Source organism: Rhipicephalus microplus, chromosome 9, assembly GCF_043290135.1.
Source record: "Rhipicephalus microplus isolate Deutch F79 chromosome 9, USDA_Rmic, whole genome shotgun sequence".
Classification (NCBI taxonomy): Eukaryota; Metazoa; Arthropoda; class Arachnida; order Ixodida; family Ixodidae; genus Rhipicephalus; species Rhipicephalus microplus.
The window spans coordinates 43059140-43131228 of NC_134708.1; the positions used below are offsets into that span (position 1 = coordinate 43059140).

The 72089-nt window shown below is 44.8% G+C and overlaps 1 protein-coding gene across 1 annotated transcript; it reads left to right on the forward strand.

Annotated features, from left to right (window-relative positions):
- Window positions 1-2688: 2688 nt before the first annotated feature.
- LOC119164999 (putative glutamate receptor) lies at window positions 2689-24334 on the forward strand. The gene is made up of 8 exons (XM_037417195.2): window positions 2689-2907; window positions 3998-4101; window positions 6349-6439; window positions 7610-7771; window positions 8867-9020; window positions 10692-10909; window positions 14088-14374; window positions 23780-24334. The coding sequence occupies exons 1-8, from the start codon at window positions 2872-2874 to the stop codon at window positions 24096-24098; spliced, it is 1371 nt and encodes a 456-aa protein (XP_037273092.2). The 5' UTR covers window positions 2689-2871; the 3' UTR covers window positions 24099-24334.
- Window positions 24335-72089: the final 47755 nt, after the last annotated feature.

Consider the following 72089-nt stretch of genomic DNA (forward strand, 5'->3'; position numbering starts at 1 on the left):
CGTGGATGCTGGAAGAGTGGTTTGAATCGAAAATCAGTGTATCTTTTACACGAGTGAACATTTATTTGAAACGCAAAGGCACGGAAGGTGGGTTGGGTTTCGTGTAAGTTTCGTGGCACATAAACGAGCCGAAGAAGTGTTTCCACTCAATGTGCGCTCCAACATTGTGAGCACTGGAGAGGGTGAAGCGAGAGAGATGACACGCGGTGAGTGGCGACAGGCTACAGAAAGAGGGACGTCAACGCACGCGCACTGCGAGTGAAGGCGTCACCTACTTGGCACCGCCCCAACACCTACGGCCAGGGGAGTGCGGTTCGGATGGAGGGACAGCGTTACACAGGCTATTCAAAGAGCTGCTACGCATCTAATATAACAGTTATCGGAAAGATGTCACGGAAGGGGCAAATAGCTAGGTCCTCAGCTGCCCTCCATGTCCATATGCTTTAATCGTTGTGCTGGCTTAATGAGCATAGCTGCTATCACCATTTAGGAGGTTAGTGGGCAAGCTTCTAATGATCTCGCCTTGTTCGGCAGTGGTGATATCCGGCAGCCGGCGTGCACGCCAGTGTTGCTGGTGCACCCTTCTACGGTCACCGTTCAAGGTGTCCTCTCCGGTGATTCCAACAATGCTCACTAGATGATGCGCAGTCCTCCAGGGCGTTAGGAAGCCTTCATGTGCGCGCCGCGTCGCGCACATAAAGGCGCCGCCCAGCGCGTACATTAAGGCATCTCTCAAAGCCGTCGGCTTTCGATGGCCAGCACACTCGCCTCCTTGCGACTTTGCCCACTCCGTTCTCGTCTCTTCGTAGACACGCGAGCGCGTGACAAGTTCCTACGATGAGTGTTACGCACGGGTAGCGATATACCCATAGCACTTTCACCTACCTGCTCTCAACACCGTTGAAGAACGCCTGATAGATCGACGTCTGCCATTTTGAGCATTAGGTATCTTATGCAGTATGGCATAAAAGGGCTGGTGGTTAATTAACGTGCCAATCAAGGTGGCAAGACTGTGCAGTGCCGGCTGCGGAGCCTGCCCGACAACGCTGCCTTTGACATACTGCACACATCATGCGCTAGCTCCTTTACAAACATGCCTACAGAAATAGCCTCACCTAGAAACGCCTGGTCGACCTCCGAGCAAGCTCCTTTAACATCGAACCTTTGTGGATATGACGGTGATTTTTTTATTCTTATGAGTGTATACATTCCCGTGTTAGTCCATGCGATTTTATAATGGTGGAGGAGAAGCAACACTGTCTCATCACTCCAATGTTTTCCTAAAATAATTAACAGTCACTCCATTTCAATTTGACCTGTACACGTGCCATTTAACAGGGTAATGAACATCGCGCGTAGTCACCAAACTCCGCTTGATGCGTGCCCAGCCCTCAATATCTCTTAAATATACCTAATGTCTGGCGTACTCCTTTCGCATAGGAATGGCGGATAGCTGCCGATGTGAATCGTGCGACACTGACGAGACAATAGAACATCTACTGTGTTCATGTGAACGTTTTGCGAGCGAACGCAATTTGCTACGCGAAACGTTGAAGACACTAGACAGTAGACCTTTTTCCGAAGAGAGGATCCTTGGCTCATGGCTCTACGCGTCGCTGGCCAGCAAAGTGACGCGGGCACTGCTAAGTTTTCTAAAGACGACCGGCCTACGCGACCGCTTATAAGCGTGCAATGGACAAGGTCACACCTACATACACGTTGCCCTTCACTTCTCTCTCTCTCTTCTCCTTTAATCCCCTCACCCCTTCCCCCAGTGCAGGGTAGCAAACCGGACGTCCGTCTGGTTGACCTCCCTGCCTTTCATTTCTTCCCTTCCTCCTCCTCCTCCTCCTCCTCCTCCTCCCTAATGTCTGGTATCGGCATGCCTTGATTGATAGCCGTTTGCCGCGAAATGATGGCGAGTCAATTAGGAATGCACGAATGATTTATGGTATATCGTCGCACGCTCGTTTGGGATTCACTTCTTTACCTCAATGATGTCGATATCGTTGGGGCGCTGTGGCCCCATGTGGTCGCTTTCCCCGGAAACAGATAAAATGGCCACATCGGTACTGTTCACGCACGAAAATTAATCACTGCATTGCATTGTCCTGTATCGTACTTGCAGACGTCTCTCTAATCGCGGGACACGAGACCTGGTTGCCACTTCAGGTGAACATCGCCGGGATAACGAACATTTTTTTCAGTCTCTCTTTTAGTTGCCTGTCAGCTTGCCTTCCGTTTGAGCACAGCAACGTGAAATTTCCTGAATAGCTTCCAGTATCGTGTAATATTATATTGAGCGTTGGGTGAATTACGGCCTTGTACCCAACGTTGCGAATCAGACCTTCGAATTAATTTAGCCATTATGTGTGCCACACCGTAGGTATTGATTGTACTGAGCTCCATTATTATTGATTACAGATCCCATCCATTCGTCAGGAATTCCATCAAGCCTGTAGTTTTCGTTTATCTCCTCATGTATTGCGCACTGCTCATGGAAACATGCCGATGCTCCCCAACTGTCCTCTCATTGGCCCATTAGAATATACTCGGAAGGCAGCGAAAAGTGAACTCCGTCACGTGCTCCCGTTCACTTGTTTTGGTTGGTCCCTGGAATATAAAGTGGGGAAGGAGGTCTGCTCTAAATGTCTCGAAGAAAACTAGTAACACTGCATCACTCGATGCTCCAGCCTGTTGTCGATTATATTTCAGAGGTCTTAAGTATAATGACTGAACTTTGAAATCTATACGAAACCGAAGTTTTTTTCTACAACTTCTCACTGTACTTTGCGAAAACATAAGGAATATTTAAGGCTGGCCGCGACTAAGTTTATTTGCTAACTTACGGCAACTGTGAAATACGGCAATATGTACAACCGAACACTAAGAGTCTCCATTATACCGGTAAGTACTAATGGAACTTTTCTAGAGTGTGCTTATATGGAAAGAAAAGCTGTCTTTGCCACGTAATTTTTATGGCTTTCTGACATTTTTCACATATGTAGAAATAGCTTGCAGTGGGCTATCTTTCGAATATCAAGCAATCGATTTCTGCAAGTGGACACTTAGGCCTTCTTTTGTAAACTAAGGTCTGAGCAAAAGTTCAGCAAGTTAATGAAAGCCGTTGTCAAATTTACCTTTTACTTTCTCTCCCCGACCTCCATATCTTCCAATACTTAAAGTTATGCAGCAAAGCATAAGCCGACTTCAGGCAGAAATGAAGGCTGGTTAAAGAAGTTAAAATTGTTACCCAGTTTTGTGCGTTGTTTTTGCTTCATTGAATGAAGCCGGTGGCCTTGGTGAGGGTCAATGTGAAGTAGCGCGTGTGCGTTCTCACACATTAAGCTATACCTGAACACTTCGTGCCATCATTTCCATCTCTTAATTTTTGTTGGTGACAAAGTGTTTATATCTTTACATTGTTCGAATGTGATGCCTGTTGTAATCGTGCTTACAAGCTGCGAAAACGAATTCGCTTCACACATTTCCTAACATCGCAATGAAAATGTTGTCTACAGAACGAAGATTTTCACATCAGTATTCGCTTTAGCATATAGACGATTATACCATTATGAAACATTTATTTTCATACCTTTTCTTCAAGTCAAAAAAATTCTTGAGGTTTTACATCTCAGAACCAGGATATGATTATTAGGGCCACATCCGTGGAGAGCTCCAGAAAATGTGACCATCTGGACTTTTTTAACATGCACCCTAAGTTTGGTACAGGAGCCTCAATCATTTTGCCTTTATCAAAATGTTGCCGCCGTGGCCGCGATTCATTACCGCCACTTTTGGGTCAGCTGCCGAGTCCCTTAGCCACTTGAACACCATGGTGGGTAACACGTCTTTGAATGACGTTTGCCAGAACTTAGTTGTATAGACTGTGTGCCGCCTACTTGTTCTATTACTTACTCACAATATCACGGTCCCGTATGCCTCGCAATCTAAATTTTAAGAGAATTGAACAGACTAATCATGATGTTATGTTTAGTACAAGCCTCACACGACAATGGTTCAAGGCCCTGGTGACCGGGTGTGCTTGTCCGGACCACTCGGCGAGATTTTCAACTCACTGGTTCAAGTGTTGGGCTTCAAGTGAGTCAGTTACTCATTATTTGGTTGATTTACTGTGTTTGGAGACGTTGTTGCCTTCGGTGATGACGTTAACGTCTTTTGCAGATAATCCACACGTCTAGACAAGCACTGAAATTTTGAAGCTTTCGAAGTGCGGTGCATGCAAACGGTGTTTCTTTATCGACATGTTGTGAAAGATGTTCGTGAAGTTCAGGGCGATCTTAGTGGATCGAGCATAGAAGGCAAGGAACAAACGAACAAACAAGATTACATAGCAAGTAGGCACACGAGTACGCGCGAACACTAGTACGCACATAAAGAAACGCAACCGCAAGGTAAAAAAAAAATGTCCTAAATGCAAATAAATACGTGTCTGATGATTACTTTGGTAATAATTGAAGTGAATCCGCGCATATGGACAGTTAACATAAAAGTCAATACGTCTGGTCCTTATGCGGATTAATCCACCCATGTATGCAGCCTAGGGCAACACATCACAGAACTGAGCACATACATATTATATGTATCGTATAATATTATATATATTAGGTAGAGCCTGCATATGGTGTGTAACAATAAAGTTGTTGCCACAATAAAGTTGGTACCAACCAATATGGTGGGTTAGTTAATGTATTATGAACGAAAACTTTTTAGCTATTACAGACGATGGCACTGCCTTCAAGAGAGCACTTTAATTATGTTAAGTACTTGGTTTTACTGCAAATAACTGTGCTGTATACCACATTTATCCGCTACATTACTTCCAAAATTACGTCAGATTTAGATAGAACTACGAACGCACTCATTCATCAGTTGAAGCTAGGCGCCATATACACAAAACGGCTTTTTATACAGGATTGCGGGAACTGATACTGCAGAATTCGAAGGTGCGCGTTTGGAAGATTGTGTGAGTCACCTTCTTCTGGAGCACGCACATCATGACTCACCTAGACACAAGTCAGAAATAATGCTATTAAAGTGCTGACTAGCCAATGTAACAAAACGTCTGGGCCTGTGGCGAACCATAGCAAACGAACGTGTAGCAGAAATCCCACAGTCAACATCAACTAAGTTTCTGTAAATTTGTAAATTTGATATCAAACATTTAGAGACGACTAGACACGCAAAAAAATAAATAAAAACGTCTAACTTCCCAGCAATTTGGGACTGTGTTTGGTTGAGCTCTACAGTACACATGTTGTTAGTGCATCTGAGAAGAGGCTGGTAATCTAAATAAAAGCCACCGGTGAAATCAGTCGTAATATACAGCTCCTTTTGTCTTGTGGCCTTTATTATTTCGGCGATAACTATACACATGGAACGAGAATTCAACCTGGACCATTGACGCCGAGTGCATTCCATGGATTACAGGTACATATATTGCCCAAATGTTTTCAGCTGGGGGAGTTAAAAATGCTGGTCTTTTGGGCAGGGGATTTAATGCTGCACATTTTCAACGTGATAGCGTTAAAGAGCTCATTTCGCAGAAATTCCGATGTCGGCGTCGGTGTTGTGAGCGAAAAAAAAAAACCTCATCTTATGCGTGACCGAAAAATCGAGAAAGATCTTCTGGGTCTGAGTAAGGATCGAACCCGAACTGATCACGTGGTAATCAAGTGTTAACAGGGCCGTTAACGTGGTAACGTGGTAACAGGGCCAAGCATCAGCCTGGAAATGCAGTGAAAGTATATTGCAAGCTTCACTAACACATGTGTCCTGTATAAATGTTTCACAATGCAGTATGTAATATAGTATTAATGCGAGATACAAGCGTACATTGCGATCGATCGTCAGAACATACTATTATCTTGAAACCATGGTTTAAAGCGGGCAATCCCCCCCCCCCCCCCCCACACACACACAGAAAAGGCGCGCACATTATTGCACCGTTTCCCTTAAAGCCACTTAGTGGGTGCATAGCAGGTTCGAAAAGATGTCATGTACACAATTTCTCGTGGTTTAAAGCATGATACCCATCACGCAGAATGCAGTCGTATGCAAAAGTTTCTTTGACAATAGGTATTTTGCTATTTTGACAATAGCTATTTTGCTAGTGTCAATAGCTGACAATATCGCTATCACGTTCAACTCTCAAAGGTGAAGTTCAAGGGTTCGGCAATTTTTTTTAAATAGAAGCAGACACTGCCATTCGTTTGTGCATCTAGTTTTCACATGTAATAAAGGCCGACTGTCCCAGCCGCATTTATTAAAACATAAGCGTAGTGTTTTACAGAAACATCACTCAAGCTTCGATTATGGTTTGAACAGTTACACAATCGGCGTACCACGCGAGCTGACGACGGGAAGCCCACAGCCTGACGGCACCTGGACTGGATCCATGGGCATGCTCCACCGCAACGTGAGTTCGTCCAATCAACGCCCTATAAAGTTCCATTTAGCGTCACAACACTGCGGCACATCAACGCTGAGTTACAAATTGCCTTGAAATTGTCAGTCGAAACACAATGCCAGGCGGACGTCATATAGATCGTGATATGACACCATAAGGACTATTTAAAGAGTCGTAAAAAGTAAGACGTTGTTGATAGAGTCGACAATGCATGCCAGCACAAGGTCAGACAACCAACAGTGTTGCTGCATCTGTACACAAAGTACACAGGTGGGTAATGAATTCTAATGTGATTAACAATCAGCAAAGCTGATCTTGAAATCATACTGGACGTAGAAAGACACGAAGCGGTTATGTTCTTACATGTCCACGTGGTTTTGCTGTTACCATCGCTAATTATGAATCACTAACTGACCCATACCCTCCAGCGGTCTAGCAGAGTGAGTCACGGAAAGGTAATCCGACCTGTGACATAGATATATGCTGAATGCCTAGTGATATGCTGGGACAGAATCTCGGTGAAGCGTGACGTTACGTGACGACATTTAGTTTGCGTTAGTGTTTATGGTTCATAATAATTTGCGTAGGGTGGACACTTATTTTTATTGAAAAGGTGATAGTGGGCTCATCAGTGTTTGTAGGTATTTATATTTCCAAGGTATTGTGCTTGTGCCCTACTTTGTGACAAGTACTATCATAGGTGTCTCCGACGCGTGAAGAGGCAAAGGGGGATTCGCTTGTCTTCCCACCACCTTAGGGGGCGCATTGTCAGTCCCTATAATTCATTGTTTAAAAAGCAAGAATATAGCCACTCATATTTTGGTGACAATAGCGGCTGAAGAACCCTGATGTTGCATTTTAAGTGCTGTTCACTTCCCGTCGATCCTCCCTGATAGTTAAGGATCAAAAGGTGACCATTGTGAAAAGCACATGACCACTTCTTTTTTCTTTTTGTCTTTCATTGTAAGCATGTTGTCTTTTGGACTAGGAAGGAAACAAGGACGAAAGTTGACTCCCCTTTTACCGGAAGTGGTACCCTGAGCATGTCTATGGCTACGATGGAAGAGAAGTGGAGTAGCTGCCCCCAACACACAACATCACCATCCTCTTCTCATATACATAGAAAAGGAAAGAACAATATTTTGCTAGAACCACTGAATGTATCATAATGCTATGTAGGAGAGTGACCTGGCCATGGGACCATTCTTTCCGGCCACGGAACGTCTAGAGATTGCAGACCCATCGGCCGTCTTTTACCTCGAGGAACTACGGATCCTGGCAGGCCGAACGAGGGCTCAGGAGAGCAGTGTTTTTGGATACATCATGGCCTTTGATTGGATGGTACGTTCGTGGCTGCCAAACATATCTGATTCTGAAACGCCATGGTTACGCGTGAAAACTGAAACGTTCGCTTTAGACAGACCGTGAGGAATATTATAAAAAATGTAATGAAAAATAGTATTGCCAGAAAATAGGCATATCATGAAAGCATGTGACATGTGCCTTCGGGTCGCTCAACTGATGTAGTTCAAGGTGCCATTTCTGCTATGGAGTAGAGAGATGCTGTGCAAAATGATGATCAGAAAACTAACTAACTAAGAATAAAAAATAAATAAATAAATAAATAAATAAGTAAATAAATAAATAAATAAATCAAGAAGTGGAACGGACTGTTGAGGCACTAAGGGGACCTAAAGCAACTACTTTGGATATTTTAGCTTTAGCCTCCTGTGTCGTTTGCAACTGTTAGCAACGATACAAAAACAAAGGCATACATAGATTGGGTAACCATCACCTTTGTGAGGGGAGACACAGGTATGATCGAATGATGGACAATTTTTATGCGTTCCCTGTGGTCGAAGGAAGCCATAGTGTAAGTACATGTTAGGTGCCCGCGTACGCTCTTGCATTAACTCTGCAATGCGCATTGCTATATGAGGCTACGTACTTTTCGAGAAGGCTAAAATTCTTGAACAGATGCTGTCTCCCCATTTAACGTTCTGACAAGTGGTCATGTCTTCAAGGCACTGACTGCCTTTTTCGGCGAGTTTATGTGTCTGCCTCGTATACCCTCTATCAATTACGAAAGTGAAGGAGGAAGGAAGGGGAAGGGGGCTGCGTGGCTCCGCCGAAGCGACCCCATGCGCGCACCTTATACCGTGATATATGGACCAACACACGGCTCTTACGTTTGTGCGTGCTGGTTCTCACTGCTGAGTTTGCGTTGAAGCCATAGACAGCTCGAAGGCACTTCGATCATTTCAGATGCCGTGTTTTATTAGGCCAGCATTTAGATGAGTCCCTCCAGGTCGGATGCTAAGGTAGTTAAATTGCTATCCCTAGTAGAACATCGCATTTTGTTGCAGCCGCATTCACTGCGCTCGCCCTTGCGGCAAGACTGTGTATTTCTAAACCCCGTTTTCTTCCGCACTGAAGGTGTGGATGTTTCTGAGCGTAGCGCTGGTGTTCGTCTCTCTGATCACGGCCCTGTTCAATTCGATGCACGCATCGAGAGCGGGACGGAGCTACTCTTTCTACGGCTTCTTCTCCGACGCCGTGTGGCAGTACCTGGAGAACCTTTTCTTCGAAGGTGAGAATGATGCTGATTACTTCTGATGCCCTATGCCGAGACTTTGAACATAGTTGTCTCTTAAGTACTGTGCCCACCACTATATAGAAAATAGCTTTATTCATTTTATTTTTCAACCTAAACATGCGCAAACCTATATAATATGATAGTGTCAGGTATATATTGTTTCGAAGAGATTCCTTTTAGCGCTACTTTCAGCTTTGCAAGGTTATCTCTGGATGCGCAGGCACGCCTATACGAGTGATAACGTTCCCATGTTTTAGCATGGTTGTCATAGTGGCAGATCGCCATGGTCGTGGAAGGCGTGTGGCACTTGTTTGGCGATGTCTCACGAAGTGAATGTATCTCAGGCAGTGTTAGGCGGCGATCACAGCCCGTAGTATTGCTACGAGCTGACTATCATTTATGCAATTTAGTGTGCTGAAACAACAACGCGATCATGAGGCACTCCATGGTGAGAAAATCTGGATGAATAGTGACCCCCTGTGGTTCTTAAAATGTACACTTAAATCGATGTTCATGGCTGTGCTTGCACTTTTCGGCCGGTGAGGCTCGTACACACATCGAAACCGAGTGCTTGAGCAGAGCGGCGCCATTTATGAAGCGTATAATGAATATCTGCTCTCTGGTACTGAGTAAAACTTTCAGCTCGAGTTAAACGCACACTAGATCCTGCTTGAACGTGTCAATGGAAATTAAAGAAAAAAACAGGTCCATCAGAAAAGTTTAAATTCCACAACACGATGTGGCGATGCAGGATGTGAGGCCAAAAGGGAGCGCGAAAAGGTGAGGCTAAACCAGGTCATGCTGTTTTAGGGATGCATTTTGATGCCACCGTACTGCGTGCCATTTCGCGTGTAACTAAAAAGTAAACAGTAATACGTACAGTAGAGGCACAATCATGAAAAAAAAAAAAACTTGGTTGCTCTACATTCAACATTTCGTGAGATCATTTGACTTGCGATAAGAAAAAATAAGAAAGCGTTTGTTTATAAACTTAACGAAACGGCGACCATGTGTCACACCTAATATCGTCTGCAACGCCTGATGTTTTACGTCGCAAAATCACAATATGATTCTGGGGCTTGCTGTGGTGGAGAGATCTGGAAATTTCGACCATCTGTCCTTCAACGTTCACTGACATCACACAGTATACAAGGTCCTCCATAATTTTGCCTCCATCGAAATGCCACCGTCGCTGCAGGGATAAACCCGCGACCTTCGGTTCGGCAGGCGAGTAGCATGACCAGTGATACAACGTGGCAGACGTGACGTCATTAGTATATGTGTTTGTTGATATTAAATTTAAAAAATCAAATGAGGATGTGTGTACCGGCGTACAGCGGACACTGTATACCGAGAAAATTGGGCTAAATTTGTGTCAATACACCTGACGAGGGTCCAATTTCATTTTCGCAGTTCAGGCACATGTCGCAGCACGAATTCAGCAAAAGTGATGATGCACTGTGATGATGCATTATTCAATAATGTTATACAATATTTATAGAATGTAAGAAGTCTCTGCATTGAATTGAAGCATCTGTCATTAGACGCAACAACAAATGCAAAATAAAGTATACCCTAATCAGTCACATGTTCATAACAACTGTTTAAGATGTCTATGAATGTGTAGGAAGTATGGAATTCTTAAACGAACACTTCCCCGTGCAGCGTCTGCGCGTGCTCCCTCTCTCGGCGGTGAGCGCCTGCTAAGTGGCGCCTGGTGGCTGGCCACCCTGGTGCTTATGAACGCCTTCTGCGGCCACATGCGCGCCTGCCTCATGATAAAGTCCGAGGTGGAGAAGATCGACAGCGTGCGCCACCTGGTGCGCAGACCGAGCACCGTGCCCCACATGTGGCTGGGCACCTCGTACGTCGGCATGGTCGCAGTGAGTGTCGTTTGCGCGCATTTAACAATGCGAAACCCTCCTATGGCTGACGATTAGAAGGGTTTCGAGAGACCTGAGAATACTGCTCGAGATGACGTCGGCAGCGGCGCCAACTTGAATGACCTGTAGACGCTGCAGTGATAGGACGTGGGAATCGAAACATGCTCAATCCCTTATGAGACTGTGACGACGTCAGGCATACGACAGCAGAAAGGTTATATTTTAATGCAGTCACTCGACGCAAAAGTGGCGCCGCCCGCGTGCACAGAACGAGAAGAATGATAAGATGGTTTCTATATTCAGATGAATACGAACTGCATAGTCAGCTCTCACACCACTAACAGAAGTCAGTCAAAAATCACGTGATGCTCAAGTGACTGAAAGTGCTCGTCGGCGTACCACTGTCACGTGACCTTAATGTCTCGCAACTTTAGCCAATGACATAATCGGATGACGCCAGGACATGACGCGCACGTGACATACTTGGACGCACATGTACTTGGGCAACAATGGGTCGAACCCATAGGCGGCGCCATGCAACGTTATAGAGGCCGAAAGCTCTGGGGAGGTGGGCATTAAGACAATATATTGTGAAGAAAAATAACACAGCTATCGCCTTAGAGTCGTCTCAGGGGAAATGGATGAGTGAGTGTTCGACTCTTTTTTGCTAAGGCCTGGTTCTCGACCAAATATTTCTATAGAAGCGCGCGTAACAGTGCCTGCTACATCGTGATATGAAGTTGATGATTCTGGTTCAAGCTGAGAGCTATATTAGATACACCATGATGTCAGAGCACAAGTTAGCTCCGTAGAAAATCAATTAAGTGTCATTAAAGTCAACAAACCTTAATTGAACGAGTTTATTGAAAGAACAGACGCTTTTCTATATACTCAGCAGCTGACACCTCCATGGCAACAGGTAGTGCAGATGTAAACTGCGCGTTTCTTACTATATGGGTCTGAAAAAAAACTCGTCTCAGCCGTGGTAAAGACGTTTTGAATCACAAGGGCAGGAGCTCGAAGCTTCGCCGTACGTTGCCATCTGACAGTACGCCTTTCTGAATTCCCATGTAGCAGGAGTCCCAAATTTTCCACAGCTAGCGCGCCGCAGTACCGTCATTTAGTTTCGCAAGGGCTGAGACAGGTAAAAGGTAGGAATGGGCGTAGGAGGGCGGCATTTAGTTTCCTAAAATTAACTAGAGGGGACACTGACACTGCGATCGTTTAGTGACCATGGCAACGATGGGTATTGTACACGAATTCGCCTAGTGCTCGTACTTGCGGGTGGTGAATCGCACTTGTGGCTTTGTTTATTGCTGTGTTTTGGTTTTGTTTCAAATTCAAGAACATACCCTTTTGAAGTTCGTCAACCAATTTGAAATGGTAAGCCTAAACGATTAAGGAGGTGAAGCGTAACTGCCAAACATTTGTCGACTGTTGTTTCGTGAGAAATCAGCTGCAAACCACGCGAAGCGAAAAGAAACGTAAAGTACGAAGACTAGGCAAATCCATGTACTACCCGTCATTTCCATGCTCGCTGAAGTGCCATGCATTACAGCTCCCATAGACACTAGTGCCAGAGTTTCCTCTAGTGTATATATGGGGAACTCTATGGTGGGCGGGTATGTTAGTGCACACTTTCGGGAAAGGTTACCATTTGTAAGAAAGTCTTTCCTATATTTCAAATGCGGGTCATTTCTAAATTATGTTTTGCCCCAGAATTACAACAGAATGTTTATACCGATCGCCAATATAGGAGAAAATCTGGTCGCCGATTCATAAATGTAGCTTGTTTCGGGGATATAAACGTTTCAGCACGTGGGGTGTCAGACGAAAGCGATGTTTTAGGCTGGTCACGTCTGTCTAGCTAATGAACATACTTATTAATAAAATAAAAAAAGAACAATGGGACGAAGTCAGTCGTGCGCTGGCGACAGGCCGCGAGCGAGATCTTCGTGAACCGCGTGTTTGAGACCATTGCTTTAAACCGACCGCATAAAGCACCTCCCAAAACTGCTTCAGACGACTCCCTTGTGAGTAGATTAATTGCAATAGCCGAGAAAATAATGCTGTAGTGCTACTCAGTCAAGTCACCAAAAAAATTCATTTCCATGTGGTGCTGCGGGCTGCATGCAGCCCGCTGGTAGCGTGTTTGAAGACCCCTTTCTACGTGAACTCTTAGACACGTTTCGGCAGTGCGACCAAACGCAAAGTTAGCGAAAGGTATACATAAGGCCGCCCGAATAAGACCGACATGCTAGCGCCATTATGCCAGACACCTACGTTAAGAATTACAGTAACGTAATTTTTTTTATGCACGCCTACTTTTCTCTTCGCTTTTCTTCTCTTCCCAGTTTTCTTCCTCCTACCCTTAGTGCGCTAAGGCAAACCGGATGATAAAGTTTCTGTTTGACCTCCCTGCCTTTCTCTCAATTCATTCTCACTCTCTATATACGGTAACGTCTAAATGTTGTCGATTTGCGCAGTTTCTTCAATGAGGGGTACAGCGGTTTTTGAAGTATGCTTTCATTTCTCACCACCACCAGAGTGTGGCGGTGAGGAACGCAAAACGCAGCTGGCTCAAAATAAGACACGTTACAGGGCGAAACTGTTCTCCAGCAAAAGGAGCAAGCCTAAATGTGCAGCGCAAGAAGCAAGCACGGGTATACGTCATCGGTAATCTGTTCATCTGTGAAATGCACTGCTATTTGTTTCGTGCCTTATCGAACCTTCGAACGTTATTGCTGGTGCTTAACACAAAGTGGTGGAAACGCAAAGCTTTGCGCTAGCGTTTCGTGCCACTGCACGTGCGTCGTACGCTATTCTCTTGCGCCCCCCCCCCCCCCCTTCAGAGACCGAGGTAGCGTGTGACCGCAAGGGACTGCAAAGCTTTGCGTATATAGGCCAATATAAAACTCCCTATAGAATAACTCAATTACTATACAGGCCCATGCGTAATATTGAAGCAACTGTTCGAAACAATGGCGAAACTTGTGAACGTGGCGTCGTTGCCTGCGACGTGTGATCGTAACAGCTCTGTGGGTGAAACCCGCTCACAAACAAAACACACACACAAAAAAGGAACAAGCAAGTGAGGCCATAAGAGGGGGCTACAAAAATGTCGAAGAACGCTTGAAATGCTGGTTAGTGTGTGCAACTATTCCGCTTTCTCCCGCAGCAATCGACCAATCCCGAGCTTCGCCAGGTGGGACGCGTGGTGAAAGACCGGGGCACGGCCGTCCAGGCCTCCGTGCTGTACGGCCAGTCGCTGTTGCGGCGCGTGGTCCAGGGCCGTGCGGCCGTCATCAGCGACGGCACGTCACTCGTGTTTCGCATCTCCTCGGTGTGCAAGTCTTACGAGGGCGCCGAGTTCTACCTGGCCCGCGAGGGACTCGTCTCGCACCCACTGAACAGCTTCGCCCGCAAGGACATCGACCCGACGCTCTTCAAGAACATCAACAAAGTGTACGTATACATGCCATCTCCATTAGGCTGGACAGGGATTTTTCTCGAAGGGGAAGGATTGATTGATATGTGGAGTTCAACGTCCCAAAACCATCATATGAATATGAGAGACGCCGTAGTGCAGGGCTCCGGAAGTTTCGACCACCTGGGGTTCTTTAACGTGCACCCAAATCTGAGCACACGGGCCTACAACATTTTCGCCTCAACCACAGCCGAGATTCGAACCCGCGACCTGCGGTTCAGCAGCCGAGTACCTTAGCCACTAGACCACAGTGGCGGGGCTCGAAGGGGAAGGAGGGGGAGCTTCTTTCTTAACAACGCGTATTAAGATCAACTGCTTCAAAATGTCAAACTTACATACTTTTATGCCAAGGTTCTGGAGACGCAATTTAGTTTAGTGAAGTGTTAGGATGATATCATTCGTATCGATAGTAAATTACTGTGATTACAACCCACAACTGGGCCGAGATACTGAAAGGGTATTCCGGAATACAGACTTTGAAATGCATTGGCTGCAAGCCTAAAATACAGATACCGAGATACATTTCTCTTAGGCGTAATGGGATATTTTGAAGATGCATTGAAAAGAAAGACAAAAAAGTATCCCGTAATACAGTTACAGGGATACATTTACAAGAATACAAATACTGGAATACTTTTCTATTAGGAACATGCTGATGCTCGACTAAGACACTTATTAGGTGCGAGATTATACTCGAATAATGTTCTAACACAGGGAAGCTTGCAATTGAAGAATATTACTCGAATCACAGGCGAGCGGCAGTGCATTAAAGAAAGAATACATTTATTCTTGACAAAAGGTATGTTAGATACAACATTGTGGAGTTAGTTGTACATAAGGTATGAGGCCAAGTGACAAACTTTTTTTAAAGCAATAATCATGAGCGAGTATTAGCCTGCAATTTAAAGCACATCTTGTTAAGCACATCTGAGCATTACAAAGCAAATCGTATGCTTGGAAATTTTTCACAATTGAAAAATTTTATTAAAAGTAGGCCTTGCGCGAACACTCTTAACCCTATATTTGCTCAGTAGAAAAATTAATCGTTTGTAGGGCCATAAACAATCTGTCGGCCTGTTCAATGAACCGAAATGAATGAGATGTGACGAATGATAAAAACGTAGCAATAAATAACCAAAAACATTGGCAGATGCCACGTCCAGTGGGAATCAATGATATGCGAAGCACGTACGAGTAAGGTTAATATGTCACTCTAAAATCAGCACAATGTTACGAGGTAAAGACAAATCATGCCGTACACGACTTCCGTGTCATGATTAGCATGTTTGGATGTGTCGTTTACCTTCGTCCTCTATTCGCGTCACGTGATACCAAATTTAGTATATGTGGAGCTTGAAAAACGGCCACGAGCACGCTATGAGCGTGGTATGTTGTCATTTTCTTAAATGGCACGCTTGTCAGCATTATCATGTTTGCACCAGTCGCATACTTTCGTCATCCATCGACGTCACGTAACACCAAACTTGGTATATGTGGAGCTAGCCAAACGGCCGCGAAGGCATCATGAAGGTCTTAATATACTCTAATGTAACGTTGACGCACGCGCACGCTGCATGGGAACAGCGATGCTACGTTAGCAAAACGCGAGCACTCCATAGTCTGACGCCAGGCGCGACCGGCGCGACTGCAGCGTCCGTCGGCGCGGCCCGATGCAACGGGCGCGAAACGCGACATGCTGAATTTCGCGCCGTTGTGTTACTCAGACAACACTGTGTCTCCATATTTTCGTGACGAAGGGACGCCAGACGTGTTTTGACGCATGCGCGCGCATGCGTCAAAGCAACGCAATGCAGCGCGCGCCTGCGAGTATATGGCAAGAACGCCGCTTGGCATGGCAACGCCGGCGTGACGCGACGAAATGAACGCCGGCGAGCAGGCGCACCGCGTCACCTCATAATAAATTGGTGCCTTGACTGTGGCATGTAGGCATGTTCTCACATAACACGCACTACATGATTATCATGTTTGCACCAGTCACATACCTTTGTCATTCACTCTCGTCACGTAATACGAAATTCGGCGCATGTGAAGCTAGCGAAACGGCCGCGAGCGCCTCATTAGTGTGGCATGTGGTCATGTTGTTACTTGACACGCATGTCGTGATTATCATGTTTGGATGTGTAATTTACTTATGTTGCCCATTCGCGTCGCGTAATAATAAGTTTGGCACATGAAGCTAGCGAAACCGCCGTGAGCGAATCAAGAGCGTAGCATGTATGACACGCATCCTATGTTTATCATGTTTGCACCAGCATCATACCTTTGTCATTTATTCACTTCTCGTCATACCAAATTTAGTATAAGTGAAGTTAGCGAAACGGCCGCCAGTGCATCATGAGCGTGGCCTGTAGTCATGTTATTACATCACACGCATCTCGTGCATATCATGTTTGCACCAGTCACATAACTTTGCCATCCATTCACGTCTTATAATACCAAATTTGGTATAATTGAAGCTAGCGATACAATCGCCAGCGCATCATTAGCGGGGCATGTTGTCATGTTGTTTCATGACACGCATGTCATGAGTTTCATGTTAGGGCCGGTCGCTTCTGTTTGGCGTGCCATGATGTCATACCATACCAGTTTTGCAACATGCCATGTGAGCGAAACCGCCGCAAGAGCTGCAGGACCATGAATTGTAAATCATGACATTCATGACATACATGTGATGGTTTTCATGTTATGACTTGTCAAATATGTTCTTCATACAGTCATGTTATGCCACACCAAGTTTGGTATCGATACTATTATCGAAATGGCCAGGAGAGCTAAAAGTCGTAGGCGGCTAGGTAGATAAATACGCTCAAAGTCACTGAAGTTCGCTAAGAAATGCTTCGCATTTAAAAGGAATATCTTAATGGATTGTTAAAGTCAGACGACATGAGCAGACCACACCTTCTCAGTTCTAATTAGGAGTTATCCTTTAAAAGCGCATTTAATTAAATAATCTTATTAAGACTGCCTTAACCAGGAATTAGCAGTGCGTTGCTTAAGTGTGAAGACCTTGAGTTTTGCAGCCAACAAATTCAGTCTAATGACTGCTTAAGCTTTTATTAAAAATTTGAATTCCGGCGTATATGCTAAGCAACCTTCCTTATCTGACCCTACGGAACTAAGTTTCCCTTTTTCCAATATGCGCAGATGGTTGAATGGAATCAAATAGCTTCATTTGCGTGAAATACCATTAAACTGGCAATGTAGCCTAAAATACAATGGCGGTTCTCTCTCTGAGCACTGTGACCGATTTAGTGAGGCAGTGCGGAAGGCTCAAACCATCGTACCGCGTATTTAGTTTGTAAGAATACTACTGTACTTAAGTCCTTCAGCTAAGGTTCTGCAATGGCTATCATCAACAAAAGTGTCTGCGAGATTTAAGAAAGAATTTGGGTGCGAATTAGAAGGAAAATGGTTTCTGCTTACTCTGTTGAAGCTCAGGAAGTTTAAGCCATCCACGTGATTTTCGCATGCTTGGTTGCGTGTGCACATACGATTGGCGTACAGGTGCTTTGGATGACGATCGTCTCTCGGGAGTAGAGAACGAAGTAATTCTAGGCCCTTTTGACGATCCAAACATGACGGCAGGGCTCTGCGGAAAGCACATAACAATCGTTCCGGCATGTCCCATATATTGACGCAAAGGAGGCAAATAATCTGAAGTAATGGGCAGACAGAGTTCTTGGTAAACCACGTGCCCTAGCAGAGAGAAATAAAACTATAAGCGTTCAAGTACTAGTTAAAGCTTCAAGCTCTCTTAGCGTCAGAATGGAAGCGGGTCCGCACGGTGCTGTGAAGGATGCCCACCGCGCCGCCATAAAACTCTGCGCCTGCGCACTTTTTTCTACACTTTTGTTTTTCTTATCATGCGCGTTGCGACAGCAGTGAGCGACTTCGAGATAGGTGCGCTCAATGACGCGGTGCCCGCGATGGTGTAAGACCGTTTCGCTGCTGACGCACCACACATCTCTAAAGTAGCATCGGTGTATAGCTATAGATGTCGCTGATAACATCGCGCGGTTAAAATCTCGGGAATGGCGAAAGTATCTCAGCCGTTCGGCCTTCCGGCATATTTGGTCCAGTGCGGCCGATACTGTGGCTGCGGGGTGGTGATTTTGCGTTCAATAATTGCGTAATTCACAAACTGCGTGCTCCTTTGCAGCCCGCAATGAAGCATACAGCTGTTAATTAACTGATTGGGAAAGCAACATCAGTCGTTTTCCTTGAATATGCACGCAGGCGTACAAACGCGATCAAATTTATGTGAAACACAAGGCCATTGAGCTTTGCTCTCGGCACTTATGTTCGACCCCTCGTAACCTATCTATTGATAAAATCACACTAGAGACGTGCGTGATGTAATAAAAATGATTGGGGTGAATATAAAAGCATGAAAAGCAAACAGCCGGACATGCAGGTGGCACGCTGATAACATCTTTTTTTTATAGCCTTCGCACATGCTGCATTGCGTGATGGTCAGGCTTCCGGTAATGCATAGGTTACATGCCTTCATGCAGCAGATGCAGAGCTACTCATTCGAGCCTTATTAATTTGACCCCAGGTGTGCGCGTATCGCTGATGTTGGAGACGACTTTTGGTTTTTTTTTTCCAAGTTTTGTTTTCAGCAGCTCACTTTTGTTTTTAAACTGTGCCTCTGTGAAGAATCGTTACATTGGGGCACTTTTTCGTAGAGCTAATGAAGCAGAACGAAAGCCGACGACCTAAACAACGTACACACTTCATAACAAAAAATAAGGTCACAGTTTGTTCGTAGCAGCTTGAAAAACGTGCATGCCACACATTTCGTAATACAGAAGAAAAGAGAAAATGCATTGATTGAACGCTAAGAGAATTCGCTGTTCGGTGCATATTGCGTTGCAAAAGTACGAATTGGAGCAACAAGAGCATGCGCGTCCTAGAAACAATGATTAAAAGTAAGTTTAATGAAAAGTGATTAGCGCCATAAGAACGGTCAGCTGTCATGGTGCGGTGGTCGTTATCTGTGAGCTTGAAGGCGTCAATTTGACGCCAAATAAAAGCTGTCTGAAAACGTTATTCTGTTATAACCTCCTATACAGCAACCACGTGAAAGGTACTGCAGGTAATTGTATAAATGACGGCAGCGAAAATATTTTCAGAAACAACATTTCCGAATACCCAGTGAGGCGTTCATTTAATAAAAAAGGCGGGAATAATTCGGGGGAACCAAATTGGTGCCGCCGTATTCTGTGCCGCCACACAGCCCATTGTTTGGAATCTTTTCTCCCGCTCAGAATAGCAAACAGTGCTTTCCCCGTTCCTAGCTGGTAGCAGCTTTCGAAAGTGCAGCAACAAGGCATTCTTCGACGTTTCGATAAACTTGTTATTAGCCGTTAAGTGCCAGAACGATGCCGTGAATTTCCTGTATGCTTTTATTGAGCTATAAAGAACGATCGCCCTTCAAAGACTACACGTCGACAGATGGGAGCAACAAGAGAGGCGGATGAGTAAGTAGGGTCATTTATGGCGCGAAAATACCACGTGTCCTCAAAAGACGAATCACGAACGCATGTACACGGAGGGCGGAGTGTCAAACACGTGACGCAGAATCAAACAGACTCAGACACAGGGCTCTATCGGAGTTTGAGTGAGTTCGAGTGAGTCTGCTCACGAGTTCGTTAGGTTAGAATTAGCTTTTTCAACCACGGTGCCAATGATCTTTAGCAGCAATATCTCTCCTAAACGATGCTCCTCTTGGCGCCGTTTGACATAGTATCTTCGACAACGAGTTCTGAGGGCTTGACAACCAGTAAGGTAATTTTTTATCAGAAGAGATTGTTGCATATATTATATTAATCAAGAGTTTTCCTGGAAGAGATGGGAGTGGGGGGGAGGAGAGGCAAGATACCCATATACGTAATTCGCACCTGTGATCAATACATATTAAAATGGTGTATGAGTGACACTGCTTTGAAATACCTGTGAGTAAATGTGAGTATAGACGTGGATCCAGGCAATACTGACAGTAAAGCTGAAGATGACTAGATAGGACCACAGGTCAAGAAAAGATAGTGGATCTCAATCGCACTCATTCAAAAAATATGTATTGATTGCTATTTACAGTCACTCAGAATCTGGCTCACCAAAATTATCCAGAGCCGAACTCGCTCGAACTCATGCTGATGAAAATTTCCTTCAACTAGGGGCACTCAGACTCAAACTCATATATTAATCACCCGGACTCACTCAGACTCCGACTCACGGCTTGATCTGAGTCTGAGTGAGTCCTAATGAGTCGACTTATGAGTGAGTTCGCCGACCTATGTTCACGACTTTAGAGTTAGAGTTTAGAGAAAAGTCCGCTATGTATTCAATACACTCATTGCTTATCAAAAAGACCAAAACTTGTAGAAATACCACATCGTCTGAACGTTTTCTTTGCAGCTGCCACTAAAGTAGATAAGACATGCACCACCATGCGGAGGAGTTATCAGCAGGTAATAGGGAAAACGCGGATGTACATTTGATTGATTGATTGGTTTGTGGGGTTTAACGTCCCAAAACCACCATATGATTATGAGAGACGCCGTAGTGGAGGGCTCCGAAGATTTTGACCACCTGGGGTTCTTTAACGTGCACCCAAATCTGAGTACACGGGTTTACAACTTTTCCGCCTCCATCGGAAATGCAGTCGCCACAGCCGGGATTTGAACCCGTGACCTGCGGGTCAGCAGCCGAGTACCTTAGTCACTAGACCACCATGGCGGGGTTCGGATGTACATTTGCATCGCAAAATATACGAAACAAACTTACGGACTTCTGGGCTGGCCTCGTACGTAGTGTCTGTTTCTGATGTGGCCTTTTCTACATAGAAAATATAGGTCGTTGTGTTAGAGCTTGGTAGGAAATAAACAGTCACCGCCAGTTCGCCTTGCAATAGCTCTTTTCATCGTCGACAGTGAAATAGCTCCCTAAGTCAATGAACATGCAGTATTATGCAGATACTACAATGAAGAAATGTGCGTTTACAAAGAGTGGCTAACGATGTAGGGTACTTGGTACTCTACTGTGGCAGAGCAAAAAGCCGTCCCGTGGGCCATAACACTCGATGAGACCGTGTTGACAAAAATTACGCCGCGAATGATTCCATGATGGCTTGCACAAATGTACACGTTACGCACGGTGTGGATGAAGAAATATGGCTAATCATTCAGGTCTGGCTCACCAATTACGATCGAAGCGCACGAGTGAAGAACACATGAAATGCCAAAACATTGATCTCTCACGCAAACTAGCACACGTACATAATTGGCATGAAACATTAAACAATGAGTGCGCGTGCGCATATTAGTATTCCTCCAAAACGCACTCTTCTATTTGATAGCGGGCGTTTGCACGCTGTCTTGTTTTCTTGCATCTGCACTTGCACGCCTTAGCAACCCACATGCTTAGCGGCCCTATAGTCAGGGGCTGCGTTTTAGAGCGCGACTCTTACGCGCCCGTTCCTGCGTTTAGCAGTTTTGCCGTCTGTGACGTAATCGATAGAGCGAATGAGAACGAAAGAGGGCGAACGCGTGGTCTGTCGATAGTGCGAGCCACTGGCCACTCTTCTGTTTGATAGTGGGCGTTTACACGTTGTCTTGTTTTCTTGTATCTGCACTTGCACGCCTTAGCAACTTACATGCTTAGCGACCCTATGCTCAAGGCTGCATTTTAGAGCGCTATTTTTACGCACCCATTCCTACGTTGAAAAGCTTTGCCGATTGTGACGTAATAAATAGAGCGAACGAGCAAGGACGAAAGAGAGCGAACGCGTGGTCTATCAATGCTGCGAGCCACTAACCTCTAACCTTCCCATCTTCCTGCTTCTTGCACGCTGGTGCCCCGGTCAGAGCTCGCGTGCATGCATGGCTGGCACTTGAAATACGGCTGGCTTCACTTGTCGTATAATGGGGCTGTCGGCGTTTCGCTCGGTTCGCGATGCTTTAAATGCGTAGAGTGTTGTGCTTAGCACTCGAGCGCTGGTATCAATTTTGTGGCATTATGCAATGAATGTTACATATCCAAAATTGTGCATAGTATAATGCCCAACATGAAGCTGCATGCGCTGAGAATTCGCATGAAGCAGCATGGGCGCCACGGAGAAAACTCCTACGCCTAACGTGTGTAAGGTCCGCACTTGTGCAACAGGGAGATGAACAACGGCGAAAAGCATTCTGGTGTGCTCGCTGCATTTTAGGACAGAGTATCGAGAAACAAACCATAATGCAAGCAAGTCGTTTAAGTACTGTTTCCTCGCAGTGCTGTTCCTTGGTCTTTTCAGGATGCTGCATGGAAAGGTAAAAAAATAATAAAATAGTAAGTATAATTGTTTGAAAAAAAAACGTTAACCCATGGATAAGAAAGGCCACATATGTTTCTTATGGCTACTTTCGCGAACCGTCCGTACCCCCACCTCATAGCCAAATGAGTCGTCAGGTGCCTTTTTGCAGGATGCCTCTTAGGGGACGAACATCGGGCCATTGTTCCATCCACATAAAATGCCGCTTACAGTGCAATCACTAGCCGTAGTAAAGGCATGCGGAAATAAGCATAGCAGTAAGCATTCTTGCGCACATTTTTGAAGGAGGGGCAATGTTGTCAGGTAACGGAACGAGTTGATGTAACGTCTGCTTAAGACGGCTCTTGTGAGTGGTTGCGTCACGACTCCTCGAGAGAGTGGCTAGTTTCAAACGCCCAAATATGGATGCGAATAATTAAAACTTGATTTCACCCGCAAGTCGTGGGATCGAATCCCGGCTGCAGCGGCTGCACTTCGGATGGATTGATTGATTGATTGATATGTGGGGTTTAACGTCCCAAAACCACCATATTATTACGAGAGACGCCGTAGTGGACGGCTCCGGAAATTCCGACCAGCTGGGGTTCTTTAACGTGCACCCAAATCTGTGCACACGGGCCTACAACATTTCCGCCTCCATCGGAAATGAAGCCGCTGCAGCCGGGATTCGATTCCACGACTTGCGGGTCAGCAGTCGAGTACCTTAGCCACTAGACCACCGCGGCGGGGTGCATTTGCAAAGGAGGTGAAAATTTTGTAGGCCCATGTGCTCCGATTTGGGTGCACGTTAAAAAACCACAGGTGATCGGAATTTCCGGAGCTCTATATTACAGCGTCTCTCATGATCATATGGTGGTTTTGAGACGTCAAAACCACACATATCAAAATTTTATTCTGTTTCAAATTAACCATGTCTCTGGCACGAAACAAGCATTAAACGGTTTCTTGTAGAGTATATTCAGTGTCCTCATCAAGCTGTCATTAGCATTTAAAGTCCATTCGGTAATGTCGTTTCCTCCCTCATCGCGGTCCCGCACACTCCCAGCATCCGACGCCTGGTGGAAGCTGGCCTGGTCGACTACTGGTGGATCCGTGCCACAGGCGACGTAAGCCGCTGCGGCGGCTCCTCGTCCTCGTCGGGTCCCGAACAGACGGCCTCCACGCTGGCCTTCGCTGACGTGTTCGGAGTGTTCGTGCTGTGGATCGCCTGCGCCGGCATATCGAGTGTCGTGTTCCTCGCCGAGCTGTGCGTTCTGCGCGCCGACGACGTGCACAAGAAGAAGCTCGCCGCGGGCGCCGCCGCTAGGGCGCGCCGCGGGCGCCGCGTGCTCCGGCTGCAGAAGTCGCCCGTCGTATCGCTGTGAGCGGTTTTCTACTAGATGTTACAGCTTTTGGTACAGGTTAGAGCGACCAGCTATATTGATGGTAGTGTACCGTGTTATATCAACGAAATCTCCGCCCTCAAGTATCAGCAAATCAGCTCCAGACCCCCCATGCGTTCCCTTTTGTCCGGCCCACCACCGCACAGGACTCACCATGTAGTTGCTTCTTTCTTCCTCTGAATATCACTATACCGGTGTATAAAAGCATGTAAAGAATAAAACCCATGCAATATATGACAATTATGTTTTCCAATGTTTGCAAAGTACATTACCACCCATCTACACGCGCTTTCAATCGGCTTCAAGGCCACTGCTACCACATTCTCACGAATTGCAGGGTGGCGCGGACTACGGACAGATTTACCTTTGGCGCGAGCTACGGTAAAAAGTGGCGCGAACTACGGACAGATTTACCTTTGGAATGATGCTTCGCGAACATTTTAATACTGATAGCAGTAGAGAAAGTGTTGGCGAGGCCATGCGTATAGTTACCCGATTTTTGGCCGCTCAAAATATTTTTTCCTTAGAGACTCTTAATCTAATTTCAGCAACTGAAACGTCAGTGGGGACATCTACGAATTATTGGGGGACAATAAGATACCTTCCTCATTCAATGATTGAAATAGGTTCTTGAGTTCAGAAAACCATCATTATTTGAAATATTTCGAATACCAGAAATTAATAACTGTTTTTAATAGCATACGACTTCCGCAACTTTATTTCAAGGCCATCTAATTTTATTGCAGTAAAAATATTTTGATGGAACGCACCCGCAATGCCAGCGTTGTGGATGAGGGAAAGATTAGTGTCAGGGTCAGTTCCAGTAATTACATCCTAATTCAAGATCTGCTTGCATAACCATTCATGTTTTGCTTTTGCGTGAGTTGAATGAAGCCTCGGGCTAAAAAAAATAGTGCATGTTTTTGGTTATGTAGATTTTGAGCAAAAAGAGTCACGATTTTGATGATTTTTATAGAACGCGGTACAACGAACAACTCGCCAACGCTTAGTGCTTTAGTGCAAAGACATATACAAAAGTACACTTCGAAATAAGTGAATGCGCATTTAATTGGTAGGAGGCTCCATTCATCTAAAGAACAATGTCCCTTGCTCTTTTTTAGCCGTTAACCCTCAAAACCAGCAAAAACACGAGGCCAACAGAATTATGTACAAAACGTTTCTTAGGGTTAAAACCGTATTAGGAACGATTTTTTTTTTCATTTTTTTTCGTAATACTGAGTTCTCGGTTTTCTATTTCTAAAGCCATGCATTCTTCTCTGACCCTGGCCTTGATGTCTCAATGTTTGTTTTTATATTATGCGCCCCCTTCTTTCCAATAGCGGCATAGTGGGTAAGAGATGAAACCAAGGAGCCACTAGCCAAAATTTGAGGATATACACCTACGTCTATTGACTTTGGTTAGTAAGCGTCGAGTAGAAAGTAGAAGAGTAGAAAGAGCGGTGCGGCAGACAGAGATGTGCTAGCCTAAGTCGTTCTGCGAAAAAGATTTGGGCAGAAAACAAAGCCCCCAGAACGCCATTGTTGTGAATGGAGAGAATTTAATGCAGTACGAGTGGACCCAACTTTACAGCGTTCTTGGTGGACTACAATGTTTCACATGTGGTGCGTATGGTAACTTCCTCTGTTCTTTTTATATACATCGGAATTCATTCTACGTCGACCATATCTGAAGTGCAAGCAAAAGTGAGAAAGTATAGCTATTTCCGCGATTTAACGGCTGTAACACAAGGAGCTGCGCCCATAAAACGAAGGCAAACGTCTGTTAAGATATCTTTTCATCGTCTTCGCGCATGCTAGAATACGTGATGCGAAGGCGTGCAGAAATGCATATAGTTACATGCAGCCATGCAATACATGCGCAGTGACTCATATGAGCCTTATTTTACGCTGATGTGGCCCTAGTGGCAACCATATTTCTGCTTCACATTTTTCCGAAATTTTTCTTGAGCACCTCCACATCTTTTTATTGAACCTAGTCTTTGTGTACAATCAATTTAGAGGGGGCAGCTTTTCATAAAGCTAATAAAGCGTGACGAAAGCCAGCAATCGAAACAACACGCAAGCTTCTTGTAATTTAAAAAAAAAAAGAGGTTGAAATTCACTTATACGAACTTGTGAAAAAACATGCATGCCAGTAATTTCGTAATACAGAAAAAAAAGAACATATAATGAACGCTGACATAACTCAAGGCTCGGTGCATGCAGCGTTACAAAAGTACAAGTTAAAGCAACAACAGCCTGCATATTCAAGAAAGAACAATTAAAATTGAATCTATTGGTAAGTAATGAGCGCCATGGAAACAGTCGGAGTCAATAACGATGGTGGATTCCTGTGAGCACTAAGACGCGAATTAAACGCCAAATATGATTTGCTCGGAAACGTTATTGTGTATGAGCCTCTTACAACAATCACGTGAAAGATGCCGCAGTGTTTTGTATATGTAGGAACAGCGTAAATGTTTTTTTTTAGAAACAACATTAGCAAAAAGCAAAGGAGTGTTTATTTCAAAAGGGCGGTTGCGATTCTGGGGCACCAAATTGCTGCTGTCGTATTGTGTGCTGGCACAGCCCATCACTTCCAATATTTTCTCTTGCTCATAGCAACCAACGCTTTCCACGTCCTTAGCCGGTAGCAGCTTTCGAAAGTGCTGATCCCAGGCATTCTTCGATGTTTTGATAAGCTTGTTAACCAGCAAGTGTCAAAACGATGTGCCGAATTTGTCGTAAGCTTTTCTTGAGCAATAAAAACAACTGCGCCCCAAAAAACCACACGTCGACAGACGGGAGCAACAAGCGAGGCATGCGAGAAAGCAGGGCCTTTTGCGGCCGGAAATGACCACGTGACCTGAAAATGGACACACGAACGCACGTGCAAAAGAACGGGATGCCTAACGCGCATCGGCGAATAGAAAACGAACGTAGTAATTATCCCTTTCCATGAACTTTACATGCGCCCCAAGCCCCCGTGCTTACGCTAAACATGCTTACTGCTGTAGACTGATTGATTTGTGGGGTTTGACGTCCCAAAACCACCATACGATTATGAGAGACGACGTAGCGGAGGACTCCAGAAATTTCGACCACCTGGTGTTCTTTAACGTACACCCAAATCTGAGCACACGGGCCTACACATTTTCGCCTCCATCGAAAATGCAGCCGCCGCAGCCGGGATCCGATCCCGCGACCTTCGGGTCAGCAGCCGAGTACTTTAGCCACTAGACCACCGCGGCGGGGCACGGCTGTAGACTCAGGAGCGTCATGTATTCCATACACTCACTGCTTGTCCAAAAATTCCAAGTAATGTAGGAAGAACATGACCTTTTTTTTTTGTAGCGTCCAGTAAGGTAGATAAAACATGCACCACCATGTGGAGAAGTTATCAGCAGGTAATAGGCGAAATTTGGAAGCACGTTTGCTCTGTAAAATATACGACAAAAACTTAGAGGCTGCTGAACTGGCCTGGCGTATGGCATTTGTTTCTAATGCGGCTGCTTTTACGTAGGGTAGATAGGTCGTTGTGTTAGTGCTTAGCGGCACATAAATGGTGCCGAAAATTCACCATGCAATCTATGCTTTCATTGTCCAAAGTGCGAGAGCACACCAAATCAAATGACCGTGCAGTACTATGTAGGTACTGGAATGAATGAATGTGCATAATTGTTGAGGTCTGGCACAGTGATGATGATAGAAGTGCACGCGTGAAGAACATACGCAATACCGAAGCACCTACCCTTCGCGCAGACCAGCACACCTGCATAATCGACATACAGCCCTATCTGCAAGAACGCGTGCGCAGATAAGTAGTGGTGTCTGCTCTCCTTTCCGCTGCAACACGTCCTCTTATTTGACAGGGATCATTTACATGTCATGTTTTTTTGAGTCCAAGCTTGCACGCCTTAGCGAACTACATGTATACTTGTGACCCAAATGAGGCGCTGTCTTCTACAGCACAGCTCTTTGCACCCGTTCTTGCGTAGATTAGTTTTGCTGAGGTCATCGTAACCAACACAGCGAGCGAAAATGAAAGAGAGCGAACACAGAATCTGTCGATATCAGGAGCCAATGGCATCCAACCTGCTATCCTTTCTCCGTCTTGCGCACTGGTCACTCGGTTGGAGCTCGTGCGCCTGCAGGGCTGGCAGATGCACCGCGGCTCGCTTTGCTAGCCTCAACGGTGCGGTCATCGTTGCCGTTAATTCATGACGTCTGCAACTCATGGTGTTGTGCGTAGGAATCGAGCGCCGGCAGGTTTTGTGGCAATATGTAATCACTGTTACATTGCTACAGCTGCACATAGCCAAAACATCACAGTTCCCGTTGCCCCAACATGAAACACGGTGGGATGACGGGTGCATGCAGGGACGGCTCGGGCCCTGCGGTTGACTTTGGTTTTATTAACTGGGCTGTCATCGTTTTGCTTGGTTCGCGATGCTTCAAATGTATAGGTGGTTGTGCGTAGCCCTAGAGGGCCGGTATACTTTTTGTGGTGGTATGTAACGCATGTTATTTTGCTATAACTGCGAATATCCAAATTTCAAAGCACAGTTAAAGTTGCCCAACATAAAGCTGCGCTTATAATTCGCATGAAGCAAGATACTAATCATCATAAAATCTTTAGCTATTATATGTGCACTGTTATAACAAGCCTAGTGTAAGCGAATTTCACGACTTGGATCTCATTAGAGTAATCATTTAATGTATCGACTTCCGTGAACTTAGACATGTTTGAATCCCTTTTTTGTCCTAATTTACACGCCAGAATCCTCTACCGTGGGACCCTCTGAAGGAGATGCCTACGCCTTATAGGCTATCAGAATTGTATTGAAATCGAATCAAACTAAACAGCTGACGTTTGAATTGCATAATGGCTTTCCAAAACCACATCCTTCAGAAACACTGATGTGCCAAATGACGCGAAGAGCACCATAAAATAGTGCTAAAAACCATTGATAAAAATTATCAGATTTCGTGCTTTTCAAGACATAATAGAATGCTGCTTGTGCGTTCTCGTTCGATTTATAGAAAACATTCACAGCATATCAACGGAATGAATGATAATGAGTGGGGCGAAGCGTCCATGCGATCATCCGTCTGTCTGTGTCATTAAACACTGTAAATAACGAGCTTTTCATTTCCCTTCTTCAGTAGGCCTACAGTACATCGCCATCTCCAGTAGATTTTGTAGAACGTAGAGGTGGTTCGAATGTGCTGTATCGAAAGAGTTGCCACCAATAACATGTCTGCACATCCTAGTGTAACAACATCAAGCCCTCCTTCGTCGCTTTGTCGCAGTATAGGAGGAGGCACAGGTGGCACTTCCAAACAGCTATGGCAAGGAAGGTGGCACCAAATATAGAAAGATTAATATTTAAAACGATTCTTCACTAACGTTCTAATACAGACAGTAGCAAAGGCAGTTGTGGTGAGGACATGTGCATTATTACCCGATTCATGGCCACTCAAATGTTTTTTCCTTAAGGACATTTAATTGAAGTACAGCAACTGAAACGTCTGTGTGGACGTTTACGAATTACTTGGTGACAATTAAGATGCCTTGTTTATGCAATGATTAGAATCAGTTCTTCGGTACTTCAGAAAACCATCATTATGTGAATTTTTTCAGACACCATCTATTAAAAATTCCTTGTAAAAGCATACATCTTGCGCCGTTTTATTTCAAGGTACTCTTATTTTGTTGCAAGTAAAACGCACACGAAATAGAAGTGTTATGAACTAGGGGGAGTTTAGTGTCAGAGTCAGTGTCATTTGTTACATTGTAGTTTAATGCCTGCTTGCCATAGTCATTCATGTCTTGCTTTAGTGTAAATAGAATAAAAACCTCGGCCTGGAAGAATAGTGCAGACTCGTTTTAAGTTATGTTCATTTCGAGCAAAAAAAAAAAAAGTGCGGGTCAGCAGCCGCTGATCCGCACGTCGCGGGAGTTTGAGAAGTCTCATCGAATTCTGTAGAACAAATGACTTGTGAACACCTAGTCCCTTCAGTAATGACATCATATGCTACAGTACGCTGCAAAATTAAGTGAAAACTCATTTCTTTGGCAGAAGGCTCCATTTATCCAAAGCACAGTACATATTGCTTTTGCATAGCCACTAATCGACAAAACTAGCAAACACACGAGGCCTACACAAATATGTGCCAACGGTCTATTATAGTTAAAAGTGCAGTAGAGGCTTACTTTTCGTTCATTTTTTTCGTAGAACCGAAACTTTAATTTCATTTTTCTAAAGAAGTGCATTATTCTCAAACCATAGGTTTACATTCCCCTTGAGAATATGAGCCAAGATTTTTTAGGCGACAAAAGGAAACAATACGCGTCTTCTCTTTGCGAAAGGTGGCGTGGTGTGTGGGAGCCCAATTGAAGCAGTATGCTAGCCAAAATTTCTAGATCTACCTCTACGTCTACCGACTTTCGTCTTAAGTGCCGAACTCGTTGAGTAGAAAAAGCAGTGCTAAGAAGTTCTACAAAAAAGCTTGGGCAGAAAACGAAGCCTTCGGAAGGGCAGTGTTATAAATGGTGGTGAATTTAATGTAGTACGAGTGGACCCAACAGTATATTCTTACCAGTAGATTAAGATGTTTTACATTTGACGCATACGTAAACATTGTTCATGTTCTATTCTAGAAAAAGGACATCATTTTACGTCCACTATATCCGAAGTGCAAGTAAAAGTGAGAACATATGGCAATCTCTGCGGTTTAACGTCTCAAAACCACAATATGACGATGAGGAACACCATAATGGAGGGCTCGGAAAACTTAAGGTTCAATAACATGCACCCAAGTGTGAGTGCACGAGTCTCAAGTTTTTTACCGACATCGAAAATTCGAAAATTCAGCCAGCACAGCCAGGATTTGAACCCGTGACCTTCGGGCCAACAGTTAAACACCACAACCATTAGACCACCGAGGTGGGTAAAATTGAAAACACACACGCTGCCTCCGATAAAAGCCTCGCCGCGGTGGTCTAGTGGCTAAGGTACTCGGCTGCTGACCCGCAGGTCGCGGGCTCGAATCCCGGCTGCGGTGGCTGCAATTACAATGGAGGCGGAAATCTTGTAGGCCCGTGTGCTAAAATTTGAGTGCACGTTAAAAAACCACAGGTGATCGAAATTTCCGGAGCTCTATATTACAGCGTCTTTCATGATCATATGGTGGTTTTGGGACGTTGAACACCACATATCAATCAATCAATCAATCAATCAAGTAGCTGACTGCCGACGACAGCGCTTTTTACCATAAGAGTACAGCATGTGGAGCTGGCATTTTAATTCTATTTCCTGGGAAAGTCCACCGGAATCACACTGATTGCCACTTTTATCAAGGTCACGATCAAGTGACGATATCATGCTGTTGTGACGTCACAGATCCTCAGCGTTTGTAGTGTCACCACGACGTCACACCACGTGAAGCCCTGCCGTACCTTCAACCGCAGAGGCTAAGCGAAAAAAAAAACTTTAGGTGAAGAAAGCTTTCATAGGGGTTGGAAGAGGTTCAATAAATCAACCGAAAAGAAAAAAAAGGTGGCTTTCACCTACGGGTCGTCTTTGGCGTAGGATTAAAGAATCTTAAAGTTTTTTTTTGTGGTTTAACACCAGGCTGCTACATAGAGTATCAAATTCGATTTTGGCTCAAATTGTGACTTTCATCTGGCATTTGCATTTCAATGCACCAATTCTACAATTCGATGTTTAAATAAAGTAACAAATGTCTCATTGACGTTGAATAGAAGACTAGATATGCTGATAAGGCTTGATTTATTGAGGCAGAGTACCAACAGCATTTGCCTGTAGTCCACACTGTAACCATTAAACCAAGGTTTGTTTCATGTCGCTAGGTTGGCCATTATTAGAATTTAAAGTCCGCTATAGAGTATGCCTATATCCAGCAGACTCAGCTTCTAGCCAGATACCTGCTTTTTAAAAATTGCTTCCGAAAAAGTAAAGTGAAATCAAACAAGTCCACGCACGGTAATCTTCACTCCACATGTATACGGAGAGAGCCAACGGCCTCATATTATGATCACACTAAAGGAATCAAAAAATCGTCCTCCCTTTGTTCTAACATTGATGTGGAATCTTGAGGCTTATTCTATGCACTCGCTTGAATGTTTAAATGAGAACATTCATTAAAAACACGACCACACAAGCTTGCTACTTGAGTTTGATGTGAACGTGCAGCGATTTGTTGACGATGAAACCGACGGAGTCGAGAAGATACCAGTCCACTATGCCACTGCAAGTGCCGGCGTTCCCACGGCTGGGCTCGGGTTTTCTCACCATGCCTTTTTGGTTCAGTGGTATAGGCCAGGACATGTCCTTGGTGTAGTCAGAAGGATGGGTGAGTGTAAGGGTGATCTTCTTTCCGAACGGCCACATCACATTGTTGTCCCATGGACCGTCTATCAGGTAAACAATGAACAGAACATTCGAAGATCCAGTCTCTTCCTTCGTGAGCCGGCATCGCACTGCCAGGGTATAGCCTGCAATGGTGCACGTCTTCGTGTCTGTGGTAAACGGGTTCATGAACAGGGAGTTCAGCCGTGCGTACACGTCCAGAAACTCGACCATCCCGACGTATGCGCCACCCTTGCTAGCTGGCCGGTATGGTCCTGGAGTTGGTGTCTTGAAAGCCCGTAGCCCCATGTTGTCTCCGACTCTAGATTTCCGAAGTTAGAGCGCTCGTACTGAAGAGTTTATGCTTGAATCCTGTGCGCTGTCATCTACCCTAGAGGTCCACCGCTGTGCTCGGGTTCCGCATTTAAAGGAGCCTTTTAAAATCGGACTTTCGCATGGCCCTAGTATCCTGCGTGTGCGTTATCACTGCGCGGTCATCGTAGTTAAATATATTCTTTGCGATAAGCGTTGACGTCACGTGGTCGAGAACGTGAACGCCAACGTACCGCTTTCAGTGTTTATCAAGTTGAAGACAACTCTTATCGCCGTTGGAAGAAAGGCACTCGAAGGGCCACGAAGATTTACATGTATTCGTCCATGCAAAATAAACATGACGCAGAATCAAAATGCTAATCGTTACCTGCTATTAAAACAGGACTAGGTCCCAATTGGGTTTCTTGAAAGGTGATTATATATGCAAGTGCCAAGTTCTTTTGTTGTTGTTGCATTTGCAGTTGTGTTCCATTGTCTCCAATTATAAATCGTCACGAGGTCAAACTGATAGCGTGATTTATGAGAGTTTAATGTTTTCAACAGATTTGAACAGCCGTGTGGTAGGGTGACTCAACATACAGCGAGAATTCGCTGATATTTGAGCTTTGTTCAAAAAATTGTAACCCCTCCAACGTGTGAAACAATTTTTTTACATGCCGTCATTGCCTTTTTACGCACATTACTTGCTCATATAGGTATGTGCGCTTTTCAATTCATGAAGTATCACCTTTCACTACAAGTGGCGTGACAGCTGAGAAATAAAAATGGTGTCACAATGTAGTAATCATTATTTATTAGGTAGCATTTTTTGCGGTTTGGTAATCTCGTCACTGTAAAACGCGCACGCTAAGAAAAAAGACCCAACAAAGGGGAATAACACGAGTGTTGAAGATTGGGCGAGTTGGTTCGTCGTACTTGAACTGGTATAGCGCATTATGGGGAAGAAGAAACGGCTGAGCAGACCAACACAAGAGAACAGAGCGCTAATAAACATAGCGCTCTGTTTTCTTGTGTCGGTCTGCTCAGCCGTTTCTTCTTCCCCATAATGCGCTATACCAGTTCAAAGGGGAATAAATGCGAAAGACAAAAAAATAGAACACCCGACGCAGCTTCACTCAAAAGTGCAAATTTTTGTGTTCATATTTGCGTCTGTTCCTCGATGTCATGATATATACATAATAAAAGAGAGAGAGAGAACAATTTATTGTAATGTTGCTGAGCAAATGATAGTAACATTAAAATCACCAATAAAAGTAATAAAAGATTAAAACCCTCACACAAGCAGCGAGTTCATTTCATATATGGTAATAGAGTGTCCCATAATCTAAAGAAAGTTTCAAAAAATTCTGGTGTCAGAGTCGTTTCAAGCGCATGCCACAAGCTATCTACCCCCTGCAAGAAGAATAATGGTGATCAGGTAGAAACTTATTGCAAAGAAGCACATGCAACATTTCGTTAAATGGCGAGGGAACGTTGTGAACGATATTCTCCTCATTTGCGGAAGATGCTACATCGGCCAAACAGGCCGATGCATAAATGAAAGGTTACGAGAACATTTACACTCGCTAAATGAGACTCACTCGCTGGATTCCGTGCCGACCGGTTGTGCCCTCGCGATCTCCGACGTCAGCGTAGCCCTGGCCGACTGGGCTCGCCCTACGTCATCTCCTGACGCCGATCTCCGAAGACAGCGTAGCTCTGACCTATTGGACTAGATCTACGCCATCTGACGCCGACAAGAGCTCTCGCAAGTGGTGCCCCGTCCTGGAATTCTTGTGACCGTGTTTCCATCTTTCCTATCTCTCCTATCCCCTCGATATATCCTCGCTCGCTGTCTTAGCGCATCTTTCTCTCTCTATATACCTTTAATCCTATTCTTTCAATCGCTCTTCACCCCCATCCCTTGTTAGCTACTGTTGAGGTGTCGCACCATGGTTCAGGCAGTTACGGGGCTCACTTTTCTCTTCCTTTCTCTCTTAGAACCACTCCAAACTCGCTAAATGAGTCTGCCAGTAACCACGTCAAAGACCACTGTAAAAATTGCGGCTGTAAATCGGTATTTAATGATAGCGTTTTTCTAGGCCTTTACGCAGAGCAACGCCAACGGAAAATGAGACCTTTAGCATCTACGAAAGCAGAGAACAAGATTTCAGAGTAGCTTTAACATCGCTTCGAAAAAATGAAACGAAATATCCCTCGAAAGTGTGGATTGCTATGTTTCAGTGATAACTTGTTCCTTGATACGTTCACTATTTCTTTTGTATATCGGCTGGCAAACGCAATAAACATGATTGTTAGCCAGCGCCGCGTTAGCGTCTTCTCGTCTCCGTCCGGTTGCAGTGCCGTTTATTCTTGATTTGATAGATATGTGGGGTTTAACCTCCCAAAACCAACACATGATTATGAGAGACGCCGTAGTGGAGGGCTCCGGAGATTTCAACCACCTGGGGTACTTTAACGTGCACTCAAATCCGAGCACACGGGCCTACAAGATTTCAGCCTCCATCGGAAATGCAGCCGCCGCGGCCTAAATTCGATCCCGCGACCTGCGGGTCAGCAGCCGAGTACCTCAGCCACTAGACCACCACGGCGGGGCGCCGTTTATTCTTTTAAAGTCAGTATGTACCATCCAGCCAATTCAAGACGCTTATACAGCAAAAATCAGCAAAAATTGAAACTGTGGTTCTCTTCCAAGCACTTCTTATCAAACACCATTTTCCGTTTTTCGGATGTTAAAGAAAAAAAATGCTTTTTAGAAATTTCACTGCTACAAAATCAAAGTTAAGAGTTATACTTTAATATATCAGACCACACGTTCGCTGACTATAAGAACCATTTCTTTAAATAAGATTATCTGAAAAATGTAAGTGAATGAATACATTGCAAGAGCGGATGCTTTTCTTGTCGGCAGCCGGAAGAGTAGTGGCGCCTGGTGGTGTAGTTCTCAACGATGCTTGCTTCTTTTTTCGCCCACTTAGATCCTCTTCAGTAGGGTGTGAGACGTTAACGTTAACCAAAGGAGTACACCAGGACACATGGAGGCTGTCATGCCAGTGCCACCACTAGACACCCTAGTCAAGAATCAGTCAGTTTCCGATTTTTTAAAATTGACCTCGTATACCATCTGGACCTTAACGTTTTCCATTTCACAAGCATGACGTTTAAGTTGTTTTGTTGGGAAAGAACACTTTAAGTTCTTCGCTTGTCGGTAAGTCATGTTGTCTTCACGTTCCTTCATAAACAAGTACGTGCCACAAAAATTGGTTAAATCACACTACAATTGTCCATATTAGGCATAATATGAATTAGAGGTTCGTAGTCACTGCGTAAAACATTGTTTGGCTTAGCAGCAGCGTCAGAATCACCGACAAATGATACCAAGGAGCTGAAGGTTTTCGCCTAAATTCAGAGACACAAACGTGCATCTTTACGGTAAAGTAACGTATTTGAAACAATACCTCTTGAAAAAGTAGCAGTGGCTTAGCTCGGCTATGCCAAGATTTACTTAGCGTGAGCTGAGGACGGGCGGATGGATGGACAGATGGGTGAGCGCACGGATGAACAAATGAACGAACAGACACATGGACCGATAGATACAGATGGATGGAGGGAAGGCCTGGAAGCTACTGGAGTGACACATCGCTTCAGGGGCTTCCAGGCTTTCCCTACGTTTCCGGTGTGAGCCGTGTGACGTCACTGCTTCTCGGGCATGCGCATCATAGCTCTCGATAAGCCCCGCGAAGCTGCTCAACCTCGTTCAGGGTAGCTTGCGCTGCAAAATATTTGTGCAAAGTGATGGTGCGTTAGTTAACCTGTGGCGGGCAGAGCAGGAAAGGGGAAAGATTTTGCTGTGTCGAGCACCGGTACACACCGCATTCTTTGCTCCTCCCCAGGTTTCACGTTAATAGAGCGGGAGTACCCTTCCGAATTTATTTCATTATTAATTTGTTCACGCAGCAGCCAATCATTAGAACACGTCATCGCGCTAAACGTGCATTTGAAACGCCTAGCTCTAGGCTCTTGCTTAGGGAAGTGTTGTGTTGTATTGAGCTTGTCAAAATGTTCAAGTCAATTACAAATTTATTTCCTCACCCTTTAAAATATTACATTGTCACAGATAAAAGTCATATGCAAAATCTAAACTACTTGCAAATAGTTAAATACTGCTCAAATCGGGTAGAAAGTTCACGCTAGACAATAATCAAATCAACAATCTTAGCCATCACAATTCTGAATGGCGTGCGAAGGGCTACTTGGAAGACACTGTTCGCTGTACGAACGCTCTCAAGCTATAACCGTCGTTGTGCTGCATCGGTTGAGAAACATATTAATGCTTATGCATCTGAATGAAGAACTAGTTATGCTGGGAGAGGAGGCTTTCCTCCGACGCTGGTCTACGAGATTCATTATTGCAAAAAAAAAAAAACAACAGTGTGTCCATGCCTTTCCTCCCCTCTTGAGGAGGAGGGCTAGAGCTTGTACCACAGTGAAAGTACAGTGCGTATTCTCCTTTTTTCCATTAGAAGCATGTTTCCTGTGTGCAATATTTTTCTTGAGCACAAGAGCAAACTGTGCTCACAGGTGAATGCAAAAACATCACCTTACACTGTGAATGACCCCCTTGTTCGTGCATATAGCTTTACTCTTTATATAAGTTTAATTATCTCGATGTTCATGAATGTCCTGTCCTTGTTGTACAATTTTTGCATCGCACAACAACGCATACGCAGATAAGTTATTTTCGCTGTATATAACAGCTTGCACTGTATATACGCATGATCATCATTGTCCATCTTTCTGTGTGCACATAAGATATGTAAGATATATCTGGAAATAAAATTATCTTAAACACCTCGGCAAAAAGGACGGATTCAAAGGGCCCCTAACCAGGTTGGACAATTCCGAGCTGACAAGCGCAATGCGTAGATGAAGCATTAATGATCACGTCTGCCAAAATTTGCAATGCTACGCACCGCGAAAATGGGTCAAATTTCAAGATGAACGCTGCTCCCCCTTCCCTGCCCTTGCGGTGCGGTTGCTGCCACTGCGCATGCGTCGTAACACAAGTCGGCGTTCGCGTTCGCGGCCCACGCACAGAAAATCCGAAATTTCGTACGGTAATGGTGGCCCGCATGTAGCCCGCAAACGCTGGTTTCGATGCTACCGTGTTGCTGCGATCGTGCGTTGCGGTTTGGAGCAGGGCAAACGCTATTCTAAACCTCATATGGCGCCCGCTACACCCGCAGCGCTTGCAAACGGCATTCTAAAGCTCCCTAACGAGGGCAAGACATGTGCGTATGAATGGCCTTATACGCACACGGCAATGCAGTGTCGTTGGTCTTCTACGCAGATGAGCATGCTGTAAAGTTGCCAACTGTGGCACGTGACATGGCGAAAATTATTCAACACAACAAGCGTAGTTTTTGTATTTGCTGCTTGAAGAGAATAATAAACTTCCAAATAAATAACGAGACGCAATAAAAGAATGCGAGCGTTCTTTTTTCTTCATTTTTTCCTCGTGAATTGCAACTACATGCGGAGCTAATGTGCCGGCGTTTCCCATGCGTTCATGTCGCCGCAGCTGCGGTGGTCAGCGCATCGAGCAGACGACAGCCGTGGAACGCTCCTACGCGTTCGCGCACTCAATGTGCTCATCTCTTCTAACGTGTCTAAACCAGCGTTTCCAAACCATCCCGCAGAAACAGGCAGTAGACCTGAAAACAACGCTGGTGAACAAAAAAATGGCAGCATATCCACGGAGGGAATGATGGAGAGTGGGGCGAAGCATCCGTCCGTCCATTCGTTCTTGCTTCCGTCCGTCCATGCGTGCGTGTGTTCGTGCGTCCGCACGTCCATCTGTGCGTCCGTCCTTGAGTTCGTCCATGCATCTGCTCCTGCATCCGTCCATGCGTCCCTTCGTCCGTGCAGCATCCGTGCGTCCGTCCATGCACCTGTCTTTGTGTCCGTTCGTCCACCTTTTCAACACTCCAAGTACCACCATCTCGCATCTTTTCATCATATATTCCTCACATACAAGCACCGTGATCCAGCGGACATTCCAAGGACTAAACGAGAGGTGACTCACGCACACCTTCTTACGGCTTGCGCTTCGGGTCCACTTCCCACATTTAACCACCTCGAGTTCATGGTATATACTAGTTCACTGTATTCATGGCACTGCGGCCCAACACTCTCTAAACCTTTCTAAAAACAGGGAGGTTAAGCCCAGCGAGTATAACGTAGCAACCCTTTCTTGTCAGATAGTGCTCAATGTACTTGCTAATGGCTGCTAATGGGGAAGGAGAGACAGGAGAATTCAGCTTTCGCTTTCTTACAGCTTGCGCTTCGTATCTACTTCCCACCTTTAACCACCTAGAGTTCATAGTATTTACTAGTTGACTGTATTGATGGCACTGCGGCTCAACGCTCGCTAAACCTTTCTAAAACCAAGGAGGTTAGGCCCAGCGAGTATAACGCAGCAACCCTTTCCTGTCAGATAGTGCTCAATGTACATGCCAATGGCTGCTAATGGGTAATGAGAGACAGAAGAATTTGGCTTTCACTTTCTTACAGCTTGCGCTTTGTATCTACTTCCCACCTTTAACCACCTCGAGTTCATGGTATATACTAGTTCACTGTATTCATGGCACTACGGCTCAACTCTCGCTAAACCTTTCTAAAACCAAGAAGGTTACGCCCAGCGAGTATAACGTAGCAACCCTTTCTTGCCAGATAGTGTTCAATGTACATGCCAATGGCTGCTAATGGGGAATGAGAGACAGGAGAATTCAGCTTCTAGTTAACGCACACACTGCGAGTTTTTATTGTTCAACAAAACACAGCAGAAATCTCCCACCGGCACCACCTTTCAGGTCAAAACGTAAGACTGGTTACACACTACTACGACTACGATTACTACGAGGGACGAACGGGTGCCACTTTAAGGAGTTTCGCCTCTAAAAATTTGCCCCAAATCTGCTCGTTACACTGCCAATGTCGCCGAAAGACAATAGTCTTGCGTCTGGAGAGAGTGAACAAAACGTTTATTTGTTGTTCTGCGCAAGAAAATAAATGGATGGTATTCTAGAGGCACGAGTGCCTCGAGCGTGTAGCTTAGGCGAACGAGCGCATCGAGGCACGTTAGTCACGAGCGTCATCTGGCAGTTATCTTCGAAAACGAAGGCGTAGGCGCCCACGAAGAAACATGCGCGCCTGTCTCGGAGGTGATAAGGTGTAGAACGCAAAGCGACGGGCAGATGCCACCACCGTGTCGTCTTAGCAAAGCGTTGGAAACACCTTTTTGAGCATCGCGTTGCGCTCTCAGCGCAGCGCGATAAATGCTACATTCCTTAGAATTACTTGTGTGTGCCTCTTATAGTATAAAGGCACACTTACAAAACATCAACGTGTTGTTATGGCGCCTCATATATGCGCAATAATTGCTTTTTAATTGAGAATCACATAACTGGGGTTGGTCGTTAGGTGCCGTTTGAGGTATCGTTAAGGGCGGACAAACAGACAATGGTACAGACAGACCGACCAAAATTTTTCCGTCGGAGGTCCCCAAGAAAGACTATTGTATTTAAAAAAAACGCCACTCGCGTGCACGAGGGTTGGGCTTGTTCGGGCACGTCATGAGCACGTGATCTCTTGGTCGGATGCCGGAGAGGGTAGGGAAGAAATTTGGCTTGCGAAGGCTACGCGCAGAAGCGGCTATGATTTCGAGCTCGCCTCCTCTCTTCTTCATTTCGCTCCGCTTCTAAAAACAGTTTTCTCAGCTCGTAATGAATTTTTTCAAAAATTTTTTGTGGTAAAATGTTCCTCATCGGACACCCAACAACTTCCACAGTCTAACTAAAATTTGGTATGGGGCCTGGTGAGTGGCCCTTTAAGCTCTCTTAGTGTAGAGTACCTCTTGCTCTAAATCGCTAACCACTTTTTTTCAACACGGTGCTCAATAATTTAAGCTTTCCCGGCTCTGCGCTGAAACCTCTTGGCTCACACCGTAATTTTTGTCTACAGGGCTTCATCAAGACGAGGCCCACTGGATGGCTTTATGCTCTCCTATAGTAGAGTACCCAGTTCTCAAAATTGTTAGCGACTGTTTCAAAACAAGATGCCGTGCGTGTGGCTATTTCATTCTCCGTACGGATGTGACCTTTAAGCGGGACGGCTCACTCACTGCTCTGCCATAGTTGAGTAGGATATACTCGAAATCATTGAACACTTTTTCTAAACACACGCGAATACATGACGTTACACTCTCGTGTGTTTTCTTTCTTCACTCACATGACTGGGACGGCTTCTCGCTCTCTCATAGTAGAGTACCACGTATTCTAAATCGTTAAAAACTTTTTCTAAACACACGACATAGTTTTACTCGGCCGGTGGGAAGCCCCCGGGATGGCTCTATTCTCTCTCATAATAGAGCTCTAAATCATTCACCTTTTTTTTTTCTAAACACACGTAAATTTCTGTATCGGGACAGCTTAATCCTCTTTCACATATTCAGAGTACATTGTACTCTGAATCATTGAATGTTTTTTGAAACACTCTTCATCTACGTAACTGGGACGGCTTTCTGCTGTTTACAGTAAAGCACCGAGTAATTTGAATCGTAAAAACACTTTTTCTATACACATCCCAGAAGAATGCTTTTACATAACAAATATTTAGGTTGCATTGTCACTGCAGTTACGTTTGAAGGAACGGCTTTATGCTCTTCCATGGTAGAATACAATGTACTCTGAATCGTTGAACACTTTTTCTAAACACAGCTTTTGTTAGCACCTTAGAGCTTGAGCTTGTAACGTGTGCCTAACAGAGACAGCCAATGGCTCTCCCATAGTAGAGTGATTATAATGCTCTAAAGCGTTTGTGCTTATCGCAAACAGATTTTCGACGCATGTTTTTCGATTATTTCACCGGGACAGCTTATAATTCTCCCATCGCATAGAGCTCTAAAGCATTCACAATTTATTTCAAACTCAGTCTGAGCTGGGAAAGCCTATTCGTACAAGACCGAGAAGAAGACCACGTATGTGATGTCCAATAATTCCGTACGTTTCCGTAAGAATCTTACGTAAATTTAAGAAAAATAGATGGAAGATATACGAAAAACATATGAATTCCGCCTGAAAACATATGGAATTATTGGACTCGCATAAGGAACGTTTCAGTAGTGCTTATTAGGGAGAACGTATCACATTCTATCATCATTACAAATGACAATTGCTGTGGCTGAGTAGCTAAAATAATAAATGGCCAATTGTGGGTGAGAACCAAGGTGGGAACAGACAAGTAAGACACCGTGCATACTGAGACAATCCTGTCAATCGATGTACAACAGAATATGAATTGTTTCAGTGTTGATGTTCTTGTAATTGATTCGGCAGCTTGAAGTTATATTGGTTTCGAGGACATACCGTGGCGCCCCCACCTACGTGATGACGTCACTCATTTATTTATGAATACTGCAACCCTAACATATGGTTTTGGCAGGGTGGATATACATTTGATAAGTTTACAAATCGGCAAACAAATAAATATAAAACAGGTAAGGCATTTACACTCTTTCAGAACAAAAAAAAAGAACAGCGGTTTGTAATAAACCGGCATAAGAACATATAGAGAAATGAGCGCTACATTCAAGATGAACACAAGTGGAGAATGGTTACAGTGATTGAAATAAACAACAGGAGCACATGTCATAGAAATTAAATTAGACACTCGCTGCTAGAGCTGCGCAGCAAAAAAGTTCAAGGATGACTGGGAAACAACTTCGTTGCTAAGGTTATTCCATTCGGTAATTGTCCTAGGGAAGAACGAATACTTGAATGTGTTATTATGGGTGGAAAATGGGGTTATTGTGAAGGCATGCCTCTGCCTTGTGGTATATCCCGTGGACAAATGAAGTATATGTGATAAGTCTAACTTAAAATAGCCTTTAACTAACTGAAAGAAAACTTTCAATCAAAATACTTTATTTCTTTGTGTAGGTGTTGGGAGGTTAGCTTTTGCTAATAAACATATTATTGAAGTACGACCAAAACTGTTATAAATAAACCTAACAGCTCTCTTTTGAATTTTTTCCATTTCGCTGATATTTTTTCTAGTGTAAAGGTACCAAATTATGGATGCATAATGTAAAGTAGGTTGAACAATTGCATTAAATGCAACAAGGCGAACAGCGGGAGTGGAGTGCTTAAGATCTCGTCTAAGATAAAATAATTTGTAATTGCACGAGCTTATTACAGTGTTAATATGTCTCGTCCAGTTAAGGTCAATCGAAATCCAAAGACCAAGGTACTTGTAGTGTTGTACCTCCTGCAAAAAAACATTATTGGCTGAATATGCAAAATGAAGAGTGTTGCGTTTGTGATAAATTTTCATGAAAACGGTCTTTTTAAAATTAACTGACATCTGCCATTTATCGCACCAACGAATGACCCTTTGAAATGCATCGTTTAGATGGATTTGATCAGTATGGTTTTCTATTTTCGAGTACAGGATGCAATCATCCGCATATAACTTAACTTTTACAGGTATATCATGTGATTTATCATTTATAAGCAATAAAAAGAGGAGGGGTCCGAGCACAGAGCCTTGGGGAACACCCGAGTCAACCGTTACTGTACGAGAACAATGGTGATTGAAAAAGACGTACTGTTTTCGATTTGAAAGATAACCGGAAATCCAATTTAGAAGTTGAGTATTCTTACGAATTAAATCCAATTTGAAGAGTCATTTATTGTGAGAGACCGTATTGAAAGCTTTAGCAAAATTCATAAAAATTGCATCTACCTGTTTTCCGGAACTTATAGATAGTGCAAAATCATGAACTGTAGTTACCAGCTGAGTACAAGTAGAAAATCCTTTCCTGAATCCGTGTTGTGAACCTGACAAAATATTGTGCTTATCTAGGAATTCTGAAATATGCTTATGTATTATATGCTCAAGTAGTTTACAGGAAATTGAAATTAATGAGATCGGCCGATAGTTAATAACAGAATGAGGATTTCCACTCTTATGTAAGGGCTTGACTTTAGCAGTTACCCAGTCATCCGGAACTTGACCATCTTTCAGAGATTTAGAAAAAAGAATTGTTAGGCACTTTAAAGCCCATTGTGCATAGCGTTTTAAGAACTCATTCGGTACTCCATCAGGACCTGAAGATTTTTTAACATCAAGCTTTAAAAGTAAATTAAAAACTCCCTCTTCACTTATGACAATATCCGATAGGGGTGGGCCTGCCATATCAAATGTTTCCAGAACTTCATTATCCTTCGTAAAAACAGACTTAAAATGATGATTGAAAGCATTAGAAATAACAGAAGAATCACTAGTTCCCGCACCGTCAATTTCAAAAACATCAGTAGTCACAGGATTGGGCGAAATTAAACTCCAGAACCTCTCATAGGATGCACCGCTGACTTTGTCTGCTAGAACACCACATTTCCTGCGCTTTTTCTGTGGACACCATGCGTGCTTTTCTTTGTTTTGAAGCTCATTGTGTGAAGAAGCGGTAAGACCTGACAATACGGGCAAGCAAACTAAGAATCGGTGCCCCCGGTGACACCATCGTGTCTAATCTGCATCGTAAAATCGCGACTAAGAACTGATGCAGCCGTGGGGGACGATGCAAGTGGTGTCGCGAAAGCAAAGACAACTACGCATCCTATTTGTGACGTCAAAACGATCACAGCGCTGGCCTCTCTAGTGGAGGCCCTCGCGGCGAATATTTGGTAACCGTTTCACATCGACCAATCAACACCACATGATTTTATATGTGTGCACCTTAAATACGCAATGTGAATTTTATGTACGCCCCGTCAGGGTATTATTGGCAATCAGTATGAAGTGTTGTTGAGTATGTGAGCTCTGGGACAAGGTACCTTCTGGAGCCAACTTCCCTTCTCTTCTGACAACGATAAGCCGATTAATCTCCCTTAGTACAGTGCGTATGGTGCTCTAAAGCATTCACAGTTTATTCTAAACACGCCATGAATACTTTCCCCTTATCAGGCATGAAAACTTTGAGCTCATGAACGCAAAGGAGAAAGAGGAGGAAAACTTTATTCATACCAAGAGGGAAAGGTGCGGTGGTGGAGTTCAGATGAGCCTACCCAGCGTAGGTCTCCGCTACCCTCTTGGCCCAATCCAAGATGTGGTCCTGGACCTTGGGCGCCGAGGTGCACATAGCAGCCTCCCACTGCTCCTTACTATTAATGTGTAGAGAATTGGTTGGTGGGTTTCGAGTACACCCCCACATGAAAGCATACACTGAGCGTTCACGATCACGTCTCAGAAAATACGCAACGCTACGCGCCGCGGAAATGGGCCATATCTCAACCTGAAGGCCGCTTACTCTTCTTTTCGTGTGCTCACGCACAGAGAATGAGGGGTCAACGTAATATTGATTTGTGGGGCTTAACGTCCCAAAACCACCATATGATTATGAGAGACGCCGTAGTGGAGGGCTCCGGAAATTTCGACCACCTGGGGTTCTTTAACGTGCACCCAAATCTGAGCACACGGGCCTACAACATTCCGCCTCTATCGGAAATGCTGCTGCCGCAGCCGGGATTTGAACCCGCGACCTGCGAGTCAGCAGCCGAGTACCTTAGTCACTAGACCACCGCTGCGGGGCGAGGGGTCAACGTAGATGGTGGAGTTGCCTTAAGTACGCTACAGAGCAATGACGTCGGTCCTCTACGCAGACGACTGTGCTCTGACGTCCCCAACAGTAGCACGTGACAAGGCGAAAATTATTTGGCACGGCAAGTGTAGTTTTTACGATTTGTCTTGATTAGACGAATAAAATGAGACAGAAATGACGATGCACACAAGCGAATGTGAGCGGCTTTTTTTTTTCTTATTTCCCACGTGAACTGCAGCTATATGCGGGGCTAATAGACATTCATTTCACATGCGGTTGTGTTCCGCGTCCCAGGAAATTGTGCGTTCGAACGTTAATGGTGCTTTTTTTTCCCACTGCGTCTACGCTAACGTTAATGTGGCACTGGCTTGATACTGCCACTGTAATGCCAGTAAAATATTGCAGTTTTCGTGCTCGGTAATAGGTTGCAAATTTGATGATCGGTGAGGCAGTAGACCACAAAATAACGCTGGTCAGCAAAACAACGCTGCACGCCTGCACGGGGGCTTGGGCTTGCTTGGGTTCACGTGCCATGACGTGCGCATGACGTGTCCCTCAACCTAGGATTCCGGGCCCCAGCACGGTGGTCTAGTGGCTAAGGTACTCGGCTGCCTAAGGTACTCGGCTGCCCACACCTAAGTAGCAATATTTTATACTTTGAATGTAGCAAAAGTTTTATATCCTGTATACCAACTCCTTATGTGGCAAATGTTTTTTATATCCTGTACATCCACCTTTTATGTAATAGCCCCTTGTGGGGTCTTTAAGGAAATAAAATATGATGATGATGATGATGATGATGATATGATGCTGACCCGCACGTCGCGCTTTTGAATCCCGGCTGCGGCAGCTGCATTTCCGATGGAGGCGGAAATGTTGTAGACTCGTGTGCTCAGATATGGGTGCACGTTAAAGAACCACAGGTGGTCGAAATTTCCTGAGCCCTCCACTGCGGCGTCTTTCATAATCATATGGTGGTTTTGGGGCGTCAAACCCCACATATGAATCAACCAAAGATTGCGGAAAGGGTGGGGAAAGAATTTGGCTTGCGAAGGCTACACGGGGTTAAAGGGTTTCGAGCTCGCCTCCTCGCATCATTGTTTTGTGCCGCTTCAAAATACCAACCAGTTTTATAAGCTCATAATGAACCGATTGGAAAGCTAGTCCCTTAATCTTCTTCAGTGGACTTACAGCAGCTGCCATCATCTAACAAAATTTTGTTATGGGACGTTGTGCGGGCGTTTAAAAGAAAGGTTTACAGCTTTCTCACAAGCCCGGGAGGCCCAAGTCTCCCAGACCTAGGCCTCACCACGACAAAATGGAAACAATGGCGCTACGAGGGACGCTCACGAGAGAACTGGCTGCGAAACAACACAGACGCTCTTTGATGACTGAAATTACTCGGGGCACAGACGATGAAATTACTGGAGTAGTAAGCTAACTGAAACTACAGAGAATGTCAATTTCGTACATTGGACCACGAGCGAAGTTCTGCTCAAGCCTTAGAGAGCAGAGAGACGTTTCGCCACAGGAGGTAAGTGAAATGGTGACAAGTAGCACACTCAGCAAAGGGGTAGAAAATGAATCCACCACGACGAAATGGAAACCATGGCGTCAGGATTGTGCACCTAAGGAAGTGCACGAAATTAGACTGGTGACAAGATATCTGGAGGGCATTGCGCTACGTGTGATATGTTATCACAACGGGGAATTATCACAAACGACCACTCTCCCAAGTGCGGCCGACGGCACAACATGCTATGCTCAGAGAGAGAGAGAGAGAGATAAAGATGCAAAGAAAGGCAGGGAGGTTAACCAGACGCACATTCGGCTTGCTACCCTGCACTTGGGAAGTGCTCGGTGGCGAAAGGCGCCTGGCACATGGTGCAACAACTGTTATAGTTTTTGCACAACCCGTATGAAAACGTAAGGCGGGCTCTTTGCGACTTACTTGAAATGCTCAAAGTGTTACAAAATGGGCAGTCAGCTATGATCGAACAATTAACTTCCATTAAGGAGACGCTGTCCGAAAACGAAAAAAAGTTTAATGACATCAATAACAGACTCTACAAGATTGAATCCGACCTTAAGTCAATTCAAAGCATCAATCTCAAGCTTGAAAATATAGAAACAGTCACGAACAACTGCGGTGTTCAGGTATCTCAGCTGACTGCTCGCGTTGAAGATATGGAATGTAGATCTCGCCGATGCAACCTAGTGTTCTATGGCCTCGCAGACAAACAAACGGAGACGTGGCGCGATTCAGAGGAATTAATCATCCAGCATTGCGAAAAAAATCTTGATATAACAATTCAAGCACGCAACATTGAAAGGGCTCACAGGCTTGGCGCTTTTAAAGACAGAAAGAATCGACCAATAATTGTCAAGTTTGCCCATTTCAAGGACAAAGACCACATTCTTTCTAGGGGCGGCAAGCTGAAAGGCACTGTCTACGGTATAAGTGAAGATTTTCCTCCGCATACGCGCTTGGCCCGTAGACGCTTGGTTGAATTCGGCAAGGCTCAAAACATGCCCATCAAACTGCGCTACGATAAACTTATCTGTGGTAACAAAACATACGTATTTGATCATCCTACTCAGACTGTTGTCGAGTACAAACGTTAGCAACTAGCAAAGAAAGTCGGCAACCCAGATAAGCCTTCTAAACATGATGTATCAATTCTTTACAGTAATATTCGTAGCCTCATACCGAAACGTGACGCCATAAGCAGCCTCATTTCATCCTCTTCTAGTAACGTCGTACTAATCACCGAAACTTGGCTCAATTCTCTGGTCTCAAGTCCTGAGCTCTTTCCCAACCTGCCTGAGTTCGATATCTTCCGCAAGGATAGGGACAGCTCTCGCGGTGGCGGTGTACTAATAGCCACTAATCGTCAATTGCAATGTTCCCTTGTAAGCGTGCAAACGCCTTTAGAAATGTTGTGGGTCCGCAGCCACGCAACCACGCCGCATATGCTCATTGGCGTCTGTTACCGTTCACCCAATTCTGAAAGTTCGTTTGCATCTGATTTTCATGACGTATTACATGAGATAACGCTTACTAATCCTAGTACTCCCATCTTGCTTTTTGGCGATTTCAATTTTCCTTTCATTGACTGGTCCAAGCTATCCACCTGCCAAAACACAGATAATGTCTCCAATGAATTCTTACACACGTGCTTAACGTTTGGTCTATCACAGCTTGTCACTTCTCCTACGCGCACAACCGATCATTCAAGCAACGTTCTTGACCTTCTGCTTACGTCACATCCTGATAACTTTTCTTCTCTTTCTTATATTAGCGGTCTCAGTGACCACACCGCGATCCACACTACGTTTCCCGGTAACATGATAAAAAAAAGCGTCAAATCGAAGAAATTACTGACTCTTTACGACAAAGCCGACTATGTCGCTATGAACAACGACTTAGCAGCCTTTTATAGTGAATTTTCCTCAACTTACGATCAACAATCCACTGAATCTAATTGGGCTTTATTTAAATCCAAGATGCAGGACTTGATCAAACTTTACATTCCAACAATCACTATATGTGAAAGATCTCGTTCTCCCTGGTTTAATGTCAATATAAAACGTATGAAAAATAAGAAGAAACGACAGTTTCGTTCTGCCAGGCAATCGAACTCTCAACTAGCCTGGGACAAGTATAAAAGTACAGCCAAAGAATACATGGCATTATTGGCATTGGCAAAGAGAAACTTTTTTTCAACCACACTACCCAACATGCTTCGGGACAACCCACGCCGCTTTTGGAAAATAATGAAACCGGATGATAAAACTACACTTTCTCTTTGTGACAATTCTGGATCCCCTATTGCCGATTGTGACGTTCCATCTGTCTTGAACTCTGCATTTTGTTCCGTTTTTACTAACGAAGCTAGCGGAGAACTTCCTGAATATCCGCATTTTGCTTTTCCGCAAATGCCGAAGATTGAGTTCAGCTCAGAGGGAATCGTTAATGTAATCAATCAATTAAAAAATTCTTCATCATGTGGTATAGATGGCATCAATGCCAAAATTCTTAAAAATACTAAGCATATCTCTGGTTCCATACTATCAATCATTTTCCAACAGTCGCTCGATACAGGTGAAGTCCCATTGGACTGGAGAATTGGGAAGGTCATTCCGGTCTTCAAGAAGGGCGATCGTTTATCTGCAGGTAACTACCGCCCCATCTCGCTCACTAGTGTTTGTTCTAAGATCATGGAGCATGTCATCTTCTCTCATGTTGCCAGCTTTTTATCATCTGCAAGTTTTTTTCACCCAAACCAGCATGGCTTTCGTAAAGGTCACTCCTGTGAGACCCAACTAACATTATTCCTGCATGACATCCATCTCCACATAGATCGTAACATCCCAGTTGATACACTGTTTCTTGATTTCGAAAAAGCATTTGACAAGGTGCCTCACTCTCGTCTCCTACTAAAAGTCTCGCGTCTAAGCCTTCACCAGTATGTTTTCAACTGGATCAAAGCATTCTTAACAAACCGCAAACAATTTGTGCATGTTAATAACCTTTCTTCCAACCTCTCCCCAGTTCTGTCTGGCGTGCCCCAAGGTACCGTCCTCGGGCCTCTCCTATTCTTGATATATATTAACGACATTCCACTTTCTGTTCAATCTAATATTCGTCTTTTTGCCGACGATTGTGTCCTTTACCGTCCAATACATAACTCTACCGATGTTTCTTCCCTACAGCATGACCTCTTACGCATTCAACAGTGGTGTAACACTTGGCTGATGTCTCTGAATACGAATAAAACATTGCTCATTTCTTTCCATCGTCGCAGAGACTACGCGCCGGCTACTTACACCATCAACAACTGTCCTATAGCTGCTACTAACTCAATCAAATATCTAGGTGTCCATCTTACGAGCGACCTATCATGGGGTGACCACATAGATCACATAGCTTACTCCGCTAACCGTGCCCTTGGTTACGTACGCCGCAACATTTTCATGGCACCACCTTCCGTTAAACTACTCGCTTATATCACCATTGTCAGACCTAAACTTGAATATGCATCTGCCGTCTTTGACCCCCACCAAACAAATCATATTAAAATTCTGGAATCTGTCCAGAACCGAGCAGCCAGATTCATTGCTTCAGATTACTCCCGTTACTCCAGCATCTCCAACCTAAAAAACCAGTTAAAGCTTCCTACCCTCGCTTTTCGTCGTCATATTGCACGTTTGTGCCTTTTTCACAAATTCTTTCATTCAGCCACACGTGACAACCAGCTCATCCAACCAGTCCATCGAGGCCATCGCAGAAGTCATCCAAACGCTGTAATTCCGCCACGTGCTCACACCACATCATTTCAACAGTCATTCTTTTTGCGCACCGCCCGAGACTGGAATGACCTTCCGGAAGAGGCGGCTGTCATCCGGGATTCTGCGCGCTTCAGGAATGCCATACAAGCAGCAGACTCAACTGCATCTTAACCTTTACTTTTGATACCGCCTTTCATCGCCCACCCCTCATGTAAAGTTCCATACGGAACCTTTGAGGATATAATAAATAAATAAATAAATAAACTCTGGTTTTCACAACGACCCTTTGTGTTCTGTATACCGGCGACGCTCTTAGCAGAAGTACGCCGCAAGCCTCATAAAGACGCATATCCCGCACTTGCAAAAATATGCCGCATTATGTGGAATTACCTCGATGAGCCGCTGGAAACGCACGGGGAAGAGGATTTGGTTCGACGACGGCCCACGCGTTTCATCAGAGTATATAAGGAAGGAACAGCTGGCATTTAACGTTCTGCACTAGCGAAGCACCCACTCATGCGTACGTGAACATTACTGTTGTGTGAACGATTCACTCCAATTTATTGTCACTTCGCGAAACTTCACGATGATTTACAACTTTGTATGTGTATATAGAACTATACATATACAGCGACATATACAAATGTGCCCACGTAGAAGATAATGTGTGGCTAAACGACCCACCCTCCCCTGCCTCTTTCTCCTAAAATGTTTGGGGCTACTCTACTATAGAAGTAGATTCAGTAACTATATATCATCCATCTGGTGTTCTTTTAAAGCAGTGACATCACACGTAACCCGCCTCTGACATTTCGCCTCGATTGAAGCGCGACCTGCGCGGCCGGGATTGTACTTGCGATTTTCGGGTCGGCAGCCGAGATTAATAAATTTATAAAACAGCAATCGAGATAGACGACCAAAATCGGTTCGCTGCATCAATAGGTGTGCTCTAAATTGTGTGCTTTAAACTAGGTGTGCACACAAAATAGGTGTGCTCTAAACTTTAACTTCTACTTTAGCTTGTACTTAAACGGTTCTTGTGTTTCCCGTAAATGAGCCAAGTTGACCATTGTACTTAAAATTGAAATTCTTTAAACTTGAAATGCTGCGTGATATAAGGCACAAATTTTGGAAACGTTAGAACACAACACGGTACGTTCTGTATTTGTCACTGTTGTGACTGTCTCATTTGTCGCTATAATGGCCCCTAAATTCTTAAGAAGACACATACAATGTATCCAACTGCACCCAAATCTGACCCCACTGGCGTACAGCATTTTTGCCTTCATCGAAAATGCAGCCGCCACCGCCTCCGCCGCCGGGATTCAATCCCACGACCAAATTAATAATTTATTTTTACGAATAAATTGTTTTCATGAGATTGACTGTAGAATTTCGACGCTAGTGAGTGCATTATTGTCTAAAGCAGCGTGACTCAATGCACCCACTAAGCAAGAAGGAACATTCGCATCAAACACGACCTTGGCCCTTATAGCAGGAAAAAATGCGGATACGATTGTACTGCGTGTGGCGAAGAATTTTTTAACTACCACGGGAACGCAATGAATGTCATTTGATGAAAACAACATTGAAAAAGAATGCTAGACGTTTGTGAGTGTTGTCAGCGTTGTGCGTGAGAAACATTGCCACACGAGTAAAATGGAACAGCAATGGGGGAGAACGTTCAAGGAACTACTTACTCCCCTCTTGGTCGCAGATAATTGGGAGGTAACGGGTATTTCCAATCTACGGCCGTGAAACACTCTGTGTTGACTCACTACGACCGCAGTATTTATTGATTGCTTGATGAGAAATCTTTGGTAAACGTGAGACCTAGTGCTTAAGACCCCTATTTACGTTTAACCTACTTGGTACAGCCCGTCGTTTACAAAGAACAAATTCGTCATTGCCACGAAGTGTGCCCTTGGACTCAGTTACAGTTTGTAATTTTTTTCCTGTTGTGTACATACAACCATGATATTCTCCTCTAGTTGCTATAACCATGTGGAGGGTGGCAGAATGTCAAGATAAAAGGAAACAAAAAAATGGCAGATCCCACGTGCAGTGGGAATCGATGATATGCGAAGCACGAATGTGAAGTGTTGATATGTCACTTCAAAATCAGCCCAACGTTACGAGGGTGAGGTAAATGATGCCGTACATGACTTCCGCGTCATAATTATCATGTTTGGATGTGTCGTTTACTTTCGTCATCTATTCACGTTAAGTGATAGCAAATTTAGTATATGTGGAGCTAGCGAAACGGTCGCGTGTAGTATGTTGTTATGTTCTTACATGACACGCATGTCAGGATTATCATGTTTGCACAAGTCATATATTTCGTCATCCATCGACGTCACGTTACACCTAATTTGGTATATATAGAGCTAGTAAAACGGCTGCGAGCGCATGATGAAGGGCCCAATATACTCCAATATAGCGTTGACGCGCACGCACGCTGGGCACAGCGACGCTACGTTAGCAAAACGCGAGCACTCTATATAGTCTGACGCCAGGCGCTACCAGCGTCTGTCGGTGCGGCCCGACGGCAACTGGTTCGAAATGCGGCATGCTGCATTGCGGCATTTCGCGCCGATGCGTTACCCGGAGTGTACTGACAGACAGACAGACAGACAGACATACAGACAGACAAAGAACTTTATTCAGGTCCTGAGGAACTGCGTTGTAACGGCCCCGTGTAGGAGGATCCGTAGCAGTCGCGGGCCGCTCCCACGTAGGGACCGGAAGACCGTGGCCCTCCGCCCTCTCGCAGGCCCTCTGGACAGCCCGAAGTTGAACCAAGATGTCGCCGCTGTTAAGGGCTTCCTCCCAGTCTTCTTCTTTGTTGAACTCTGCGTCACGTAACGCAGGACATTGCCAGAGCATGTGAGGTAATGAGCAATACGCTTCTCCGCAGTCCGGACAGTGCGGCTCGATGTTGGGCGAAAAATGACTGAACCTGCCTCGCGAAGGGAAAGACCCCGTTTGGAGCATCCTGTAGCCCGATGATTGCGGTCGCGTAAGTTTAGGATGAGGAAGTGGAAAAGCCCTCCGAGATAGATGATAATGAGTCATGATCTCGTGGAAAGTGAGTAGCGAGTCCCTGTATCTTCCGGCGTCCCCGCCTGCGAATCCGCCGGGACCGCCGCGGTGAGCGATACCTCGCGCACGGTCACGGGCAAACTCATTGGCGTTGGTGACATCAAGATGTACGTTGGCCCCCATGTGGGCCGGGAACCATGTTATGGTGTGAAACCCGGCAGCCCCCTCACAGCCGAGGATGGCCGCTGCCTCACGCGAGATCGAGCCCGACGCGAAAGCCCTAGTTGCGGAACGCGAATCTGTAAAGACATTGGGACGCGATGGGTCCTTCATTGCTATGGCGATGGCGATTTGCTCAGCCACCATTGCCGAAACCTTTCTAACCGAGGCAGAGCATAGGAGTGTGCCACTATGATCGACCGAGACCACTGCGAAGCGATCCGATAGCCCGCACTGGGCTGCATCGACCAAGGTCGCGAGATGCGGTCTGTTTGCAACTGATTTTAATAAGGAACGGGCCCGAGCTATGCGGCGCCCTACATTGTATTGTGGGTGGACATTTCTTGGAAGTGGAGCTACCGAAAACGTGCCTCTGATCAAGGGTGGTAGTGTTACATTACTCTGGTTAGTCGCTGTAGGACCGCAGCCTATGGATTCCAGGATGCGCCTACCAGCCCTCGAGGACGATAGTCGCACGACCTGAGCCATCTGCTGGGCCTCGATCACCTCCGAGAGGGAGTCATGCATGCCCAATTGTAGGAGCTTCTCAGTGCTAGTGTTGATAGGCAAGCCTAGAACTCGCTTTATGCTTTTGCGCATTAGTGTATCAATTCTTGCCTCTTCTCTTTTGAACCAGCGACGCCGAAGCGACATAATTAATGTGGCTCATGAGAAATGCATGATAGAGCCGAAGGTGATTGCTCTCGCTCAGCCCACTCCTGCGGTTCGAGACCCTGAGTATGAGCCTAAGCATGTTCTCCGTCTTGGAGGTGATGCGGGCTATAGTTCGTGAGTTGCCCCTCTTGGACTCTAGCAGGAGTCCGAGGACCCTGATGGAGTCCACCCTGGGTATTGTCTGCCCATCCCGTGTGTATAAAGCTTTGGGAATCTGTTCTAAAGGAGTGAGGTTCCTCAGTCCTTGTCGGGTGGGTCTGTATAGTAGTAACTCAGACTTTGCCGATGACAGGCTCAGGCCCGAACTGACTAGAAAGTTCTCCGTGATGTCTAATGCCTCTTGAAGCGCCTGCTCTACCCCGGCGTCGGACCCTCCCATGCACCACACGGTGATATCGTCCGCGTAGAGAGCATGGTTAACCCCGCGCACCGTAGTGAGTCGCTCCGACAGGCCCTTCATGGCAATATTGAAGAGTAGAGGAGAGATAACTGCCCCCTGTGGGGTTCCTCTCGCTCCCAAGGTAAATTCCGTGGATTGGATTTGAACGATCCTAATGGTAGCCCTGCGATCCCTGAGAAAAGACCTAACGTATGCGTGGAACCGTTGTCCTAGACCCATAACCGAAATTGCCTCAAGCACAAACTTGTGCGAGATATTATCAAAAGGTTTGGCTAGGTCTAGAGCTAGTATGGGAGTGTACCGAGTCTTCCTCTTTTGTTGACGAAGGGACGCCAAACGCGCTGAAACACGCATGCTTCAAAGCAACGCAGCGCGGCGTGCGCCTGCGTGTATATGGCAGGAATGGCGCCTGGCGTGGCAACACCGTCGTGACGCGACTAAATGAACGCCGGTGAGCACGTGCACCACGTAACGTCGAAATGTATTGGCGCCTTGACTGTGGCATGTTGTCATGTTCTCACATGACACGCATCTCATGATTACCATGTTTACACCAGACACATACCTTCGCTATCCATTGGCGTCACGTAATAACAAAATTGGCTTATGTGAAGCTAGCGAAACGGCCGCAAGTGTATCATCAGTGTAGCATGTAGTCATGTTGTTACATGACCCGCATGTCGTGATTACCATGTTTGGATGTGTCATTTACCTATGTCGGCCGTTCGCGTCGCGTAATACCGAGTTTAGTACATGTGAAGCTAGCAAAACGGCCGTGAGCACATCATGAGCGTAGCACGTACTCATGTTGCTAAATGGCACGCATCTCATGTTTATCATGTTGCACCACTATCATACCTTCGTCATCCATTCACGTCCCCTAATACCAAATTTTGTATAAGTGAAGCTAATGAAACGGGCGCCAGTGCATCTTGAGCGTGGCATGTAGTCATGTTGTTACATGACACGCATCTCATGACTGTCATGTTTGCATCAGTCACATACCTTCGTCATTCATTGGCGTCACGTAATAACGAATTTGGCTTATGTGAAGCTTTGGCTATGTGAAACAGTGTCGACAACAGATTAGCCCGTTAAACAGCATCGTATGCCTGTGATAGGTCCCGAAAAGCCAGAAATACCGTACGGGATTCCTCTTGAGCGACTTTCATTGCCTGTGTGACCACAAAATATTGTCCTCCAGGCATCTGCTAGGCCGGAAACTGTTCTGTAGTTCCACTAGGACCTTAGCCTCGGCCCACCGTTGTAGCCTTGCTCGCACGATATGGGCAAACAATCTGTACATGGCTGAGGTTACGGTGATGGGTCGAGAGCTGTCAGGGAGAGACTTGTCAACCCCTTTCTTAAGGATTAGCCTTATGCGGGAGTACCTACATTCCCTCGGTAAGTTGCCAGACTGGATGACATGGTTGAGGGCGTCTCGCAAGTGCTCTCGAGTCTCCTTCCCAATTCGTTTCAGCAGCAGAGGTGGAATTCCACCCAGCCCAGCCGCTGATGTACCAGAAAGTCGCTTTTGGGCCTAGTCAAGCTTTCTCTCAGTAATACCATCGCACTGTGGCAGGTCAGGATATGGCGGTCTCTCATCCAAGTCAATACTAAGCCCAGCTTGTGACGTGAGAATTCCTGCCGTATGTTCCGCGATGAAGTAGAACCATGCCTCACCTCTGTACTCCAGCTCCAATTCAGGATCCCGGAGGCTATCTACCCATAGCTGGACTGTCTACTTCTGACCCTGTATGTGCCGCCAGAATTTCTTCCCTGCATCTGGACCAGCCTATTTTATTTCCTTTAGTATCTTGTGGTTTATGGTGCTTATGCGGTTTTGGATCAAGGTAGAGATTGATTTCTTGGCCCTCACATAATGGGCCCACCGGTCCTGGACCTCCGCCTCATCGGCACCAAGCCGGAGCGCAAATCTATGTTGTTTACGTGTAGCTAGAGCAGTTGCCACGTCGTTGTCTCACCAAATCTTCCTCTTCTGTCTCGGTGGGCCTCTCAAGGTCCTGTGTTTGCTGTCCATTTTGCCTATCATGTTTTTTATACAGGTGTGGAAATCATCAAAAGTTTACATGTCTCTTTGGACTGCCTCCTCTTCCATTCACCCTGCCACCTCTTCTATTTAGGCATCCGTGAGTGTCCAACAGCCGGTCTGGGCTTCAGGAAGCCGGGTGGGGTAGGCCTGTGCTCCTAATCACGATTTGATACTGCGATGGTCACTGCCTATGCTCTCTTCTCCGTTCTCATTCACGTGCATGTCGGTTAGCTGCGGGAGGAGGCCTGGCGAGATTAGGCAATAGTCGATGCATGATGTATTGGTCCTTGCAACCCAGGTTATTGTGCCCTTGCATTTTTCGGTGGTGTCTACAATGACGAGCTCAATGCTTTCTACCCAGCCTTAAAGGAGTTCTCAAGTTTTGTCTGTGGCCCTATCGAGCTCCTCAATATGCGTGTTTAAGTCGCCAACAATCAGTATTGGCAGATTGATGTTGAGGATATCATTTTCCATGCATGCAAAAATTTCCACATTCTTTTAATATCCAGTTTTGCCAGTCCACAGGTAGACGAAGCCCAGTGCCACCTTGTGTCTGTCGATCTTCCCAGTTACCCACATGTGTTCTGAGCAGTTAAATTATAGCCTGTAGTACTGGGAGTTCACTATATTCATAAACCCCAAACCGCCTCCTTTATGTTCACCTTTTTGACAGCGGAGCCCAGTCCATACGTAGCCTTTATGAGGTGGCGGTTTCTCCAAGTCTCGCATATATGTTTCGGCTAAGCAGGCAGCCGACACATCATTTCTTTCGATAACTATGATCAATTCTTCCCATTTTTCCTCTCATCGGCCACCCTGGATGTTCAGGTGGCAAAGTCTGGTCCTCTTATTCTTTTTCTGTCGTCTTTTCTTCTTCTTGCGTGTTTCACTGTAGTTGCGAGAAGGAACCAGTGGGGTGATAGATGCTTTTATAGTTGGTGTTTCTGCAGCGCCTTCCTTTTTTGATTGAAAGCGATCTCCTCCCATCATTTTCAGTAGGGCCTAGTTAAAGGCCTCCATGAAGGGGTTAACCTCAGGCTGCTGTTTCCACCATCTGCTCTGTGGTATTTTCTTGGCACCTGCTCCTAGTCCTAGAAAAAAGTGGCAGCATATCCATGGAGTGAATGATGGAGAGTGGGGCGAAGCATTCGTCCGTCCACGCGTCCGTCTGTGTGACCGTCCATGCGTCTGTTCGTGCGCCCGTCCCTGCGTTCGTTCATGCATCCGCCCCTGCGTCCGTTCATGCGTCCATCCATGCATCTGTCTGTGTGTCCGTTCGTCCATCTATTCAACACTCCAAGTCCCACCATCTCGCATCTTTTTATCATATATTCCCCATATAGAAGCACCGCCATTCAGTGGACATTCCAAGGACTAAACGAGAGGTGGCACACGCACACTTTCTTACGGCCTGCGCTTCGTGTCTACTTCCCAACTTCAACCACCTTGAGTTCAGGGTATATACGAGTTCACTGTATTCACGGCACTGTGGCCCAATGCTCGCTAAACCTTTCTAAAACCAAGAAGGTTACGCCCAGCGAGTATAACGTAGCAACTTTTTCCTGTCAGATAGTGCTCAATGTACATGCCAATGGCTGCTAATGGGAAATGAGAGACAGGAGGATTCAGCTTTTAATTTCTTACGGCTTGCGCTTCGTATCTGCTTCCCCCCTTTAACCACCTCAAATTCATTTATGGTATATACTAGTTCATTGTATTCATGGCCCTGCGGCTGAACGCTCCCTAAACCTTTCTAAAACTAAGGAGGTTACACCCAGCGAGTATAATGTAGCAACCCTTTCTTGTCCGATAGTGCTCAATGTACATGCCAATGGCTGCTAATGGGGATCGCAGCGTGCGCGTTGACTAAAAGCCGAATGCTCCTGTCTCTCATTCCCCATTAACAGCCATTGGCATGTACATTGAGCACTATTTTTATTGTTAAAGAATGCACAGAAGAAATGTCTCACCGGCACCACCTTGGAGGTCAAATGTTATACCTATGTCAGGTATGTGCCACTGGTGGTTACGTACTACGAGGGACGCACAAGCCACGCCATAAGGAGCTTCGCCCCTAAAACACAAGGCCTGCTGCCTAAGCTCTGACCGAGCTCCTGAGCCATGCCAGCACTATACAATTCCGCCAGTGAGTCTCTGTTCGTAGTCACAAATTTAGCTCGTGTCCCAAGCTCCCTACGACTCTGTTGCATGGCGTCATTGCAGGCTAAGGACTTGTTGTTGACAGGTTCTTGGGAGCCCGCCATTTCCGGGAACGCATATATGACAAACATATGTTTATAAAGTTTTCCAGCCAGGTCTGCAGATGTGTTTGTACATCCTTTGCAGAGTACGCTGGAGGCTAGTCATTCAGCATGTCTCCATGAGCTGTATGGACCACAACTATGGGCTAGGCAGGGGATCATATTGCCGTATTGGAGGTCAAAGCTTGGCAAGTCTCTTGCAGGGTTGCATTCTCCTTCGTGCGGAAGTGGACTAGCTTGCTCATTTTGATTGCGTGTAGCAAATGACCCGTCAGTTGGTATGCGTAGCTGTCACCATTCAGAAACGCCTGTCGGACAGAGCCCCCTGCTGGAAAAACCCTGTAACGTTCGTCATCTCCGTGAATATTGTCTATCTGTGATCGTCCCTCATGGTCAGATGCGGGGCTTTGTGCCTCGCAGGAGACAAGACAGTGTTGTCAGCTCTATTGAACACCTAGATAATAAAGATTTTCATTTTTTTCTTATGGTTGAAGATAGTCATATTGCGTTTTTTTTGAGTACTGCAATTCGGGATATTCTTAGTAGCTCCCAGTTTCACGCGACATGATATCGAACATGTAGTGAATTAGGAACTCGCGTATGACGTACGGCTTTGTGAATCAGACCTTTTATACAGTTTTACCATCATATGTGTGATACCACACGTATCGATCGCAGAGCGCTGCCTAATTATTGATCACAATTTTGCGTCCCAGGGTCATGAATTCCAACTAGCGTGTCAAGCGCAGACTGTTTATCGCCTGCCCTTTTACAGACGGCCATGAAACGCAACAGAGTAAACATGCCCTATTTGTTGTCACTTACTCTAGTCGCAAGATATTGTCATGGGGTTTAAAACTATTCTTTAAAATCATGCGTCAGTCCGGCGTGATATCTGGGGTGATGTACATTCTGTAACATACTGTAACAATTGAATAACTAGTGAGTCATATAGAACTACCGGCACATTCAGCCGGTAACCGAATGTGTCGCAGCACTGAGTCACAGCGCTTATCCGGACGGGCACATGTAGCTAACACTGAAGTTTACTAAAAAAGACAACACAAGACGCAACCACAACACCAACTAAGTACATTCCACACTCAGCCGAATCGCGTAGCGGAACGTTCTGGGTTGTGGTGATGGTTCTTTCCCAACTGATTGATTTTTTACGGTATTTCCTATAAAAATGGAAATGAAACCAAACTCTGATCCTTCCTGAATCTTCTGATGGAAATAGCATTAAGTTCAATGAATTTCTTACGAAGCTACATACAGCCCAACGAAAAATGAGTGAGTTTTAAAAGATTCAGCTTGTGTAAACAGTCTGTTTCATGGTCCATCCCCTGTAGCACAAAGCAACAATAGCAAGAACGACAACAAAGATTGAAAATTCAGGTGAGCCGGTAAAAAATTATTTCAGCGTAGATGTAGGCCAAAAATGTTTTTTTGTTGTTTAACCAATATATACATTAGATCCAGCCCCATAATTTCCTAGACATTCTGCATTCCTTATATTATATAACCTACATTATTCTACAAGTTCATACTATTTTATGAAACTACTCAATGCTTGGTCAATCCTCCACAGTGAGTGTGCCACTTAGCGTGTGAAGAAGAAGAAGAACAAATTTTGTAACGATGCTGTATGCAATTTCATTCGAGAATCAAAGCGCATGTCATAATAATGCCTGCTTAAATATATTTCTGAAGACACTTGTCTAATTTTGAAAGAAATTTGCATATTCATTTGATTGTGACCGGGTGAGATAAGCTCGATTGTCTGGTCTACTCAAAATTTCTGTCTTCCACTGTAGTATTACCTCACCTTTTCTCTTCTTGATTCAATCTTCAATTATTTGTTTAGTTTAATATTCCTTTTTAGTTAATTATTATTTTCTATTACATCATTAGTTTTTTCATTAAGGATAAACCTTTTAATATATCTCATATAGGATACTTCTAGATTTCATGGCCAATCCCCCATAGTGGGTATGTGCCAGTGCGAAGGGGCAACAACAACAACGTAACGAAATTCCAGGATCTATATCTGAATCTGCATTGTTCTGCTTCCGCCAGCTAGCACCATATACGAAGAGTGGTGCATCAGGGAGAAATCTGCGAAATCGTTCCCGCGGACCAGACAGCAAACGAGTCATTCGGAATGGCAACTTTGTCAATGGCGGCAAGCCCAATGTCACCACCACTGGACCCAACACAAGGCTTGTCGGTGGGTTTTGACATTTTTTGATTAATATGTATGTAAACTGTCCTGTATGCTTGGCGGCTACAAGGTGGCAAGTATGACATTATGGTACACTGAACATATAGAATGTCGAAAATTGAGTTAGCATATAAATAAGTTCTACGTTCGGTAGATGAGGCTGTAATTTCATGCATCTATTTGAATCAGCAAGTGGAACTTATCCCACAGACAGCTCTAATGCAGCGAGTACTTGACCGTGCCACGGTATCGGTTGTGAGTGAGAAATCATGTTATATGGAAAAAGTTAGAATCAGGGGTTTGAAGTGAAATCGAGCCCAGAAATTCTTCGTAGCAGTCAGATGTTCTACTACACAGTCACGTAAAGATTATATGTCGTCTAAAAAAAAGATTCTTATAGAAGTACCCTATAGGTTATCCCAATGACGGAGTCAATCAAGTGTGTATTGATGACCATTAACCAGAGAGTGTGCACATTTTGTTTGTCTTGTTTGATTTGTAAATCAGGCAGCAAGCGCCAGAAGCAACCTGATTTTTCTGTTTGGCACCTTGGCTCAAGCTCTGGCCAAGGTCGAGTTGCGACGTTGGATGGACGGCTGCTTGAACATCTTTTTTCACAGCGACTGGATCCAGCTGCTGCAATCGTGGCCCATCTTCCTGCTTCTTATACCCGCACTGCTGAGTATACTGTCTCAAATGTAAGTGATGTTTTTAGACTATCACCAAATTGACCCCATCACGCACCACCAGCGAGGAATTGGCTCTAAATAGTTTATATATATGCATTACCCTAATATAAAATAATAATAACGGAGTTCAACGCAACAAACGCGTCATGTAATTATCAGAGACGCCTTAGTAGGGGAATCCGGAAATTTGGATAAGCGGGGGTTATTTAACGTGTACCTATATCATAGTACAATGACTTCAATGTGTTTAGTCCTATGGTGACAATTCGGTCACCGTCAATCGGTTTCAACCCCGGGACCTTTGGGTCAGCAGTGTAGCTCCAAAACCCCTAGATAACAATGGCAGATATCATTCGGGGTCTGTTTAGCTACAACAGAATCGAATCTCAGACTTGAAGTAAGATGGGAATTTGTTTTAGGTCATATGATTACGTGGAGCGAAGCAAAATGGACTTACGGTGGGGCTTGTTGAAAAGGGGACGTCAAACCACTAGTGAAGCGCGGCTGTGCTTTCAACAAATAGACACATACGCTATCTTAAACAGAAAGGTGAAGTTACATGAAGACACAATAATTAGGAAGTAACTTCAATGACATTACAAGTCCTCGCTAATTGCTAGTTAACTTTCGGACGACGTCGGCTTGTTTATATCCACTCATATAATATTCTGTATACATTAAGAATATTGATTTACGTACCATACCAGCGATATGTTTATGAGAGACGCTTCAGTGGAGGGCTCCAGAAACCTCGTCCATATCGTGTTCTTTGACGTGCACTGACATTGCACATCACACGGGCTCAGACATTCCGCCTTTGTTGAAATGTGACCGTGGTGGCCGGGATTGAAGCCGTGACCTTTGGGTCGGCGGCCTAGCTTAATAAACGAGCACCAATGATGCACCGTAGTGTACATTATTTTTTATTTTATTGATATGATATATAAGGAGATGTTGGCGCACCATTATGGCGCCGGCTACTCCTTAGCCGTTGATTGAAACTTGAACACGTATCTTGAAGCGAAACATACAAAGCAGTGCATGGAAAATAGAAAACTCGTGCACAGATACGCAAGGCACACTTATACGCACATATCACAATGGTAAGTAAATGTTCGTAAGTCAATGTAAGAAGTCTCTGGAAATGTCCCTCGTTAAAATTCGGTCCACCAGCACAAAACAGCAAAGCACACATCTGGTCCTTATAAAGATGCATTCGCTCGTATGTACATAATAGTCGACACGTCATTCATTTCACAACACACACGTGATGGGTGTCACATGATACTGTACATAATAAGTACATGTGTTACAAATGAAAGTTTGTTCTTTGTTAATACTTGCCTGCAATCCCGCTGTCTTGTAACAAACGTGTAAATGCTTTTAAAGCGTGGGACTGTAAAACTCCAGTTGGCCACGGAACCAGAAGCTTTTTCATGCTAAATGGTCTGCGGTCCAATGCGAGCAGTTCACACTTAAGACGGCGTCTCGGTGTGTCATGATGTGGACAGTCTATGAGAAGGTGACATACGTCTTCATCTATAAATCCACATTCGCATTCGGGAGTTTCAGCTCTGCCGATTCTGTGCAAAAAATGTTTTGTGTATGCGGTGCCTAGCCTCAATCGGTGAATTAGAGTTTCCATCCTTCTATCTAATGCCAGCGTAATTTTGAATTCAATGAACGGATCAATGTAACATAAATCGCAGCACTTTGTACTTTGGTCAAACCAAGCAGTTTTGCTCATTATTAAAGTTGTATTCTTTATATTACTACGCAATTCATTTTTAGAAATTGGTAAAGTAACAGCAACGCCTTTACGATGTGCTTGTCGTGCTGCTTCATCGGCAGCTGTGTTTCCAGGAATGTTGCAGTGGCCAGGTATCCACTGGAATTTGATCTCATGTTGCGCCTTCTTTGCTTTGGTGAGCCCCTTCAGCGTTTCGTATGTCATACTATAACCTATTACTGCCCTGTTTGTACTGAAGAGTGATCTTAATGCGGCCTGTGAGTCACTGAAAAGTACCCATTTTCTAGCATCTGCTACCGAGCTTATAAACTTTAGAGCATACAGAATAGCGAAGAGCTCAGATGTAGTAGATGACGTCATGCGGCATAATTTAAACAATTCCTGAATATTGAGCTGTGGTATGATAAATGCCGATGTTGAAGACGTTGTAGTACTTGAGCCATCTGTGTAGATATGTATGCACCCTGGATACCGCATGTGTATCTGATAAAGCGCTAGTTGTTGAGCAGCTTGGATGTACATGTCTCTTTTTCTGATAATGCCATCCACCGAGAATTGAATGCTTGGTATTACAAGCAGCCATGGAGGATAGTTAATTTCAGAGCTCCAAAATTCATTTCTGGGTAATATATGTACATTACTCTGTACATCGTTATGAGCATTGCTTTTATCTCTTAGTAAAATCTCCAGTGCAATTGGGTGGTCCCTGTGTTGCATCTGTAAGCGAAAAAAATGGCGGCATGTTTCAATTGTTCTCATGACTGGAAAGGGTGGTTGTCGAGTCTCTGCTATGACAAGGCTGCTGGAAGTCGCACGTGGAACACCTATGCAGACGCGCAGTCCCCTAGCTAATAGTCTTTGAAGTCACTCCTCTGAAGTGCGGGAAAGGCCGTGTAACACTGCTGCAGAATATGCAACTTTTTGTCGTATTAAAGCATTGTGAACAGCGAGCATGGGTGATACAGATCCGCCTCATGATGTCCCAGCAATTCTGCGGAGTATATTCACTAGCGTATTCACCTCGTTTTCGAGTTTCTTTATGTGAGGTGCCCATGATAGCTGCCTATCAAGTATTACTCCGAGAAATCGATGCTGTGTCACAATCATTAGTGGTTCTTCTTCTAAATTGAGATTGAAGTTCTTTAACTTCTTACGGGTGAAGGGCAATACAGCTGTCTTTGCGTACGATAGAATCATTCCTCTTTCTTTTAAAAAGTTGTTGACAATATTTATTCCGTCTTGCAATGCAATCTGAATTAACCGTATGTCCGTGCCAGATGCCCAAATGCACACATCATCTGCATATAAGGAGTATTTCAACCTGGAAGGCAGTCTTTTAGCTAAATCAGCCATAACACAGTTGAAAAGAAAAGGGCTGAGTACGCTTCCTTGTGGCACTCCCTGTCTGACGTCGTGTTCTGCACTTTTTCCTTCGCTCGTCTGAATGAAGATTTTACGACCTGATAAAAATTTGGATACCCACCGCAAAGACCTGCCGAACAGTCCGTGTTCCAACATACTCAGCAAAACATGAGTGTGACTGACTGTGCCAAATGCCCTTTTGATGTCCAAGTACACTGCGACCGTCAAACTACCGCAGGCGCGTTCATGCTCCACATACGTTACTAAGTCCAGAATTGCATCCATTGTGCATCTCTGTTTTCTAAAACCTATCAAGTAGTTGGAGAATACACCAGTTCTGTTGCACCACCATTGAAGTCGCGCATCAATCATTTTTTCCATTACCTTACATAAACAGCTTGTCAGACTGATTGGACGGAAGGATTCAAGGTTCAAGGGCATCCTAGCCGGTTTTAAGATCGGAATGATGCGAGCAGACTTCCAAGACTCGTGTACAATTTCTTGCGTCCATAGATTATTGTAAATATCTAAGAGAATAGTTGTGCCTGTGGGCCCAAGGTTCTTTAGCATATTGTACGTAATGCCGTCCGGTCCAGAGGCCGATTTTTGACGACATCATGCTATAGCACAATGCAGCTCCCTTAACGTAAATACAGGGTCTAGTTGAGGATGCTGGGCCAAAAGCAAGCGTTAATTTTCTGGCTGGCTAACGCGACAGAATTATCAAATAAGGCACATTGTTATGTGGCGGGCCAGTAATAGGTTGACAAAATTCATCTGCTACCACAGCTTCCGGTTTGTTCAAGGCTACAGCAAGAGCACGAAATGGGAAGCTCTGTGATACAGGGCCACTAAGTGCTCGAATTACAAGCCAAATTCTTGAAACAGGTGTGTGGGGAGAGAGCGTGCCACAGAAATCACGCCAGCGTCGTTTACCTAAATTTTCTAGCCATCTGCGCATTAAACTGTGGACTTACTGTGCATTTTTGTATGCTTCTAAACTTCCGCTGCGTCGATATGCCCTTTCTGAACGGCGCCTGATGGCTCTTAGATGTTCATACTCTCCATCGACTGCAGCATAGGGCCAAACAACGAAACGTTCCTTTCCTCAGTGAGGAAGCCTTCATTTTTGTGAGGCCACCTTATGTCACTCTGAAAGCTTCCTCACTGAGGAGCCCTCGGCGAAGGCTTCCTTGGCGCTTCCTCAGCTTAAGGTTGCTTTGGGGCTACCTTCGTGCGCCCTTAGGTCCGCTCCTTGCCCTGAACGAGCGCTTCGCCTCACAGCTAGCCCACGTGATGTTTTCGTTTTCGAGGCAACCCTCCCACCCCACCTCTGCGGGGCGACACGAGCGGCGAGCGTGCGTGCATGGTGCCAGGCACGACGGCGCGCAGTGTTGCTAGAATGCACCACGTTTTGCGCTCGACTACGGTGGCTTTTCACATTCAGTAATCGTAGCTGGAAGAAAGCGTACACGCGTCTCTATATTAACACTTCAATTTGGAAGTGATGTGGTGACCCAACTTTTTTTTACAGAATAAACGCTTGTGAGCAAAGCTTATATTAGATAATCTCGAACGCAGGAGCGCGCCAACCATTCCTCCCGCGAGGTCGGGTTAAGGGAGCTTTCAGAGTACGCTTGCTTCCTCCGTCGGTACTTGGTTGTAAGGAAGCCTCACGTAAGGAGAGGACGCGGTCAAAGGAAAGGAACGTTTCGTTGTTTGGGCCATAGTCTTTTGGAATCGGGACTTTCTTTGTACATTTATTCGCATTATCTTGCAGAAATTCAATAAAGCTTTCAACTGTCGTGAGTTCACCATTTTGGTTTGTTAGGTGGTGCCGAAAAGCTTTCCAGTTCGTCAGTTTGCTGTAGCGTCTGGTGTCGTCTTTTCGCAAGTAGGGGTGATTTATTAGAATCGGAAAATGGTCACTCCCACGTGTTTCTACATCCGTTGTCCATACCCCACCATTCACTAGATCTTGGGAACACATGGTTACATCAATGCAACTCGAGTAATTATGCCCTCGGAGAAAAGATGGGGAGCCGTCATTTAAAATTGTCAAATTGCATTTGTCTGCGGCACATTCAACAATGTTCGCACGTGCGTCCCATCGATCACTACCCCAGATTATGTTGTGCGCATTAAAGTCTCCGCATATAAACGTATATGAGTTAGAAATGTTGAAGATATTTGTTAGCTCTTCCACCGAAATGCGGCTTGAAGGTTGTAGGTAAAAATTGATTACTGTAACGCACTGCTCACCAAAGGATACTTTGCAAGCGACGAATTCCGGGAAGTCCGAATCACTTGAGTGAACTTGATGAGAAGGTAGGTCCTTTCTGACGCACAAATGTACTCTGCTAGGACCACTTCGACGAGATGACTTATATATCACGTAGTTGGAGAGGCGGAAATCATAATTCATTCCTGCCTCTTGGATGCAAAGTATTGGAAAATTAAACTGCAGAAGGAGTTTACGGAAGTCAGCACACTTCCTTCGAAGACCATTGACATTCCACTGGTATATGGAGACATCTTTGTAGCGCTTATTCATATGTTACTTGTCGCTGGTTTGACCCGTATTGTTGACACAATAGTGCTTCCAGAGGCAGCAGGGCTTTTACTACATCATGATTGTAGTGTACATCATAATTTATAGAGTAATGCACGTGCACCTCTGCAGCTTGCGTCACTCCGTTAACTGTTTTGCACTCATCCTTCTGCTGTCACACTATTATTTTGCTGCGCGTTTTCTCGCTCAAAACTCGGTACTCAACAAGGAAACTTTTTCATTTCAAATGAACAAGGTTCGTCATGGCATCACGACGCTTCTTCATGGCCCGGAGAGGCAGCGAAGTGGACGCGAGCCTCCACCATAGCCACCATCGCTCCCAGACTGACATCCGCGAACGCTTGACTCAAAGTAAGAAATCTCTATCCTATGTTGGAAACTTCAATTTGCATAACGGTACACATTCCATGAAGAGTAAGCTTATCGGCCGGTAATTCAAGTCTTTTTCCTCGCTTTTCTTATGATATAAGATGATGTTAGCCTTCTTCCAAGATTTTGGTACCCTCTTAATCAGGAGACATTTCGTAAACCGGATAGCCAGTTTTGCTGGCACAATCTTACTCTCCGTCGAATACCAGCTATCTACAAAAGTTATTGCTAACGTAACAGAGATATTAGAATTAAATCAACCGAAGTATCAAACAGCATTTCGTACAAGATACTCAAACAAACCACATTCATTCTATCATTCAGGTGACAGAGAACTATTCAAAATACAGTCAACCCTTGCAAATAGCTTTCATAGATTACGAGAAGGCATTGAATTCAGTAGAGAGATCAGCAGTCAGGCAGACAATGTGGAATCCAGGCGTCGACGAAGCATATATAAACATCCTCGAAAAAATGTACTGCGCATCAATTGCCACTATAGTGCTCCATAAAAAAGTGAGAGAATACTAATAAAGAAGGATTTAAAACAAGGGGATAAGACCTCCCCAACGCTATTTACCTTTTTCAGGAGGTTTTCAGAGGCCTATGCAGTGAAGAGTTAGGGATACGAGTTAATGGAGAATACCATATATAGTAACGCACGCTTCACTTATCACATTGCATTGCCGAGTAACTCAGGGGACAAATCGCAATTCATGATTACTTGATCAGAAAAGGAAAGCAGAAAGGTACGTCGTAGAATCAGTCTGAAAAAAAAATGAAAGTAATGTACAACAGCCTCGGTAGAGAATAGCGCTTCGAGATAAATAGCAGTGCACTTCAAGTTGAAAAAGAGTGCGTCCAGTTCGGACAGCTGGTAACCGCGGAGCTGAACCAGCACACTGAAGAAACTGGAATGATAAGATTGGAGTGGAGCACATTCAGCAAGCATTCTCAAATCATGACTGGTAGATTGCCATTATCCCTCAAAAGGAAGGTACATAACAGCTGCATCTTGCCGGTACTTGGCTACAGAGGAGAAACCTGGAGGCTTACAAAGAGGGTTCAGCTTAAATTTAGGACGATGGAAAGGAAAATGAAAAGTGCAAGCTTAAGCCAGCGATGGAAAGGAAAATGATAAGTGCATCATTAAGGGACAAGAAGAGAGGGGAGTGTATCAGAGAACAAACGGGTGTTAAGGATATCCCAAACGAAATAAAGAAGAAGAAATGGACACCGGAAGCGCACGTAGCGCAAACGCACGATAACCAATGGTAATTAAGGATAACAGAATGGGTTCCAAAATGAAGGAGAGTGGGTGAAGGGGAGACAGTTAGGTGGGCATATGATATTAGGAAGTATGCGGGTATAAAGTGGCAGCAACAGGTACAAGACAGCTGACTGCTGGAACATGAGAAAGTCGTTTGTCCTGCAGTGGGCCCAGTCAGGCTGATGATGATGATGCTGCTGATGATGATGATTGATGAAGATCGTGATCAGCTGGTCTTTTTTGAGTGCTCCGGAGGCTCCGCAAAGTTTATGTAGAAGCAGCATTAAGCATAACAACGCAAGTATTAGGGCCAGAACAAGATAAAGAATCATGAAAAGTACTTGCCTGCTCTCGCTGTGGAGGTTTAAGCCTATTGAAATTACCATTTTTCCAAACAGTGAGAGCGTTTTAAGACGATTGCACGAATGAGGGATATGATTACTCAGTTGGTAACTCTGATAGTTTTCAGCAGCATAAGCAAGGAGTTGCATCGTTGCTTCTCTTCCGCGTATTTCAAGTCGAGCTCTTACTTCCTGTTTTTACAATTTTCAGAAAATGCATTTTAAAAAATAAACGACACGAAATTGATTGTTCTGAATATAGAAAGAAATTATAATAATTAGATAGAGCAGAACATATATTTAGTCATGACAAAATTCTATGAACGATCAGAATAATTAAATAATTTATTAATGCACTGACAAACAAGACTGTTTTCTCGTGAGCAGCTGGAACTTGTGCGGCACCTGAAGGAGAATTTCTCATCTACGCACTTATTTCTACAACAAATAAACAAAAACGACTAGTCCATTTTATTTATCATTTCTAAACATTTCCACCAACTAGCAAAAAACATTTAAGAAACGAAAGTATGGTTGCTCGTACGCGAAACTGACAACTCATCCATCGCCAGTGTCGTTGCGTTGAACATTTGTTAATTCGTTTTCCTTGCATTCTGCATAGGACTTCTGAATCTCCAAAAGGCTCACGCCCTCGAAGAGGTAGTCGCTGCCAGAGTGATCCAGCGTTGGTTCCGTGCCACGTTTCAGCCCTGGGTCCTCGCTCGCAACGAACTAGGCACACGCCCGGCCAGCCGGGTTGCGGAGTGGACGGACCGATACACGGGAGCACTGGTGGTCACCCACGTCGAAGACCCCGACTTCGTGTGGACCATCGAACAATCGGACGAGATCTCCTTTTTGGATGTCAGTGTGGATGAACGAGTTCATGAAGGATCTGGGGTCGATGGTACGAACATCCGTGGTTCGCTCAGGTGTCGAGAAGCAGCGATGATTTCGTTCACCCACATTTTACCTTCGAGGAACCACGTTGACAAGTTCATCGCATAGCAGGCATGGCCGGCACATTGGACAATTCCGATGGTTCCACCAGAAGATTGCTAGCAGCGAAGGCTTTCCGGTTTTGACTCTTGGGTATACGTCAACATTTACGTACGCGTAACATGAATTGCACGATAAACGAATCCAAAAACCTTCACGCAATTTGGAACCCATGTAGAGTATTGATCATGAGAAGGAAACTAATCGGAAGCGATAAATTATTGCATAGTATCAATTTATTCGCCGAATAATAAAGTTGTGGAATATGTCAATTAGGACAATAGTTTAGAATGTGCGAGTTCTAATTAGCTTAGAATTACATTCTAATTAGCCTAGAATGTAATTCTAATGTAATTCAACTCGCACACCGTAATTCAACTCGAATGTAATTCAACTCGCACATTCTAATTAGCTTAGAATGTGCGAGTTGGTTCAGATTATAAAAACAGATGAGGTTGATTGCACAATCTGATATGATGTAATAGATGACGATGATGCTCTTGGGACTATTGACCGTGGCCACTGATGGGGGTGTAGTAGCTTGGAAGATAATACAGGAGTAAAGTTTTCACCTTCTATACTTTCAGTCACGGCGTAAATGGTAAGAGATGTCTAGAGTACGGATCACTTTAGTGTCCGGGCTGTCGTTTGCTGTCCCAATTTGTCGTATGCTGTGACCGCTTGGAGTAAGACAGAAAAAGCCACGTATAAAAATAGGAAGCAAGGTGGAAACAAATAAGAAGCAGAGAAAAATAAAAGGGAAAATATAAAGAATGAAAAGAACCATGAAATTGCAATACAAGGCCTCTGAGCTTAAAATTCTTCCACATCTTTGAGGCCGCGTGTTCGGCCAATACACTCGGGACTGCTCAGCCTACCAATGAACTTGAGAATAGCACTTCAAAACAGTTCCAAGAAATTCCGAGTGCTTGCTGTTGAAGCCCTTTAGGAACAAGCTAAGTGCAGGCATCAGTTGAGAACTTGCAGGTCACACAGAGCATGGCGACGACTTAATATATTCGAGGCAGGCGGCAGCCATCTTGGCAGTAGAAACGGTGCCATTACCTAGCGGAAGTCGCTGCCAGCCAC

Coding starts and splice junctions, on each gene's coding strand:
- LOC119164999 (XM_037417195.2), top strand. CDS start 2,872: ATGTACAACCGAACACTAAGAGTCTCCATTATACCG. Junction 4,102..6,348: donor GTTCAAGTGTTGGGCTTCAA/GTGAGTCAGTTA, acceptor TGGTTTGAACAG/TTACACAATCGGCGTACCAC. Junction 6,440..7,609: donor TGGGCATGCTCCACCGCAAC/GTGAGTTCGTCC, acceptor AATGCTATGTAG/GAGAGTGACCTGGCCATGGG.